The sequence below is a fragment of the Pseudorasbora parva genome, chromosome 10, assembly GCF_024679245.1.
Source record: "Pseudorasbora parva isolate DD20220531a chromosome 10, ASM2467924v1, whole genome shotgun sequence".
Classification (NCBI taxonomy): domain Eukaryota; kingdom Metazoa; phylum Chordata; class Actinopteri; order Cypriniformes; family Gobionidae; genus Pseudorasbora; species Pseudorasbora parva.
Window position 1 is genome coordinate 4255396 of NC_090181.1, and position 71900 is coordinate 4327295.

General features: G+C 39.1%; 3 protein-coding genes and 1 long non-coding RNA gene across 5 annotated transcripts; 3 read left to right on the forward strand and 1 right to left on the reverse strand.

Moving 5' to 3' along the window:
- The first annotated feature begins 3346 nt into the window (after positions 1-3346).
- On the forward strand, positions 3347-17725 carry LOC137090507 (calpain-14-like). Its single transcript, XM_067454467.1, has 22 exons — positions 3347-3424; positions 3567-3815; positions 3922-3991; positions 4982-5100; positions 5199-5332; positions 5687-5861; positions 6115-6195; positions 6315-6400; positions 6480-6551; positions 9193-9353; positions 12311-12474; positions 12585-12596; positions 12688-12893; positions 14681-14714; positions 14799-14855; positions 14997-15054; positions 15160-15224; positions 15336-15404; positions 15510-15588; positions 15675-15791; positions 17449-17504; positions 17586-17725. The coding sequence occupies exons 2-22, from the start codon at positions 3579-3581 to the stop codon at positions 17610-17612; spliced, it is 2079 nt and encodes a 692-aa protein (XP_067310568.1). The 5' UTR covers positions 3347-3424; positions 3567-3578; the 3' UTR covers positions 17613-17725.
- A 4600-nt stretch (positions 17726-22325) lies between these two features.
- On the forward strand, positions 22326-32004 carry LOC137090508 (calpain-1 catalytic subunit-like). Its single transcript, XM_067454468.1, has 22 exons — positions 22326-22719; positions 23014-23262; positions 23447-23516; positions 24392-24510; positions 24609-24742; positions 25101-25275; positions 25440-25520; positions 25751-25836; positions 25916-25987; positions 26135-26295; positions 28779-28942; positions 29039-29050; positions 29138-29346; positions 29506-29539; positions 29624-29680; positions 29823-29880; positions 29986-30050; positions 30162-30230; positions 30362-30440; positions 30528-30644; positions 30921-30976; positions 31058-32004. Exons 2-22 carry the CDS (start codon positions 23026-23028, stop codon positions 31082-31084), a joined length of 2082 nt encoding a protein of 693 aa, XP_067310569.1. The 5' UTR covers positions 22326-22719; positions 23014-23025; the 3' UTR covers positions 31085-32004.
- A 3810-nt stretch (positions 32005-35814) lies between these two features.
- LOC137090512 (uncharacterized) lies at positions 35815-54448 on the forward strand. Its single transcript, XR_010907874.1, has 3 exons — positions 35815-35844; positions 51340-51457; positions 54380-54448. It is a non-coding gene; the product is annotated as an uncharacterized lncRNA (long non-coding RNA).
- tmem151bb (transmembrane protein 151Bb) lies at positions 43395-50871 on the reverse strand. 2 transcript variants are annotated; one of them, XM_067454470.1, is made up of 2 exons: positions 50544-50871; positions 43395-46318 (listed from the first exon to the last, which is right to left on the reverse strand). In XM_067454470.1, exon 2 carries the CDS (start codon positions 46283-46285, stop codon positions 44915-44917), a length of 1371 nt encoding a protein of 456 aa, XP_067310571.1. In that variant the 5' UTR covers positions 46286-46318; positions 50544-50871; the 3' UTR covers positions 43395-44914. The 2 variants fall into 2 exon arrangements, with proteins under 2 accessions (XP_067310571.1, XP_067310570.1); XM_067454469.1 differs by having other exon boundaries at positions 50137-50871.
- Positions 54449-71900: the final 17452 nt, after the last annotated feature.

Here is a 71900-nt window from a genome sequence, read left to right on the forward strand (position 1 = left end):
TGTGGGTCAGTTTAAGGGTAAAGTTAGGGACAGGTGTGGTGGTGTGGGTCAGTTTAAGGGTAAAGTTAGGGTCAGGTGTGGTGGTGTGGGTCAGTTTAAGGGTAGAGTTAGGGTCAGGTGTGGTGGTGTGGGTCAGTTTAAGGGTAGAGTTAGGGGCAGGTGTGGTGGTGTGGGTCAGTTTAAGGGTAAAGTTAGGGTCAGGTGTGGTGGTGTGGGTCAGTTTAAGGGTAGAGTTAGGGACAGGTGTGGTGGTGTGGGTCAGTTTAAGGGTAGAGTTAGGGACAGGTGTGGTGGTGTGGGTCAGTTTAAGGGTAAAGTTAGGGACAGGTGTGGTGGTGTGGGTCAGTTTAAGGGTAGAGTTAGGGACAGGTGTGGTGGTGTGGGTCAGTTTAAGGGTAAAGTTAGGGACAGGTGTGGTGGTGTGGGTCAGTTTAAGGGTAGAGTTGGGGACAGGTTTGGTGGTGTGGGTCAGTTTAAGGGTAGAGTTAGGGACAGGTGTGGTGGTGTGGGTCAGTTTAAGGGTAGAGTTAGGGACAGGTGTGGTGGTGTGGGTCAGTTTAAGGGTAGAGTTAGGGACAGGTGTGGTGGTGTGGGTCAGTTTAAGGGTAGAGTTAGTGACAGGTGTGGTGGTGTGGGTCAGTTTAAGGGTAAAGTTAGGGTCAGGTGTGGTGGTGTGGGTCAGTTTAAGGGTAAAGTTAGGGTCAGGTGTGGTGGTGTGGGTCAGTTTAAGGGTAAAGTTAGGGACAGGTGTGGTGGTGTGGGTCAGTTTAAGGGTAAAGTTAGGGTCAGGTGTGGTGGTGTGGGTCAGTTTAAGGGTAGAGTTAGGGTCAGGTGTGGTGGTGTGGGTCAGTTTAAGGGTAGAGTTAGGGTCAGGTGTGGTGGTGTGGGTCAGTTTAAGGGTAAAGTTAGGGTCAGGTGTGGTGGTGTGGGTCAGTTTAAGGGTAGAGTTAGGGACAGGTGTGGTGGTGTGGGTCAGTTTAAGGGTAGAGTTAGGGACAGGTGTGGTGGTGTGGGTCAGTTTAAGGGTAGAGTTAGGGACAGGTGTGGTGGTGTGGGTCAGTTTAAGGGTAGAGTTAGGGACAGGTGTGGTGGTGTGGGTCAGTTTAAGGGTAAAGTTAGGGACAGGTGTGGTGGTGTGGGTCAGTTTAAGGGTAGAGTTAGGGACAGGTGTGGTGGTGTGGGTCAGTTTAAGGGTAGGGTTAGGGTTAGGTGTGGTGGTGTGGGTCAGATTAAGGGTAAAGTTAGGGTCAGGTGTGGTGGTGTGGGTCAGTTTAAGGGTAGAGTTAGGGACAGGTGTGGTGGTGTGGGTCAGTTTAAGGGTAGAGTTAGGGTCAGGTGTGGTGGTGTGGGTCAGTTTAAGGGTAGAGTTAGGGTCAGGTGTGGTGGTGTGGGTCAGTTTAAGGGTAGAGTTAGGGGCAGGTGTGGTGGTGTGGGTCAGTTTAAGGGTAGAGTTAGGGTCAGGTGTGGTGGTGTGGGTCAGTTTAAGGGTAGAGTTAGGGGCAGTTGTGGTGGTGTGGGTCAGTTTAAGGGTAAAGTTAGGGTCAGGTGTGGTGGTGTGGGTCAGTTTAAGGGTAGAGTTAGGGACAGGTGTGGTGGTGTGGGTCAGTTTAAGGGTAGAGTTAGGGACAGGTGTATTGGTGTGGGTCAGTTTAAGGGTAGAGTTAGGGACAGGTGTGGTGGTGTGGGTCAGTTTAAGGGTAGAGTTAGGGACAGGTGTGGTGGTGTGGGTCAGTTTAAGGGTAGAGTTAGGGTCAGGTGTGGTGGTGTGGGTCAGTTTAAGGGTAAAGTTAGGGACAGGTGTGGTGGTGTGGGTCAGTTTAAGGGTAGGGTTAGGGTTAGGTGTGGTGGTGTGGGTCAGTTTAAGGGTAGAGTTAGGGACAGGTGTGGTGGTGTGGGTCAGTTTAAGGGTAGAGTTAGGGACAGGTGTGGTGGTGTGGGTCAGTTTAAGGGTAGAGTTAGGGACAGGTGTGGTGGTGTGGGTCAGTTTAAGGGTAAAGTTAGGGACAGGTGTGGTGGTGTGGGTCAGTTTAAGGGTAAAGTTAGGGTCAGGTGTGGTGGTGGGGGTCAGTTTAAGGGTAAAGTTAGGGACAGGTGTGGTGGTGTGGGTCAGTTTAAGGGTAGAGTTAGGGACAGGTGTGGTGGTGTGGGTCAGTTTAAGGGTAGAGTTAGGGACAGGTGTGGTGGTGTGGGTCAGTTTATAGGGGAGAGTTAGGGACAGGTGTGGTGGTGTGGGTCAGTTTAAGGGTAGAGTTAGGGTCAGGTGTGGTGGTGTGGGTCAGTTTAAGGGTAGAGTTAGGGTCAGGTGTGGTGGTGTGGGTCAGTTTAAGGGTAGAGTTAGGGTCAGGTGTGGTGGTGTGGGTCAGTTTAAGGGTAAAGTTAGGGTCAGGTGTGGTGGTGTGGGTCAGTTTAAGGGCAGAGTTAGGGACAGGTGTGGTGGTGTGGGTCACTTTAAGGGTAGAGTTAGGGACAGGTGTGGTGGTGTGGGTCAGTTTAAGGGTAGAGTTAGGGGCAGGTGTGGTGGTGTGGGTCAGTTTAAGGGTAGAGTTAGGGTCAGGTGTGGTGGTGTGTGTCAATTTAAGGGTAGAGTTAGGGTCAGGTGTGGTGGTGTGGGTCAGTTTAAGGGTAGAGTTAGGGACAGGTGTGGTGGTGTGTGTCAATTTAAGGGTAGAGCTAGGGTCAGGTGTGGTGGTGTGGGTCAGTTTAAGGGTACAGTTAGGGTCAGGTGTGGTGGTGTGTGTCAATTTAAGGGTAGAGTTAGGGTCAGGTGTGGTGGTGTGGGTCAGTTTAAGAGTAGAGTTAGGGTCAGGTGTGGTGGTGTGGGTCAGTTTAAGGGTAGAGTTAGGGTCAGGTGTGGTGGTGTGGGTTAGTTTAAGGGTAGAGTTAGGGACAGGTGTGGTGGTGTGGGTCAGTTTAAGGGTAGAGTTAGGGTCAGGTGTGGTGGTGTGGGTCAGTTTAAGGGTAGAGTTAGGGACAGGTGTGGTGGTGTGGGTCAGTTTAAGGGTAGAGTTAGGGACAGGTGTGGTAGTGTGGGTCAGTTTAAGGGTAGAGTTAGGGACAGGTGTGGTAGTGTGGGTCAGTTTAAGGGTAGAGTTAGGGACAGGTGTGGTGGTGTGGGTCAGTTTAAGGGTAAAGTTAGGGACAGGTGTGGTGGTCTACCCTCAAACTTACCCACACCACCACACCTGCCAGACTGGGGAAACCTAGGTCACAGGGACAGATACATCACGTGAAGAGGGTTTTTAGCATGCCACTGCGCTGCTTTATGATCTCTATTGTGCTCCGTTCAAATATTGACCTGAGAGTCATAAAGTTACATCACACCTGAACGAGTGGGCCGAGTCAGATGTTAATACACACGTCCTCCTGAGTGCCCTTTGCATCAGAAAAGACTGAATAATCTGCCAACTACAATAAGAGAGAGAAGGTATGATTTTATCATGTTTCAGTTTTGCATGGAATATTCATGCATATAATATAATGCATGAATATGCATTTAAAAAAACTTGCTCTGTACTTGAGCTTTGCACAATGAAGTTTAGTGCAATCTAAACAAGACTTTTCAACAGATCTGATCCACAATGCCAGCGCCTGGTGTGTGTTTGAACATTTTGTCGGAGCGTAATCTCAAAGATGGACAGGGATCGGTCAACAATCCGGAAAGGTTCCTGGATCAGGACTTCCAGCGGCTCAAGCAGATCTGCCTGAAGGAAAGACTGAGGTTTATAGACAACTTGTTCCCTCCGGAGATGAAATCACTCGGTCTGGGCTCTCTGACACGTGAAGAGCTCCAGGGAGTGGTGTGGAGACGACCACATGTATGTCAGCATCTGCAGACACAAACTGCTGTCTGATTTGTGTCCTAGTGCAAGATAAAAGTATGACCTGCTGTATAGTGTGAAATAAATCATCTGTTTCCTTCAGGAACTGGTGCCAAACCCTGTTTACACTGCTCAAGGAACGTCAAGGTTTGATATCATCCAGGGTGTGTTAGGTAGGTCTGCTGTGCTGTACATCATTAACACAAAATCAACTTTGTAACTGAAGAGCTGTGTGTGTAGGTCTGGTGAACTGAATGCTCTCTGCACTCATGCATTTATAATTATATGTCCACAGAAAGCCACTTAAAGTGGCAGTGCATTAAAGCAATAAATCAGTTAAACAGGTCTTAAGTGAAAAAAAGTTACACACAAAGTGCATGTTTGTCTCTCTCTCTGTGTGTGTGTGTGTGTGTGTGTGTGTGTGTGTGTGTGTGTGTGTGTGTGTGTGTGTGTGTGTGTGTGTGTGTGTGTGTGTGTGTGTGTGTGTGTGTGTGTGTGTGCGTGTGTGTGTGTGTGCCTGTGTGTGTGTGTGCCTGTGTGTTTGTGATTTATGAGGAAACTAATTTGTATAATGACACGGGTATTACACTGGAATTACGACATAAACATAAAATATGAGGACATTTTGAAACATTTTTTTATTAAAAGTGTGTGTGTGTGTGTGTGTGTGTGTGTGTGTGTGTGTGTGTGTGTGTGTGTGTGTGTGTGTGTGTGTGTGTGTGTGTGTGTGTGTGTGTGTGTGTGTGTGTGTGTGTGTGTGTGTTCGTGTGTGTGTGTGTGTGTGTGTGTGTGTGTGTGTGTGTGTGTGTGTGAGCCTGTTTATGTGGTTTATGAGGACACAAATTTGTATAACTACATGGGTATTACACTGGTATTACACTATAAAGGTGTTTTATGAGGACATATCAAATGTCCTCATAATTCAAATGGCCTTAAAAACATACTAAATTATGTTTTTTTGAGAAAGTAAAAATGCAGAATGTTTCCTGTGATGGGTAGGTTTAGGGGCAGGGGCAGTGTAAGGGGATAGAAAATACGGTTTGTACGGTATAGAAACCATTACGCCTATGGAGAGTCCCTGTAAACCACATAGACCAACATGTGTGTGTGTGTGTGTGTGTCCGTGTGTCCGTGTGTGTCCGTGTGTCCGTGTGTGTGTGTAGGGAACTGCTGGTTTCTGGCATCAGTTGGAGCTCTTACATCTCAAAAACGAATAATGAAGCAGGTTATCCAGGATGATCAAAGTTTCTCTGTGGATTACGCAGGAATATTTCATTTTAAGGTGAATGTTTAAACCATTTTTGTCTGAACAATATCTTAAAGAATTAAAGTTTGTGTATGTTTTTTAATAATAGCTAACCTCTGATGTTTTGTTTTCAGTTCTGGAGATTTGGATCATGGGTGGATGTGGTTATCGATGACAAACTCCCAACTATTGATGGCCGACTCATCTTTGTTCAGTCTAAAACACCAAATGAATTCTGGCCTGCTTTGTTAGAGAAAGCTTATGCTAAGTACGTTTCAGTTTAATACTGTACTATAATTTATAGTTTGGATATGTCACGTTATCTCAGCGTGGTACAGACAGAAGGCAAGGAGAAGAAGATCAAGTCAAACAAACTTTATTAAAACAAAGAAAACCCAGACCAAACTCTGAACTAACATTAACGAGAACCAAACAGAGAAATCCAATCAGGATTTCCAATCAGAAACCATGGTAACAAATAAATGAGCCAAGTCAGGTAGGGTGAAAACAGAAAACCAAGTCCAAACACCATGAACTGTTACAGGATCATGGATTAGATTTTTTTTTTTTATGCACATAGAAATTATGAATGGGAAATGAAAAATGATTCTCTCTTTTCCAGAGTGTGCGGCTCTTATGCGGATATGGACGCAGGAAGCATATCAGAAGCTCTGATGGACTTCACCGGTGGACCGCACATGACCATTAAACTGAGCGAAGCACAGGACAAGCTGTGGGACACCATGAGACGAGCCAGCCAATCAGAATCCCTGATGGGATGCGACACTCCTGGAGGGGTAAAGACTGAGTCTCAAATATTGTTATAATGTAGGGCAATTTCAGAGTATAAAGACTTTTCAACTAGTGGTCAGCACAACCTGTCTCCATCCTCGCTGTGAGTGAAACAGTGCTCGAATTGAGGGGTTTCCATTTAAAAGTGGTTAAGCCTATTTATTTTGCTATTCCAACTATTAAATAGTTGTATTTTATTATGTACAGGCCCACTCAAGTCCTACAATCACTTTCCTACAATCCCATTTTCCTTTATAGCAAGCAGGTCTGCTGCAGAATAATGTGTTACCCAATGGCCTTGTGGAAACACATGCGTACACGGTCACAGGAGTTGCAGAGGTGAGAACTTCTTCTCTAAGACATCAGACTAACTATTCTGTTGCAGCTTGCAGTTTCACAGTGTTTAGTATCAGTAAGTGATGATTTATCCTGTGATCTTATGAGATGTTCTCTCACAGGTTGTATGTCGAGGTCGCCCAGTGAAGCTGGTGAGAATCTTTAACCCTTGGGGTCACGGAGAGTGGAACAGAGACTGGAGCGACAGGTCTGAATCCCACATTTCTATATAATTCCTCTGCATCTATTATTAGGCATCTGATAGCTGGTTATTCTGATCTCTTTAGATCCCCTTTGTGGAAATTTGTACGCCCCGAGGACCAAAAGCTCAATGTTGTGCTTGACAATGGAGAATTCTGGTGAGCAGAACTACTGAATACTAAGTGCCAAATGTTTGTCTTTAATATCAATGTTTTCTTTCTTTCTATGTATGCACTATCATTATTTTACAGCCAGTTCCCTTTTGAATGGGAACTCGCTCTACCTTCAGACTGGTGTCTGAAGCATGTTTCACAAGTTCACACTTACATATAATTTAGAAAGTAAATATAAATGTGTATTTGGCATGCTGTTCGGGGAGAGGAAGCTTGGACTTGGCCCGAACCCAGAGTAACACCCCTTAACACCTTTGGGAGCGTCTGGAGTTTTGAGATTCTACAAAGACATTTGTTTTTGAGCTAGTGCTTAGCTTGCTCCTCTTGATGGCAATGTCTTCATGGTTGAGTGTAAGTGGAATCCTTAATAGTAGGACTCCTGATTCCCTATGAGAGAGCTTGGTTTGTTGCTGGAGTCTCAGATCATATTACAGGTTTTACAATGGTTGTAGCTAGCCTTAGCTAATAGCTCCGGTTGATCATTTAGGATGAGCATGGTGTTGAACCTTCCTGGTTTTGGGCAGTGACCTCATACTGACTTCAGCATCATCTAGTGGCATGGCTCTCTGTGAGCCTCCTTGGTGGAACTGTCTTTAAGGTAAATCATAGTTAGGCTTCTTCTCCATATAGAGCAGGGGTCTCCAAACTCAGTCCTGGAGGGCCACTGCAGAGTTTAACTCCAATCAGTGTCTTACAAGGCCCCGGTAAGACACTGATTGGCTGTTTCAGGTATGTTTAATTGGGGTAAAGAGCTAAACTATGGATGACAATGGCCCTCTAGGACCCCTGCCATTGAGGTTCATTATGCGGAAGCCTCTGCTCTGAGATCTCAGTGGAAGCGGACAGGGTTGTAGGCTCTTTTTTGAGCCTCCCTCTTAAGGTGGGTGTTGCTATGCTTCCTCTCGCTTTAGGGATTTATTTTGCTGAGACCGCCACCTCCAGAGCTCTGCCTGAATAGCAGTATTGAGTTGGCAAGCTTTTCCGAGCCTCCATAGTAAGCAGTTTTTAGTGTAGAACGTAATTAGGCCTCATCTTGCAGGGTTGACCTTTCTTAGAGCCCGGTCTGGGTGGCTATGCTATGATTTATGGCTCACTAAACTGTTTCCTCTCAGTTTATAGAGTCATCATGCAGAAACCTTCACTATCCAGAGTTTAACATACGATAACATGCTGTATAGGACTCTGTGAGACTCCTTGGTGACATTGTTTTTTAGTGTAGAACAGAGTTAGGCATCTTCTCTCACTATAGAGGGTCGTAATACTGAAGCCTCCTCTCTGAGAGCTCAGTGAAGGCTGTGGTTGCAGGCTCTTCTTTGAGCCTCCCTGGTTAACTGTCTTCAAGGTGGGTGTTGCTAGACTTCCCCTCGTTTTAGAGAGTTGTCCTGCTGAGGCCTACACCCAGAGCTACTTTACTTACTAGATAGCAGTATCGAGTTGTCAGGCTCTTTTTTGAGTGAGCCTCCTTGGTAAGCAGTAGTGTTGTTAAAAGTACCGACCGCGATACCAAATCGGTACTGAAATGTTAAAAATGCGACGCTTCGAGCGCTGTTGAGCTGTAATCGTAAACACCTCTGACTGGTCATTGTGCTCACACGCTCATCGGATGTGCCTGTGATTGGCTACAATGATCAACGCACGGCAGCGGTTTGAAACAACACGGAAGTGTTTGAAAAGTGTTTTGAAAGCGGGAGCATGAGCGTTCGAAAGCACAAGCAGGCGTCGACCAGCGGACCGGTAGGCTGATAGACACCTACATTCAAACGCTCTGTGTGTATCTGTGCAAGCGCTCTGTGAAAAGCGTCATCGATGTATTTTTACAACATGTTTGTGAAGCGCTGATCAAAGCGTCATATTTTTAACATTTCAGTTCCGATTTGGTATCGCGGTCGGTACTTTTGACAACACTAGTAAGCAGTAGCAAAGAAAATAGTAAGGCCTCCTGTCATTTATAGAGTTGTCTTGCTCAGGCCTCCATCTGTAGAGCTCCCCTCAGATACTATCAGGTTGTTCGCTGTTTAAAAGCCTCCTTGTTGATATTTTTTGAAGTGTTGCTAGGTCACCTCTTTTCTGAGAGTGGTTTTCCTGAGGTCTCTACTTGTCAGGGGTATAGTGTCCCCTGAAGTGACAGGCAGGATATTCCTTATCCTTGACCATATTCCCATGAAAGTATTTGTAAGAATACCAGGCCCTGAGCTCTGCCCGCAGGGTATGTAGCTGGGTTTTTTAGCCCTAGGAAGTCACAACAGCCATTGATGTGTACCATCTAGGATGGGGAATGCTGACTCCAGATCTAGCTCTGTGGAATCATTGACTTTATGTCAGCTGTCACAGCATTCATTCCTTCAGTATGACAGAGTGGGTATTTTTCCCCCCAAAGCGTCCTAGGATGTGGTACGAGTTCCCATTCGGTTACAAATGTAACCTTGGTTCCCTGAGAAGGGGAATGAGACACTGCATCTTCAGGAATGCTTGCTCACATCACCTTCCGACAAAAGAAATGGTTGACGTGTGCTATAGGTGCCCTTTTACACTCTGGTTGCATTGGTAGTTTAGACATGTTCCGTTTAGACACATACTTCAGACATCAGGTTTATATTTGTAACCAATATGTTTTCTGTCTCTGCAGGATGTCAATGGAGGATTTTTGCAGGAATTTTTCAGATTTGGATATTTGTTGTTCAGATGTGAACTTTCTTGCTGGATCTCATTCTTCATCTTGGAAGACTGAAATACACAAAGGCCAGTGGGTAACTGGAACAACAGCTGGCGGTTGTTCAAATGACCGAGGTAAACTAACTCATTATTATATGATATTTACTACAACTATTTTTACTGGTAATGTTTAAGATATAAGAATATGACATCATTGACATATTATAAGAAAAAGGTCAAATATGTTCATCTGTCATTTGTCGGTTGACAAACTTTCCACAAGTTTATGAAGTAGTTCCTTGTTGACCGCAGCCGCACATCTCTTAAAATAAAAATATTGATTTTGTGTACTAGCAGACATCGGCTGAATGTGTAAAACACTTCGCAATCTGCAAACACTTGGCAAACACTTTTTCTACCAATCAAAAGGGCACAGAGAAAATGGTCAGACTGCAACTCATAGTGTGTGGGAAGAAAATGCCTCTTGTGAGGGCTGTCGAAGATAGTAACAAATTAATGCATTTTCACTTTGATGCAGTTAAAAATTGACCCAAATCACTCATTATTCCAACCTTCATCAAACATTATTTGTAGCACGAATCACATATGAAAGCTCTTGTTTTGTTACTGCTAAGAAAGAGTTTCAGATTTAAAGTTTAAAGTTCTGTCCTTATCACAAATTTCAAATGGCGATCCTAAACGTGACTTGACAGATCGCTTTGCCAACTCAGTTCAAGCAGCAGCGTAAGTCATTAAGTTAGCACGAAATAAACATGCATGAACATCAGAAGGTATGTGGAAAGATACAGTACATTTTTAAAAAAAAAATTGTCTCCCATGTAATCGCTCAATTAGTGTTTCAACTGTGAAAAGACGTCAATACAGCAGCTTGTGACAAATATGTCACTTTACACTGCATTTACCTTAGGAAAGTTATCCAACATTCCCAGTTAGTTTGTTAGTTAGCTATAAAAACACTAGGTGCTTATATTCGGTTCTTTTTTTCTGAATGTTTAAATAAATCTACTGAACACAAGGGTTGAAAACTTCCTTATGTGCAATTTAAATGTTTTTATTTGCTTGTGATTGTAAACTATAATCTAAACAAATAGCAGTTTAATATAATAGTTTGGTCTCTTAATATTACAGTAATGTACCAAATGAGAGGGTTCCCTTTATGGTTTACAGTTATTGTACCATCTATAGCTAGTGCAAGCATTTGACTGCATGAGAAAATACAAATCGTACACTACAAAAGCTACCATTACCACCAAACTATCGGCATCGTCAGATGTCGTTATGAATAATCAATATGTTGCAAGCACGCCAGGCCCCCTACTCCCAAGCACGACACACTGATTCCCTGGAGTACTGATCACATGCACCTGCACATCATCATCGCTTCATCACTGCCAGCACTTAAGCTCCACACACACAGTCAGTCACTGTTCGGTCTCTTTGGTATTAGGACTTACTTGTCTACTTACCCCAAAAGGATACCTACTCTCTTGTCTCCAGTGTGTCTCCTCGTCTTCGTCTCCCTGGCTCCAGCGATCTGTTTTCCTGAGTCCCCTACAACACAAACTGAGTGTTACCATCCCGTTATCCACCATTCCTGCATTGCCATCTGTCTGATTACTCACCTGATCCAGTTCACCCTCAGAACCTTAAAGGGGTGATGAATTGAGAAATCAACTTTCCCTTGAGCTTTTGATATATAAAAGGTCATGGTAATATAAGAATATCCTATAAGTTTCAGAGCTGAAAACTTCCTTGTTAGTCAAAGAAAAGATTTAAGACACCAGGCCCAGAAAACAATCGTTTTCGCATTTTGACGTCATCGACTGACAAAATACTCCTCTATAGAATAATAAGCATGTGTAATTCAGTATCCCTGCCACCGACTCATCGGATCACGCTAGCCAGCAGCAATAAACATGCTGAAGAATATAGCAAGATATTGCACTATTCCTGGTTGTGGAAGAACCTAGTCTAAGGGAAGAACACAGTCGCTGCATAAGCTTCCTTCAGATCCTAATATTAGGAATGTGTGGTTGAACTTTATTTTTAATGAAGCTAATGTGAGGAAGATAATGGTGTTCACTTAATTTCACTGTGGGATCGTGTGTAAACAAATCTCACAATGCTATTTCTTCTATATTGGATCCAACAGGAGGAATGGTGCAACACACTTATGTGAGTAAAACGTGTTTTTTATATGTAATAGTATTGCATTGTTATAGATCGTTTTGCTTATGTGTTTGTGTCTAACAGAACACACCCTAAGCATGCTGGACTCAGACATGTATGGGCAAGGACTCGCAAAGCCCAATGTCACCAGGGCTGTGTGCTTTCTAGACGGGCTTTCCGAAACGGAAGCCCGTCGGCAGGCCAATGAATCTCATTATATTCTTTTTGTTGTTGTTGACTCTCTCTTGACTTGAAATTTGAAGGGCGCGCAGGGATGTGTATGTGTGTGCGCGCGGTTCGCCCTTAGATGGAACGATCATGCGGGCTATGTAATACAAAAATCAGTCCAATCAATCGCAGGTGGATGAGAAATAAATCATTGTGTTTGTTTGATAAAGACATACCTGAATCATTCCGGTTGCCGCTTTCAAAACAACCCCTCCCTCATGTGAACTGAACTGACATGGCCGTAGATATGACAGGAGCTGAAGCTCATTAAATATGCAAATCTTATCCAATCCTAGCTGTGGGCGTTTACTTCTAAGTCTCCAGTGTGGCACACCCATCAAAACCCAGCGTTCAGAAGAGAGCCTTAAAACCAGTGTAGAAAATAGCCTATTACTTATTAGTTATAATGTTTCTGAATGTAACCACACAAATGTCATTAGTTGACCTCAGACAACAGTATATGAAAAAAAAGCCAGTTCACGACATAAACTGTGCTCATTACCATTCTCTGTTCTTCGTGTCCCTCTGTCTGTAACACTGTATCGGTGCAGAAATTCAGTGCAACCCTAAAAACAGCCAAGTCTTTCAATAATTCAATGTATTTCTCAAATGATTAATGGCAGCTCAGCCTGGTGATCAGAATCAGAAATGTCTCCTTTCTTTTGCATTTATAGAGAGTTTTTCCAAAAATCCCCAGTTTCGTGTGACTCTTAAGGAGACTGTTAAAGACCCTAGAGATGAAAGCGCTCCAAATCTCCTCGTGTCGCTCATTCAGAAATCGCACAAGAGGAACAGACACTTGGCAACCAATATCCACATTGGTTTTTACATTTATGAGGTTTGTAAAAAACAGCATTCTGAAAATGTGTGATGTCTATTTTAAGATTTGAATACAATATTAATATTAATATATTGAACATTTATATTTGTTGTTTGTATCTCTTGCAGGTGCCAGCTCATGTACGTATTAAACATGGTCTTTATACATTTGATTGATTTTTGGGTTTGTTTCTCAAGGACAGAATAATGAATGTTTTGGCTTATTCACTAGTTAAAGGACCGGCGAGAAAAATTCCCTGCCGCATTCTTCAATACCAATCCAGCTGGAAAAACCAAAGCCTTCATCAATGCTCGGGAAATCATGGAGTTTTTCAGATTCAAAGCAGGCGACTACCTCATCGTTCCTTCAACTTACCATCCAAATGAAGCTTCATCCTTCCTTCTGACAGTCTATTCAAAGACAGAAGCTGTCATTGAGTAAGCCTTCGCATAATTAACATGAAGTGAAGATGCTCAAACAAACGTGTTTATGATGTCTCTGCTTATTAATCTAGGATACGAGAAACTATTTGAACATAAAATCACACACAGCAGTTTTAAAGGGGTAATGAATTGAGAAATCAACTTATCCTTGAGCTTTTGATGTATAAAAGGTTATGGTAATATAAGATTATCCTTTAAGCTTCAGAGCTGAACACTTCCTTGTTAGTCAAAGCTTTTATTGACACCAGGCCCAGAAAATGATCGTGTTCGCATCTTGACGTCATGTGTTGTGAAACAGAATAATAAGCATGTCTAATTCAGTAGCCCCACCCACCAACTCATGGAGCTGTTCGGATCACGCTAGCCAACAACAATATACGTGCCGAAGAAGATAGCAAGATATTTAGCTTTTCCTGGTTGTGAAAGAACACTGTTGCTGCATAAGCTTCCTTCAGATCATAATATTAAGAATGTGATACTTCATTTATTTTTAATGAAGTTCCAGCTCACGTAGGGAAGACATTGTATGCGTGTTCGCAATCGCTAAATTTCACTGCGTAATCATTTGTAATCAAGTCTCGTGTTGATGCTGGATTTGCAGACATATTGAGATTAAAACACAACGCTGCTCCTTCTATATTAGATCCTACAGGAATGGAGCAACACACTTACGTGAGTAAAACATCTTTTTTATATGTAATAGTAGTCCCGGGGCTGTGTGTTTTCCAGACGGGCTACCAAAACTTACGCCCGTCGGCAGGCCGGTGAATCTCAAATAGTGAAATAATATTCCTTTCTTGATCTTAGCTTGCACATGTGTTTGTGTGTGTGTGTGTGTGTGTGTGTGTGTGTGTGTGTGTGTGTGTGTGTGTGTGTGTGTGTGTGTGTGTGTGTGTGTGTGTGTGTGTGTGTGGTTTATGAGGACACAAATTTGTATAACTACATGGGTATTACACTGGTATTAGTCTATAAATGTGGTTTATGAGGACATATCAAATGTCCTCATAATTCAAATGGCCTTAAAAACATACTAAATGATGCTTTTTTGAGAAAGTAAAAATGCAGAATGTTTCCTGTGATGGGTAGGTTTAGGGGCAGGGGCAGTGTAAGGGGATAGAAAATACGGTTTGTACGGTATAAAAACCATTACGCCTATGGAGAGTCCCTGTTAACCACATAGATCAACGTGTGTGTGTGTGTGTGTGTGTGTGTGTGTGTGTGTGTGTGTGTGTGTGTGTGTGTGTGTGTGTGTGTGTGTGTGTGTGTGTGTGTGTGTGTGTGTGTGTGTGTGTGTGTGTGTGTGTACGTATATGCGCGGTTCGCGCTTATATCCACTGATCGGGCGGGCCAAGTAATACAAAAATAATATTCCAATCAATCGTGGGTGGATGAGAAATAAATCATTGTGTTTGATAAAGACGTTTATGAGCCCTGTGATCGAGAGAATCATTCCGGTTGCCGCTTTCAAAACAATCCCTCATGTGAACTGAACTGACAGCAGAGCTGAAGCTCATTAAATATGCAAATCTTATCTAATCCTAGCCGTGGATGTTTACTTCCAAGTCTCCAGTGACACGCCCATCAAAACCCAACGTTCAGGAGAGAGCCTCAAGTGTAGCCTATTACTTATTAGTTATGATGTTTTTGAATGTAAAAACCACACAAATGTCATTAGTTGACCTCAGACAACAGTATAAAAAAACAAACAAACAGTTCATGACACCTTTAAAGTTTTTAGTATGTAATTTTGGAGTACAAAGACTTTGATTTTGTGTCTTCAGAGACTCTTCTGGATACGGCATGACAAGAACTAAGGTATTTCACAGCTTGGGCTGTTTCTTTACTGTTGCCTGAGTTCAGAAAGTCTCTATTTTTAAAAATCTTCTCAATTTCTCTCAGATGATTCCCAGGGATAATGACGACTCCTTCCAGATCTTTCTGCAATATGCAGATGAGGTACATGAAACTTTCCAGCAGATCTGGGTTATGAGAATGTGAATGATTATGATCAGAAATACAATGGAAGGTTACAACAAGATATTTCAATGGAACAGGAAGTTGTTTATCAGTTATCTGATATATGTCTGTTTGTGTAAGTACGGAGAGGTGGACGCTGAGCGGCTTCAAAGACTTCTAAATGAGAATCTTTATGCAGGTGAGGATTCAACCTTCCAGAGAAAACTCATATTTCTATATCTTTAGTCCTGTTTTCCTTCCAGTCGTCTGTGATTGTGTGTATGTTTCTTGTCTGATCTCTCAGGACATTCACAGAAAACCACAGGATTCAGCTTGGATTTGTGTAAGAGCATGGTGGCGCTGATGGATGTATCCTCGACTATTAAGGCTTTCAGAAACTTGTGCATGTCGTTTGCCTTTTGTGAATTCATTCCATTTTAATCAAGTTGTCTCATGACGCTCTTTAACGCAACAACACAGCTCAGCGTCACTGGAAGGCTCAGTGAATTTGAATGCCTCCGTTTGTGGAAACGAGCCGTTTTTCAAAAGGTAAAGTGCAACAAATGTCTACATTTTTTCTCATTACATATATTCTACAGTTTACAAGTAAAACTGGTTGTGATTGCTCTGTTTGTTCTCTTGTCTGTTTCTCAGGATATTTTTTATGAAATGGATGTTTCGCACACTGGAAGTCTATCTCTGAATGAACTCAGAAATGCTCTTAAAGTTACAGGTAACTTTATTTTCTCTTAACTGTTGATGTCCTCAACTGATCTTCAAATCATAAAATCATCTGAATCCTATTTTGTATTTTTCAAGGGTTTGTGTTGAGTGACAGCATGCTGGATCTCATGGCTCTCCGATACGGTGACTCCAGTGGTGAAATCACGCTAGAAAACTTTGTTGTGCTCGTCCTGCGCATGGATTGCATGGCCAGTGAGTCTGAAACTTGAGTCTATTGTGTTCTAGACAGCCAGTACAGATCTCAAGTATTGTGTGCATGTGTTAATCCCAGGCTATTGCGAAGTTAGGCTTACAATGTGCAGTCTCACCGATATTTCCAAGGCGTTTTCCATTTGATGCACAAAATGAACAATCAATGCTTTCAAATGCTCAGTTGCATTTTGGCTGCTTTTACACTTTACATTAACATGCGATCACCGTGATCTGATCAAGCAAATTAGATCATCAACCAGTCAAGACATTTACACGTGTCAATAACCCTTGTGCTGTGTTGAACACCCTGTTAACACCTTTTCTCGATTACTTGTAAATCTCTCATTATGCTAAATGAGCACAAAATATTGGATTCAATCTTTTTGTAAACCTTTTTTCTTTGAATTAGGGCAGGTTTTGAATTTATTTTTGAAACTGATTGATCGTATAGGTCTCATTGATCTGAGGATGAAGTTCATGTATGTGAAAAAGTCAGTAAAGTTTTAGTCCAAAAATAAAATCCCATCCGGGTGCAAAATGACCCAAACACTACATAATAATAAAAGTCTGTAATGGAAAAATGGCCCGAGTGCAAAATCGACCTGATATGGTGAGGTTTCTTTTAAAAACTATTTTCTGTTGCAGACTACAAAGCTTTCAAAATGATGAGAAGGTTGCAAATAATAATACATTAATGTGTGTGATGTGATGGGAAAAGTGTGCATCCTTACAGACAGAAAATGGCTGGGCAACTTTGGGGTGTAAAAAACAAACTTTCTCAGTTCTACTCCGCTCTTCAATGTCTCGCTACTCGACAGTGGGCGGGTTTTGTGTGACAAGCAGATACGATGACTAGATTGCTTGACGTTACACGGAGATCTGATCAGTGTGTCCTTGACTATCTCTGTAGGTCACACTAGTCAGATACATTCTGATCACAAACGTGTTTAAACATGTCTTTTCAGTGTGTATGTGGACATCTGGCTATGGGTCACATGCCCAGCTAACAGGGAACATTCCCAGACTTTACCTAAGGTTGAGACAAGGTTCTCTCAACGTTATGAACAAACATTTTTTCCAGTAACATTAATAGAATGTCCTTTCAAAGTTATCTGGTCTTTCAGAATGTTAGCATTAGAGCAAAACCTTTAATAAATTGTTCATGGAACTTTTCTCCTGAAATGTTTTATCTGGATGTTTGTTTACATCGGTTTTTAAATGTTTCAGAACGATCAGAGAACATTCAAAAGTAACGTTCCTATAATGTTCGTAAAAACTTCAGATTCTCAGATTTTGACCGTGACAAACTTGCTTGCTTTAAAGCTATATTTATTTATTTGGACATTAACATGTTTAAAAATTACTTTTAAATAGATAATTCTATTTTAAACAAAGTTATAAATACTATTGTAAGTAGTAAAACTAATCAAATTGAACAAAAGGTGTCTAAAGATTCTCACCCCTATATCGAACTGAATATAGACATATGAGGTATAAATGAACTTCATAAATTATAATGACAGTAGAAGTGCAATAACAGCATAACATCACACCTAACCTCAGTAAAGCAGATATTATTGTCATGTCTGGATGATTTATGGGAATCGCTGTCACTCACTGTCTGTATGTAAACTCATATTATTATTTTTATCACCAGAAACATTCAAGAGACTCACCGCTGGAGGGCCAAACATGATGCTGGGAGAAAATGAAGTAATGTTTTTAAACACATATTTAATTCATCAGAATTCATAAGATTAATAACACTCATAATGCATAACTCTGTTCTTGTAGTGGATGCATCTCACCATGTACTCATGAGCCAGATGAGACTGAGAAAACTGATCCTGGATCTGAGACCTCAATGAGAACACACAGAAATGTTCCTTGTTTAAGATTATCCTTTTTGATAAATTCTCATTTTTCTTTGTTCCTGAATTGTTACCTCTTAATTTTTTTTGATGTAGTCATTTATAGAGATTGGTTTAATTTTATTTGTCCTCTTTTGCTAGCTCCAGTTATTTTTTTTAGGTTTTGTTTTCTTTAGTCACAATTGTTAGTTTGTCTGTTATTACTTGTTGTCTTGTCTAGAGGTCTCTAGTGTGTGTGTGTGTGTGTGTGTGTGTGTGTGTGTGTGTGTGTGTGTGTGTGTGTGTGTGTGTGTGTGTGTGTGTGTGTGTCTGTGTCTGTGTCTGTGTTGGTTCGTGCCCTGAGTTCCCCTGGCCACTGTCTCCACTGCCTGACAGCCAAGACTGGAGCTGATTCTGAGAGAGCATCAAGCCTCAGGTTCCTGGTGTTCCTGTCTGTTTTTTTCCCCCCATCTGGTGCCTGGTGTCACTATATATAGTTGAATTGGCCATGAATGGTCAACAATTGATTATGAATTCCTTTGATTCCCCAGCAACACGTCCTCACGTTAAGTGTCAAAGTCAAATTAACTTTTTATAGATGATCTTTTATCGTAATGACGCGAGAGGGAGCTCGCCAAACAGCTCAGGAAGACAGAGACGAAAGAGAAAATAACTTTTAAAGCCACAAGAAACTAAAACGTCTCCCGGTAGAGATTTGACCTGGAGAGGAAAACAAATGCTCACTCTCATTCGACAGATGTAGAGATCAAACAGACATGTGATATATGCCATTAAAAATCTTATGTTGGAAAGTGTATTTGAATGCTCAAATTGTGAAATGTTTAAGCAGCAAGAGAAGTTCAGATATCTGGACTCATAAGGTGATCCGAACTTGCCTTGCAGACAATCTTACATAAGGTGTTGATTTGTGTTTTACTTTAGATGTGGTGTAATCTTATTTTTACTATGGTTTAGATGCGTTATGGTATGCAGTATGACTTGCTTAAAAAATGTAACTTCTAATATCATATTATATGAAGAAGGGGGGTCTAGCGTTGTTTAAAGGTGTTAAGGAGATAAATACCCCACCCCCCACCCCACCCAGCCTTTAGAAGACATTTCAGTAGTATTTTATTGTTTTCACTTGTATTTTTATTCTTTTATTGGTATTTCCTCGGACTCATAAAAATTTGGCGCTAAAAGGCATTTCTAGATAAACTTACAAGGAATCACTAAACCCTAAAGGTGATGACTATGTAAGGGATCATCCCAGGAAGTGCATAAGGATAAAAGGACAGTGGAGAAGGGCTTTCGGGGCCACGCTCCAGGTGAAGACAACACCTTACCTTGAAACGTACCTTTTAAGTAAACAAGGAAAAACCAGTCCGTGGTTATTCTTATAATCTTTTTACTAAGTCTCAGAGTGTTTTTTCTTTAAAAGATTATCTATATTGTATACAATTTAGACAAATCAATATATTAGACCAGTGCATTCGAACTCGACTGAGTTGGCGACAGGACACAGCCGGAGACTTCTGAAACAACGTCTGACACCTTATTATCAGCAGGTGAGATCAATTAATGGTTTTCCTGGATCATGGGGATTTAAAGAATGTTTCAGTGGGTTACAGCAGTATAGAAATACAACTATATACAACTAGAGGTGGGCATAGATTATTTTAGATTTTTATCTAGAATATTCTTGGAACAAATCTTGATTAACCTTGAAATTAATCTAGATTAATATTGGAATTAATCTAGATTAATATTGGAATTAATCTAGAGTAATATTGGAATTATTCTAGATTAAAATGGCTCATCTGAATTCTGCCGAAGGCATTCAGAATGTGTGTGCTACCCAAATAATAGGTGTGTTTACATGGAGCACTGTAATCTGTTTAAAAGTCTGATCTGAATGAAAATGCTCCATATAAACACTACAATCGGAATAAAAATGCCTAAACCGAATGAAATTGTAATCGGTTTGAGAGGGGTGGGATAACCATTTTCATGAACCGATCAAACGAAAAATTTCACTATGTAAATTATCCAATTACTTTTGAGTGTGCGTTGATGTGACGTGATATACAGCACACACCTTCACTACTGAAGAGACTAGGTTTTTCTGAGGGGTAAACTTTTTATTTCGTAAGAAGTTATGAAGATAATGTTGGAATAACGACAGACACAGCCTGGCTACACCCTCTCATCTTGACAGCATTTGTCCAAGGCACTTTTCACCTGCGCCTGACAGAATAATTTATTTTTCTGAGATGATTTTTACACTTTACAACAAATAAATAGCTTTTATTAAACCGTATCCTGGTGGCCGTTGAGAGTTGCTATGGGCAACCGGTAACTCATTCCAGCTGCTGGAGAGGACAGCGTCAATATTTCTGATGCGCCAGACGAACTGTCACAACATGTCACAAAATGATTCAGACTGAAAGTCAGCACACGTAAACCCCAGATCAGTTTAGATAACGTCCCATGTAAACAGTCCACTGAATCTTTCAATCCGAATGACAAAAAAGTGTATGTTTGCTCGAGACTGGAAGATCTCCTGCAGTAAACTAATTCTGCATTGCACAATGTTTCCATTAGAAAGCTTCTTAAAAATAAATTTTCCCTGAAGCAAACCCGGCTGCTTCATAGCTGCATCCATGTTAGCACGTCACATTTGATGTGGTGGTAATTTCCCAGTAGGCCTATACACAGGTTCGAAGACTCGTTCTCGGCCCCTACAGTGCAATTTGGCTAGGTATACATCCGCGCTAAAATATCAAAGTGAAAGTAATCATAGCTTGCGTAGTATAGACCCAGCTCCCAACCCAACTTCGAGAATAGATTAACGTTACAGTCTCACGTTAACACAGATAACTCCGATAACGGCCCACCCCCAATATATATATATATATATATATATATATATATATATATATATATATATATATATATATATATATATATATATATATATATATACATACATATACAGTGGGTACGGAAAGTATTTAGACCCCCTTTAATTTTTTTACTCTGTTATACTGCAGCCATTTGCTAAAATCATTTAAGTTAATTTTTTCCCTCATTTACGTACATACATAACCCCATATTGACAGAAAAACACAGAATTGTTGACATTTTTGCAGATTTATTAAAAAAGAAAAACTGAAATATCACATGGTCCTAAGTATTCAGACCCTTTGCTGTGACACTCATATATTTAGCTCAGGTGCTGTCCATTTCTTCTGGTCATCCTTGAGATGGTTAACCAACTACTTGAGATGGTTCTACACCTTCATTTGGGTCCAGCTGTGTTTGATTATACTGATTGGACTTGATTAGGAAAGCCACACACCTGTCTATATAAGACCTTACAGCTCACAGTGCATGTCAGAGCAAATGAGAATCATGAGGTTAAAGGAACTGCCTGAAGAGCTCAGAGACAGAATTGTGGCAAGGCACAGATCTGGCTAAGGTAGCAAAAAAATGTCTGCTGCGTTTAAGGTTCCTAAGAGCACAGCAGCCTCCATAATCCTTAAATGGAAGATGTTTGGGACAACCAGAACCCTTCCTAGAGCTGGACGTCCAAGCAAACTGAGCTATCGAGGGAGAAAAGCCTTGGTCAGAGAGGTAAAGAAGAACTCAAAGATCACTGTGGCTGAGCTTCAGAGATGCAGTCAGGAGATGGGAGAAAGTTGTAGAAAGTCAACCATCACTGCAGCCCTCCACCAGTCGGAGCTTTATGGCAGAGTGGCCCGACGGAAGCCTCTCCTCAGTGCAAGACACATGAAAGCCTGCATGGAGTTTGCTAAATTGGTGAGAAATAAGATTCTCTGTCTGATGAGACCAAGATAGATCTTTTTGGCCTTAATTCTAAGCGGTATGTGTGGAGAAAACCAGGCACTGCTCATCACCTGTCCAATACAGTCTCAACAGTGAAGAATGGTGGTGGCAGCATCATGCTGTGGGGGTGTTTTTCAGCTGCAGGGAGGGCGACTGGTTACCATCGAGGGAAAAATGAATGTGGCCAAGTACAGGGATATCCTGGACGAAAACCTCCTCCAGAGTGCTCAAGATCTCACACTGGGTCGAAGGTTCATCTTCCAACAAGACAATGACCCTAAGCACACAGCTAAAATAACAAATGGGACAAATGGCTTCACAGCAACTCTGTGACTGTTCTTGAATGGCCCAACCAGAGCCCTGTCTTAAACCCAATTGAGCATCTCTAGAGAGACTGAAAATGGCTGTCCACCAACGTTTATCATCCCACCTGACAGAACTGGAGAGGATCTGCAAGGAGGAATGGCAGAGGATCCCCAAATCCAGGAGTGAAAAACGTGTTGCATCTTTCCCAGAAAGACTCATGGCTGTATTAGATCAGAAGGGTGCTTCTTCTAAATACTGAGCAAAGGGTCTGAATACTTAGGATCATGTGATATTTCAGTTTTTCTTTTTTAATAAATCTGCAAAAATGTCAACAATTCAGTTTTTTTCTGTCAATATGGGGTGTTGTGTGTACATTAATGAGAAAAAAATTAACTTAAATGATTTTAGCAAAATGGCTGCAATATGACAAAGAGTGAAACATTTAAAGGGGTCTGAATCCTTTCCTTACTCACTGTATATAAATGGATGGATGGATGGATGGATGGATGGATGGATGGATGGATGGTTGTTAATAAACTGGACATTTTGAACTTAATGGGAACATTAACAAAACCTTCTTAGAACATGTTTTTTTAATCATGTTTTTTACAACCATTAAATCAAAATGTATATCAGCATTCACTGTCATCATGCTTATAATGTATGACACTTTGGTGCAGTCTCATACCAAAAATAACTTGAATCAGTGAGTTATGGACTGAATCCTACCCCAGTAAAAGACTCTGCTCATTGCGTTCTATGACATTTGCACAAATGTAAATATTGACCTGAGGGTCATAAAGTTGCGTCACACCTGGATGAGCAGGCGGAGTCCAGTTTCAAAAAGCTTCTCTTTAGTTTTCCTCCTGCTCTTTGCTTAGGGAAGGACAGAATATTCTTCCAGCCACAATAAGAGACAAAAGGTATGTTTTTAATCATGTCATTTGAGTTTTTACATGGGGTATTCATACATGAGAAAGATACTGACATGCAAATGAATTTGTTTTCAGACTGGGAGGTTTTTCTGAATGTCTGTGTAAATTGAATGAACCTAAAAGAAAAACCTTGTTTGCTGTATTTTTATGAGCTCTGTGTTCGGCATAATAAAGGTTGATCTGACTGAAGAGTAAACCCTAAATACACAACTATAAAAGCTACCGGAAGCCTTTGTTCACCACAATGCAGAGTGAAAGCTAGTCCTGCTTTCTATCCAACAGATCTGATCCACAATGCCAGCGCCTGGTGTGTGTTTGAACATTTTGTCGGCGCGTAATCTCAAAGATGGACAGGGATCGGTCAACAATCCGGAAAGGTTCCTGGATCAGGACTTCCAGCGGCTCAAGCAGTTCTGCCTGAAGGAAAGACTGAGGTTTATAGACAACTTGTTCCCTCCGGAGATGAAATCGATCGGTTTTGGTCCTCTGAAGCGTGAAGAGCTCTGGAAAGTAGAGTGGAAACGACCACATGTGCGTGAGCATCTGCAGACACAAACTCAACTTTTAAATGATCTGATTATTGCAGAAACTCTTGTCATGATAGAAAGTTCTCGTTGTAATGCCTAGTTCATGTTGACCTTAAGGCGTGAGTAGTAGTAAAGTGTCATGCATGCTACTGTTTTTGTTTAATAACGTGTGCCATTTTTACCTTCAGGAACTGGTGCCGAACCCTGTTTATGTTGTTCAAGGAACTTCAAGGTTTGACTTCTTTCAGGGTAGATTAGGTAGGTCTGCTGTCCCACCAATGTCCACACCAAGCGTACAGTACATCCTTATCAGAAAATGTGCATTGGAAAAATAAATCATTAACACATCAATGCAACGAGCTAAAGCAAAACCAAAACAATTATTATTTAGAGATGGTGAAAATGTCAAAGGTCACAGGTCTTAGTCACTTCATAGAAAGTGACAGTGCAATAAATCTAACAGGTGTGTACAATACACCAGATGAATGCATGTGAATAGTGAATATACACTAAAAATTAATAGAATAGAAGAGAATAAAAGTTAATTTTAAAACTAAAGTCTTTAGGTCAAATGTAAATTTTATTTGGAGTAGAGTTAAAGTTTAGAATGTGAAGCTGTTTTCCACTATGGAGTTTTAGTGTGTGCGTGTCGTGTGTGTATGTGTGTGTGGGCGTGCGTGCGTGCGCGTGTGTGTGGATGAGAATGTGTGAGTGAGCATGTGTGTGAGCATGTGCATGTCTGTACAAGTTTGGCTATACTTTGTGACGGTCAAATGTCCTCACTTGTTAAGTGAAATTTAAGAGTAGTGAAGATATTTTACTGGTCATCACTAGTTAAAGGCTTATGAACATGATTATATACAGTACAGTTATTTGCATGTTTCTCTGATGGGCAGGGCTTGGGTTAGGCATTCGAAAGTATAATTAACCTGATATAAAATCATTGGTCTATGTAATCAATGTCCACACTAATATTGTGAAACAAACCTGTGTGTGTGTGTGTGTGTGTGTGTGTGTGTGTGTGTGTGTGTGTGTGTGTGTGTGTGTGTGTGTGTGTGTGTGTGTGTGTGTGTGTGTGTGTGTGTGTGTGTGTGTGTGTGTGTGTGTGTGTGTGTGTGTGTGTGTGTGTGTAGGGAACTGCTGGTTTCTGGCATCGGTTGGAGCTCTTACATTTCAAAAACGAATAATGAAGCAGGTTATCCAGGATGATCAAAGTTTCTCTGTGGATTACGCAGGAATATTTCATTTTAAGGTGAATGTTTAAACCATTTTTGTCTGAACAATATCTTTAAGAATTAAAGTTTGTGTATGTTTTTTAATAATAGCTAACCTCTGATGTTTTGTTTTCAGTTCTGGAGATTTGGATCATGGGTGGATGTGGTTATCGATGACAAACTCCCAACTATTGACGGCCGACTCATCTTTGTTCAGTCTAAAACACCAAATGAATTCTGGCCTGCTTTGTTAGAGAAAGCTTATGCTAAGTACGTTTCAGTTTAATACTGTACTATAATTTATAGTTTGGATATGTCACGTTATCTCAGCGTGGTACAGACAGAAGGCAAGGAGAAGAAGATCAAGTCAAACAAACTTTATTAAAACAAAGAAAACCCAGACCAAACTCTGAACTAACATTAACGAGAACCAAACAGAGAAATCCAATCAGGATTTCCAATCAGAAACCATGGTAACAAATAAATGAGCCAACTCAGGTAGGGTGAAAACAGAAAACCAAGTCCAAACACCATGAACTGTTACAGGACCATGGATTAGATTTTTATTTTATTTTAATGCACATAGAAATTATGAATGGGAAATGAAAAATGATTCTCTCTTTTCCAGAGTGTGCGGCTCTTATGCGGATATGGACGCAGGAAGCATATCAGAAGCTCTGATGGACTTCACCGGTGGACCGCACATGACCATTAAACTGAGCGAAGCACAGGACAAGCTGTGGGACGCCATGAGACGAGCCAGCCAATCAGAATCCCTGATGGGATGTGGCACTCCTGGAGGGGTAAAGACTGAGTCTCAAATCTTATAAAGCAGCTAAAAATACTAAAAAAGCATTATTATTATCATTATTGTGGTTATTATTATGCAACCTACCTGCTCCAAACAATACCACCACATTAAGAATGATGATCACATTAAGTCCTACAATCACTTTGTTCCTTTTAGCAAGCAGGTCTGCTGCAAAATAATGTGTTACCCAATGGCCTTGTGGAAATGCATGCTTACACGGTCACAGGAGTTGCAGAGGTGAGAACTTCTTCTCTAAGATGTCAGACTTATTCAAATGTGGTTTACAGTTTTACATAGGCCTATGCATTTAGCATTTTTCTAAAGCGACTTACAAAAGAGGAGCAAAAGCAATGTCCAAACGCCAACAGTATTCATAATATACTGTACCATGCTAGATTCATTAGACAAGAGTTTAGTGTCAGCAAGTGATGATTTATCCTGTGATCTTATGAGATGTTCTCTCACAGGTTGTATGTCGAGGTCGTCCAGTGAAGCTGGTGAGAATCTTTAACCCTTGGGGTCAAGAAGAGTGGAACAGAGACTGGAGCGACAGGTCTGAATCCCACATTTCTATATAATTCCTCTACATCTATTATCAGGCATCTGATAGCTGGTTATTCTGATCTCTTTAGATCCCCTTTGTGGAAATTTGTACGTCCCGAAGACCAAAACTACAAAATTGTGCTTGACAATGGAGAATTCTGGTGAGCAGAACTAAAGAATCCAAAGGGCCAAATGTTTGTCTCTTAAAGTTATTTTAGATAAAATCTTTTATTTGCTCTTGATTTAATGCATTTTCTTTTAGTACTGTATATACCACAGCTTCATATCACAGTTTTCTGTCTCTGCAGGATGTCAATGGAGGATTTCTGCAGGAATTTTTCAGATATGGATATCTGTTGTTCGGACGTGAATGTTCTTGCTGGATCTCATTCTTCATCTTGGAAGACTGAAATACACAAAGGCCAGTGGGTAACTGGAACAACAGCTGGCGGTTGTGCAAATGACCTAGGTGAATTAACTCATATTATTATTGTAATAAACGACTCTTAGATGGGAAGGAAGGAGGCGGGAACCGGTGAACATTCAACAACTTTTATTAAATAAACAAAACGAAAGTAAAAGTCCAGGCCTGGTCCTCTCTCGTCCTTGACTGGTGTCGCTCGTCCTTAAATGTCTCCGAGCTCCCTCATGAGAGGACTCGAGACCGGTGTGGCTCGCAGGTGACGCTCCTTTGCAATCACGTCCCCGGTCTCACTCGCTCCTCCCATGTCCCTCGCTTGTTCACCTCGCCACATACCCCCATCACCCCTCGCAGGCCAGGGGGTACACCCGAGACTGCGCCTACTACCCCCCCCCGGGGGGCCCAATCTCTGCGTCTCACACGTCTGGGGTATGGGCGGACGAGACGAGAGAAGGGGGAGACGGAGACTGAGTGACAGGATGAGAGAGTGGAGAGAGGGAAAAAAAAAAATCTGGTCCGGTTCCCCGACACACTGCCGCTCAGTCCTCACCAGCTGAGAGGCTCTTCCTCAGGGTGCTATGCGATGGTGCTGGACACCCGGTGGACGGCCCGATCCTCCTCTGCCCCCTGGCGGCCGGAGGTGTCTCCTCCGATAGAGGGCATTCAGCAGCGAGCCCCGTGTTCCCTGCTCCTCCCCATCATGGCGGACGGCAGCAGGCTCCGGCCCACGGCGAACGCCGGTGACTCCTCTGCTCCCTCCAGGATAGCCGCCACCCCACCTCGACCCAGGGGCACGGCAGTGAGCTCTCCTTCCCACCGGTCTTCACTCGTTCCAGCACCATCGCCTCGGGCAGCCTCTCGCGGTCCTTCTCCATCCACGCTGCCCAAACTCCTCAGCACCGCGATCCCCCTCAGCTGCGAGGGCTCTTCGACAGCGTGTCCCTCCTTCCTCCCGGGGTTCGGCACCAATGTAATAAACAACTCTTAGGTGGGAAGGAAGGAGGCGGGAACTGGCGAACATTCAACAACTTTCATTAAATAAACTAAACGAAAGTAAACCGAGGGCAGTCCGTCACGGACGACTACCTGCACAAGCATAAACAAAACTCAACGTAAAGTCCAGGCCTGGTCCTCTTTCGTCCTTGACTGGTGTCGCTCGTCCTTAAATGCCTCCGAGCTCCCTCATGAGAGGACTCGAGACCGGTGTGGCTCGCAGGTGATGCTCCTTCTCAATCACGTCCCCGGTCTCACTCGCTCCTCCCATGTCCCTCGCTCGTTCACCTCGCCACAATTATTCTTACTATAACCATTTTATTATGCTACTACTATATAGTTAAACATAATGATGCTTAATGACTGTAAAGTAGTTTGTTCATTTGGGAAGAAGGAGATGGGAACCGACGAACATTTAACAGTCTTTAATCAAAGAATTCACCCCTCACGGATAAATGCCCGCACACACATAATAAAACATAAACAAAACACAACATGAAGTCCAGGCCTGGTCCTTTCTCATCTTGCACTGTTGTCGCTCCTCCTTTTTTGCTCCTGTCATTCCTCCGTGAGACGAGACCGGTGTGGCGCTCATTATCACTCGCCATCAGCCCGCTCTCACGGTCCCTCAGCCTCGCTGCTTGCCACACACTGACCATTAACTGAAACTGTATTTGTGTATGGCTTGTGTATGTCAAAATGTTGATTCTGATTGGTTGGCCGCAGTGCTTGAGGTAAAAAAAAAAAATTAAAGTTCTGTCATGTAGTAGCTCTACATGGTGCAGGCTGATGGGTCCATGACTCAATCTGCTTACAATCACATCACTGGCCCTGTCCCAAATGGCACACTTCATGTGCACTTTCAGTCAGATCTTTCCCGGCATTCAAAGCGGCATTACGTTGTGAAAGTGACCCGTAAGGGTTTAGGGTGCCATTTGGGACAGGGCCATTCTCTAGAGGGCCCAGCTGATTGGTTTCTGCTGTATTAATAGTCAGTGATACTTGGCTCCACCTATATAGATTACTAAACTAAACTCATAACAGCCGCAGCAATAACAGTAGCAGCATATAAAAAAAAAAATAATAATTGGTGATTGAAATAATAAGAGATGGCAGGAAAATGCTTTTGTGTTCGCTTGCAAACATTTTCACAGAGATTACAAAAAATTTGCCAGCAAATGCAGAAGCATTGAAATGCATTTTTGTCTCTTATCTAATTATCTCCACTCTATAGCCCTAAACATATATAGTGTGGGTAGGTCAGATTTTTTTAGGCTCACTTCAGGCACTGGTTAACAGACATTCCAGGATTGTATGAAGTAGTTACTAGTTGATGGCTTGATAGTATTACAGAAACTTTACTTACGATTTTTCCTACAATGGCTACAAAACAGATCGTATTGGAGTCTGAATTAGGACGGTCTAACCAGTCTCTCTCTCTCTCTCTCTCTCTCTCTCTCTCTCTCTCTCTCTCTCTCTCTCTCTCTCTCTCTCTCTCTCTCTCTCTCTCTCTCTCTCTCTCTCATTTACATTTATAGAGAGTTTTTCCAAAAATCCCCAGTTTCGTGTGACTCTTAAGGAGACTGTTGAAGATCCTAGAGATAAAAGTGCTCCAAATCTCCTCGTGACGCTTATTCAGAAATCTCACAAGAGAAACAGGCACTTGGCAACCAATTTCAGTATTGGTTTTAACATTTATGAGGTTTGTAAAAAAACAGTGATGTCCATTACACCATTAAAATTTGAATATAATATTAATATATTGAACATTTATATTTGTTGTTTGTAACTCTTGCAGGTGCCAGCTCATGTACGTATTGAACATTTTTCTGATACATTTGATTGAATTTTGGATTTTGCAGACACAGAATAATCAACATTTTCCCTTTTTCTGCAGTTAAAGGACCAAAGGGAGAAATTCCCTGCATCATTCTTCAAAAACACCCGTATCGTTGGAAAAAACGAAGCCTTCATCAATGCTCGGGAAATCATGGAGTTTTTCAGATTCAAAGCAGGCGACTACCTCATCGTTCCTTCAACTTACAGTCCAAATGAAGCTTCATCCTTCCTTCTGACAGTCTATTCAAAGACAGAAGCCGTCATTGAGTAAGCCTTCGCATAATTAACATCAAGTAAAGATGCTCAGACAAACATGTTTATGATGTCTCTGCTTATTAATAAGAGAAACTATTTTTAAAGTAAAGTAGTTTTTAAGTTTTTAGTATGTAATTTTGGAGTACAAAGACTTTGATTTTGTGTCTTCAGAGACTCTTCTGGATACGGCATGACAAGAACTAAGGTATTTCACAGCTTGGGCTGTTTCTTTACTGTTGCCTGAGTTCAGAAAGTATCTGTTTTTTCAAATCTTCTCAATTTCTCTCAGATGATTCCCAGGGATAATGACGACTCCTTCCAGATCTTTCTGCAATATGCAGATGAGGTACAGGAAAACTCTCCAGCAGATCTGGGTTATGAGAATATGAATGATTATGATCAGAAATACAATGGAAGGTTACAACAAGATATTTCAATGGAACAGGAAGTTGTTTATCAGTTATCTGATATATGTCTGTTTGTGTAAGTACGGAGAGGTGGACGCTGAGCGGCTTCAAAGACTTCTAAATGAGAATCTTTATGCAGGTGAGGATTCAACCTTCCAGAGAAAACTCATATTTCTATATCTTTAGTCCTGTTTTCCTTCCAGTCGTCTGTGATTGTGTGTATGTTTCTTGTCTGATCTCTCAGGACATTCACAGAAAACCACAGGATTCAGCTTGGATTTGTGTAAGAGCATGGTGGCGCTGATGGATGTATCCTCGACTATTAAGGCTTTCAGAAACTTGTGCATGTCGTTTGCCTTTTGTGAATTCATTCCATTTTAATCAAGTTGTCTCATGACGCTCTTTAACGCAACAACACAGCTCAGCGTCACTGGAAGGCTCAGTGAATTTGAATGCCTCCGTTTGTGGAAACGAGCCGTTTTTCAAAAGGTACAGATCCATCTGAAGTATCCATTCTTATAGAGACTCAGTATGCAGTACAGTATGCGTCTATATTTTGTCTGCATTACACATTACATATTTAAAATGGGTTGCATTTTCTTTTCTGGCCTGTTTTTCAGGATATTTTCTATAGCATGGATGTTTCGCACACTGGAAGTCTGTCTCTGAATGAACTCAGAAATGCTCTAAGGGCTGCAGGTAGCTCACATACCTCAACTAACTGATCTTCAAGTCATAAATTAATCTGAATCAGAATGAATCTGCTCATATTTTGTATTTTTCAAGGGTTTGTGTTGAGTGACAGCATGCTGGATCTCATGGCTCTCCGATACGGTGACTCCAGTGGTGAAATCACGCTAGAAAACTTTGTTGTGCTCGTCCTGCGCATGGATTGCATGGCCAGTGAGTCTGAAACTTCAGTCTATTGTGTTCTAGACAGCCAGTACAGATCTCAAGTATTGTGTGCAATATAAATCCTAAAAACAGCACTTGAGATATCATGTCTAAGATAACATCATAAATCATTTGTGATGCATATTTCATAAAGCTATGTTAATAACAGCATAACATCACACCTAACCTCAGTAGTGCAGATATTATTGTCTATCTGGATGATTTATGGGAATCGCTGTCACTCACTGTCTGTATGTAAACTCATATTATTATTTTTATCACCAGAAACATTCAAGAGACTCACCGCTGGAGGGCCAAACATGATGCTGGGAGAAAATGAAGTAATGTTTTTAAACACATATTTAATTCATCAGAATTCATAAGATTAATAACACTCATAATGCATAACTCTGTTCTTGTAGTGGATGCATCTCACCATGTACTCATGAGCCAGATGAGACTGAGAAAACTGATCCTGGATCTGAGACCTCAATGAGAACACACAGAAATAAAACAATAATCTAAGACTTAAATGCAACTTTATTTTCATACTTGACACATTTTGCATAATGGAGGCTTGTTAACTGATTTCTTTGATTTTCATATGCTGATTGATTGGATTATTAAATAGGCCAGAATTGTGTGGAGAGTTGAAGAAATGTTTATTCAGATGACACTAATCTAGTTTTTTCTTCAATTGCATCTTTGAACAAACCACACACTCTTTGCAAACTGGAAGAGCTGTTTGCTGAAATCTTTTTACAACCAAAAAATGATGCCTCACAATTCACTGTTTTATTGTACTTTTCTTTTTGATAATATGCTACTTTATAATTACAGTAAAATGCAGTCTAAAGATGAACATAACTCGAATCAATGAACTTTTGGACTCCAATGAATGGATCCTAAAGGCTTGGTTCCTGAATGCTAATTACATGCCATGACGTTCGATCAATAGGCCTCTCTGATTGGCTGAACGTCAGACGTTGGTAATCACGGTAACAACGGTTTATTTCTGATGACTTTTTCCTTCTGTAGTCTCCTTGCTGAAGATTTGTCTCCTCTGTTTTGGTGAGCTTACTAAAAATCTCTCAACATTTTTTTTTGTGCTTTTTTTTTGTGGCATAATTCCTGATATATTGTTGAAATATCTGATCGCTGAAATCGTAGAAAAATCTGATGTTCTGTATTAATTCCGTCTTTTTTTTTTGATCCTGGACAAACATTTTATACACAAATGTAAGTTTGCTGATTTCTGGTTCTTCCAATAAGAAAGCTGTGAAAACTGTTTATCTTTTAAAAGGGCATATTATGTAATTGCTCCCTGGCATATAATATATTGTCATTCTGTATAAAAAATAAATAAACTGCTGGCAATGAATGAATCCCACTACTATGAAAGCATGACGTATTAATATTAATTAGGAAACGTGACCGGTCTCTCAGCAAATTAAATCATAGCAAGGCAAGTTCATTTGCATAACACATTTCATTTAAAGTGCTTTACATATAAACATTTCATCAACATATAAATACATTTCATTAATTCAAAGTGCTTTACATATAAATAAATTAAAATATTGATAACATATGCATGAGAAATAAAAATACCATGTCTAAGTATTAAAAATTAAAAACAGGGATAATTAAAACAGTTGTAAAGAGAATCAAAAAATACATAAAAATAAAATGGTCAGATTCACAATAGTGGTCTGAAATAAAAATAAAACATCCTTCAGTTTACAGTCTACATACATGTACCATCTTTATTAGAACACCTCTCCTTCATTTCTTTCTCAAACACGTTCATAACATCCATTTTAATCACTATTCCCTGATTTTTACTCAGAAACCTTCTTGTTAAACCCATTCTCACTCATCATACCCTCCACAGATTTACACATACTCAAACCTTATTGTCAAACTTACTATTTCAATCAAACCCAGTTTTCACTCATCATATTTAACTCAAATGAACATATAAAATAACAGTAACCAAAGATAAGAACAAAGGTAAACTAAAACAGTTATAAAAAGATAAAATATATGATTCATAGATAAGATAAGGTGCAATCAGCCGGACATACGGTTACCGCTGTTTGAAAGCGGCTCCCAGAGGCATGTGAATATCTCCCAATATGACAACTATTAAGTTGTAACCATCTCTTAGGTCTGTATCTGAATGCTTGAAGAACAATTTGAATATTGAGTAGCCTACTTTGATTATGGTTATTGTTTGCACTTAAAGGGTTAGTTCACCCAAAAATGAAATGTATGTCATTAAATCCTCACCCTAATGTCGCTCCACACCCATAAGACCTCCGTTCATCTTCAGACACAGTTTAAGATATTTTATATTTAGTCCGAGAGCGTATGCAAGTGTATGCACACTATACTGTCCATGTCCAGAAAGGGAATAAAAACATCATCACAGTAGTCCATATGAGACATCAGTGGGTTAATTAGAATCTCTTGAAGCATCGGAAATACATTTTGGTCCAAAAATAACAAAAATTATTCAGCATTGTCTTCTCTTCCACGCTTGTTTTAAATCCTCAAATAAAGACTTGAATGGTTATAAATCAGCGTATTGGTTCATGATTCGGATCACGTGTCAAACTGCCAAACTGCTGAAATCACATGATGGTGACATTGGCACTCCGATGGCGATCTGGTCAGACCAAGCCTGCAGTCTCCCTCTCATTTACTGAAGCTTTCGCGCCTCGATCGCCCCCCGGTGACCGGTCCCAGTATAGCCGCCCCTCTGTGATTTCTAATGGACGCGAGGCAAACTAAATAATAAAATGACACTTCAAAATTTTTTCCCCAAAGTTAGTTTATGTCACTGAAGGCAGTTATCATCACGATGATTTCATTTCAGGTGTTCGTTTTAAAAATAAGTTTAGTTTGAGTTAGTTATTTGATGCTATAAAAACGGGGGGTGTGACGTCATGATTGACAGCTGAGACTGACGGCTTCTCTGAGTGAAGTTGTCACTGAGGCACTAACGCACTTTTTCCGAAATTTTTGGGAGCAGATTAGAGCTTTAGCTTTAATTTCTACATTTCCATAACTGTTTATTTCACACCAACATAATTAATTGTTCTGCATCTGCGAGAGAGTGGGCGGGCTTTTGATATTTTTGGAAAGCTGGGACGTAATGTCGTCTGGACTAAAGAGGACAAGGACAACCCAAGTTGTTCTCAGCGCTCAGTTCAGAAGCCTAGAAGAAGGATCCTGGCACTGGAATGGCCAGCCTACAGTCCAGATCTTTCACCCATAGAAAACATTTGGTGCATCATAAAGAGGAAGATGCGACAATGAAGACCTAAGACAGTTGAGCAACTAGAAGCCTGTATTAGACAAGAATGGGACAGCATGATTATTCCTAAACTTGAGTGACTTGTCTCCTCAGTCCCAAGACGTTTGCAGACTGGTATAAAAAGAAGAGGGGATGACACACAGTGGTAAACATGGCCTTATCCCAACTTTTTGAGATGTGTTGATGCCATGAAATTTTAAATCAACTTATTTTTTACTTAAAGGAACTGTATGTAAGAAATGTATCCTGCAGCCAATCTGGCAACCTCGAGTCAGGAGGAGGGGGAGGGGGGGTACACCTGCAGTACCAGTTTTGGCCACAATCTTACATACACTTCCTTTAAAATGATACATTTTCTCAGTTTAAACATTTAATATGTCATTTATGTTGTATTCTGAATAAAATATTGGAATTTGAAACTTCCACATCATTGCATTCTGTTTTTATTCACTATTTGTACAGTGTCCCAATTTCTTTTTAAATGAGGTTTGTAGTTTCAAAGAGTCCTTATATCTGGCACAATACAAAAGTATGTGTGAGTGCTTCTTAGGACACTTGACACAACACTGCATGGAGGCTTCTGGCTACTGAAGGTTCCTAAATGGCAGCTCTGCTAGCCTTCCCTAAATACCTCAACCAGAACAAAGGATTGTAAATATTTGCAACACAATCACCTGTTTTTGGGTGAGAGGTTTAGATATCTCCCAGAGACAACTCAAAAAGGAGAACAGAACTCTCAAATGTTTCAGTCTTTCTCATTCTACCAGTGACTACAGTGAAGTTGAGACCATTTTGCCAATCGCACTGAGATCTATTGGTATAAAACAATAGATTCATAAAACACATCATCTGAAGTGTATCTGCATCATGTGGCCTGAATCAGAGAGACGGGGAGGAGGGAGAGGGTTTGGTCAGGGCAGTGTCCTTCAGTCTTTTCGTGAGAACTTCTCTTCAGATTAGTGAGTTTTATTGCTTCATTCCAGGGTATTTGATCTCAGCTTCTGTCTTAGTAGTAAAACCGCTCCTTCAAATATATAACTGTTTATGCTTATGATAATTAAGTGTAGGGTTTTTGGAATTGACATGAAAATAGTGTCTTGGGCTGAAATATAAATTGGAGATGTTCTTAAACTTGTGAGATTCTCCCATAATTATTTGTGTTTGTATTCTTGACTGTTTGTGAGTTGTTTCATTATGGATGCCAGATGCATTTGGGTCAGAAATAGAGGTAAATGAACGCTCAATTTAAGCAATACAAAGGTTCATTTACCTCTATTTCTGACCCAAATGCATCTGGCATCCATAATGAAACAACTCACAAACACCCCAAAATAATTATTAATTAAGTTTAAGAGCATCTCACAGTTTGAAGTCTGGATGTCCTGTAAAGAGCACATTTAGGGCTTTTCAGAGATACCAAATGTGTAGGTTTCACCAGGACAACAGCTTTTCCTTGGCACTCTTATGGAAATATGATAATATTTTGTAATTATCGTTTATAGTGGGGCAAAAAAGTGTGCAAGTTCTCCCACTTCAAAAGATGAGAGAGGCCTGTAATTTACACTTTAACTAGGAGATAGAATGAGAAAAAAAATCCAGAAAATGCTTATCTGATTTTTTAAGAATTTATATGCAAATTATGGTGAAAATACGTTTTTGGTCACCTAAAAAAAAAAAAACAAGATTTCTGACTCTCACAGCTGTAATTTCTTCTTTAAGAGGCTCCTCTGTCCTCCACTCGTTCCCTTATTCATGGCACCTGTTTGAACTCATTATCGAGTTCAACCAGTCAGACTCCAAACTATGGCGAAATCATGAAATCCCGTCCAGTGCCATAACACGGATCTCGACGACGTAAAACTCTCACGATGAAATGAGCATGCTCAGGTAAAACTGCTGTGAGGTAAAACCGCGGCTCTGCGTCTTTTTCACCCAGACCCTTCTCTTGTTTTTTGCTATTTACATGTGATTTCATGTCGTTTTATTTTTTAAACAACCGAGTCCTGATATCCACTTCAGAGACAAAGCATAAATTATAACTTTTTAGAAATTAGTTTTTCCCCCCTTTTGTTTCTTATTCTCTAAATATTGTAATGTCATAAAGAGAAAAACGCAGCTCAAAAAAACTTGTTTTTCTGGGTCCCCAGTTATGCTGTCCAAACAGAAATGTCAAAATCTTTCTTTGCTTTTCTCCATTCTTTCTGTCATCCAAAAACCAGTTATTCTTGCTGTTTACATGTACTCAGAATTAAACACAAACACAGAGCCACACGTGAACTTGGCAAACACGTCTACTGTTCAGACAGAAGCTCTCTAATCTCCTGTTATCTGTGTGTGTGGCCATCTGAGAAAACTGGTTAATATGAAGAAGTGTTTCCCAATCACGATCCTGGCCCAACAGCACTGCACATTTTGCATGTCTCCTTTATCTGCCACGCCTAATTCAGGTCTTTGATGCTGCGTCCCAATTCGCCTACTTATACTACGTCCTTAAAGTATGTACTCTTTTTGTGAAGAAAAAGTATATACTTTTGAGTGTGTAGCAGAAAAGTATGCAAGCTTCGGGACATACTACTTCGCCATCTTTAACGGACTCTGTCGCTTAGTTACGTGCATCCCGTCATCGTTTATCTGCCCTGTCAATCATCGTCAGATTCGTCACAGTTCAAATCCTTCACATTCAGTTTAATCTCCTACCGTATCGGAGAGAAATGTAGCCGCTCGTTGATCTGCCATTTGTGGGTCTTTAATGCAGAGACTCTCCTCATGTATTTACTGTTTAAATATAATGATGCATTTAAAAGTTAATGGCCAAACGTGTCATTTCAAAAGTTCTCAATGCTGCTGCGGGTGAAATATAATGTGACAACACTGAATAAATATATTTTTGTCAGGTTAAATATTGATAGTTGGTCACTCAAACCCCTTTATCTAAACTTCTCTACTTAACCGTCGAACTCGCACATCCTTCATGTTTGTAGTTTTTTAACGCTTTTTATCCGCGTTTGTAGTTCTAATCGAATCCTCGTCCAACTCGCAATGGGTTGTGGGCAATATCAGCCGTTAGAGTGCCCATCGATCCATACTGTGAATTCGGACCGGAAATAGTAAACCATCCGGGAATCTTTGGAATACTCTTTTTAACATACTACGATTTGGGACATACTAATTCTATTTTCGAATACTATTTAGGATGGATAGTATGCGAATTGGGACGCAGGGTGAGTCTCCACTATAAGATGATCATTTGAATCAGGTGTGTTTGATTAGGGACACAAGCAAATTGTGCAGGGCTGGTGGTCCTCCAGGATCGTGGTTGGAAAACTCGTGATGATATTTTATTTACACATTCTTCACTGCCATCTAGAGGTGTGTTCTCATAACTGCGCGGTAGACAATAACCTGCAAACTGCCTCTTCACTTTATTCCTTTAGAAAGTGAAATCAGCAACAAACATTAATAAGTACATTGTAAAAAAAATATGGTTGGATTAATAAAGAAAAAAGTAAGTAACCTGGTTGCCTTAATTTTAAGTAAAAAAAATTAGTTGATATAATAAAATTATTTCTTTTACTTGATTTATTCATAATTCTACATATGTATATATATAGCACCTTATCCTATTCCTATTTTATCCTATCCCTATTTTATAATTTATTGTGCTTTTTTGTTAATTGTTATTTGCTGTCCATGGAGCGGACCTGTTTACATTTCACTGCCGGTTGTATTCTGTATAACTGTGTATGTGACAAATAAAACTCTTGAACTTGAACTAAAGGACATTGGTTTAATAAATAGAAACACAAAATATTATATCTAATCATCATTAAAAATGTCATAAATCTTGAAAGTAGCACTATTTGGCATGTTTCTCTGTCATCACAAATAAAATACACACAATTACCCAATATGCTTACAAAATCATTGAATAATATTTGAATAAAGGTTGTCAATTTTCAAAAAATGTAATTGTATTAACAAAAGTTTTATTTCAATGAACTACATTTTAAGGCAACCATCTATTTTATTTTTAAAAAAAATACAGTGTATTATCAATTGATACGTATGAAGTATAATGAATTATGTGATGTTTTGTGGTGTTAGTTGGATTGTTTCTTTTAAATTATTACACTGCTCTGTGAAATACTTGATTCTGATTGGTCAATCGCGCATTCCAGCGGTATGTTATTTCCAGATAACACCCTCATCCCCTCTCATCCGGGTACTACGAGTTATCTTGACCGGTACTACTTCTGTGCTTAACGCTGGCGCCATCTTGTGGCTTAAACAGCCGTGGGTTACAATGGAAGACTTCAAGGCAGGTTTCCTTTATAACGTTTTTAATATAGATATTTTTCGTACATAAACGCATCGATTGGAATCAGAAGGCTCTATTAACCCATCGGAGTCGTGTGGAGCACGTTATTTGACGGACAGCTGCATTTTTTATGGACTTCAAACACAACTACAACAACTGCTTGGATTAACGTTAGCCTGGACTTTTTAAATATAACTCCGATTGTATTTGTCTGAAAGAAGAATGTCATATACACCTACGATAACTTGAGGGTGAGTAAATCATAGGCTTGGTTTCATTTTTGGGTGAACTAACCCTTTCAGCATTCATTTTAACATTTAGCAAGGGCATATGGCAAATCTTCAGCAATAGATAAAGGCTTAAAGCAGGTTGGAACTGTTTTCCTTCGCGGAAGCTTTGCATAAGAGCTAATAAAATATTTAATCTCGAGACAATTTTTTGTGTCTAAAAATTATTTATTTGAGACTAGTAGCCGTGTAATAAGCGGGATAATGTACACCCAGCCGGTTTATTATGCGATAAAAAACCCCTTCAGAGTGATGCTCCGCTTCTCGTCGGGGTCCTGATCACTCTGTCGGGGTTTTTATTCTGCGATAACCGGCTGGGTGTACATTATCCCTTACGTAAACAAGTTTGATAAGATCAACATTTCAGAAAATGCTTAACAAATATGAAAATAAAGTTGCTAGCATCCGTAAGCAGACTTTAGCTGTTTGTGAACATCTGTCTGATGTTTGTGAACTCATCCTGAGGCGAGCAGAAGTCAAACCGAATCAATACCACTTACCATGGTATTTGCACAATACTCCAATGTAGGCCTACTTAAAGGGGTGGTAAAACAAGGTTTCACTTTTCTAACTTTAGCTAGTGTGTAATGTTGCTGTTTGAGTATAAACAACGTCTGCAAAGTTAAAGTTATCTTTCTCCTTCTACCAGTGACTACAGTGAAGTTGAGACCATTTGACCACTCGCACTAAGATCTTTGAAAAGACACCAGACATTAAAGGGATGAAACAATAGATTCATTAAACACATCATCTGAAGTGTATCTGCATCATGTGGCCTGAATCAGAGAGACGGGGAGGAGGGAGAGGGTTTTGGTCAGGGCAGTGTCCTTCAGTCTTTTCGTGAGAACTTCTCTTCAGATTAGTGAGTTTTATTGCTTCATTCCAGGGTATTTGATCTCAGCTTCTGTCTTAGTAGTAAAACCGCTCCTTCAAATATATAACTGTTTATGGTTATGATAATTAAGTGTAGGGTTTTTGGAACTGACATGAAAATTGTGTCTTGGGCTGAAATATAAATTGGAGATGTTCTTAAACTTGTGACATTCTCCAATAATTATCTTTAGTGTTTGTGAGTTGTTTCATTATGGATGCCAGATGCATTTGGGTCAGAAATAGAGGTAAATGAACCTTTGTATTGCTTAAATTGAGCGTCCTTCATCCAGACAGACTTTCTCGTCTCTGTTTATGTACTCAGGGTGGAACATGCTTGATAACAAAACCATTAGATTGAACTGTGTAGCCTACAGGGTTCATACAAGGTGCTTAAAGGGCTTGAATTTGACTTTTTGAAATTTAAGTCCTGGAAAACCCTTGAAAAAAGCCATATTTATGAAAAGGTATTAGGAAGAGCTTGAGTCATTGAAAGACGATTTCAGGACTGCCCGGGGCCAGTGAAAAGACACTGAAAGACACTCGGGCCAGTGCTTCATCTTTACGGAAGTTGATCATATGTTCATGAGAGTATCAGTTTGAATGAAGGAAAGCGATATCTTTGTCATAGTATATTTCAGTGGTTAAAGTTGCCAGTCATTGTGCTGCACTTAATTGGTACTATATTATTTATTACTTTGTTTTAATTTATCTATTTACCTTTTTTAAGATAAGGATATTGTTTAAGTGAGATCTTTGATTGTAGTCCTTGAAAACCCCAAAAGTTCTTAAAAGTTCTTTTTACAGTATCTGTACGAACCCTGTATGTAAACGTGAAACATTAGTACCCAAGGACATTTAGCTGTTAATAAACATCTGCCAATTGTCATGACATTTTGTAAATAATAAAGTTATGAGTTAGACCAGAGCAGATGATGGTCATACACCCGTGCAATGCGATGCCAGGCAAGTGTTATTTTCTAGTCTCAGCCTGATGAAGTTCTCATGTTCACGTCCAGCTCCTCGTTGTTTAAATATCAAATGCACTGGCGCATCTGTTCACCCATGAGTGTCTGGTCTAAACAAGGTGTGTGTTCAGGAGCATTGTTGGAGCGTTGCTATTGTGAGGAACTGAAAATCACTAACCATTGACCAACACAAACCTGCTCTAAAGTCAATAGTGCAGTATTTTTAGTGTTATTTAAAGGGTGTGTTGTGTTAGTAATATGAGCCTGTAGGCGGTGCACAATTTGCATACACTCTGCTTGTTACACACATAAGGATGCGCAGCAGCACACACATTTTTTTATATTTGAAATAAAATGATTACTGCCTGGAGAAGCCTTCAGTCTTTCCACTCACAAATTCCTCCATGCACTGTCAAAAAAAAGGTACAGTTCTGTCACTGGGGCGGTACCCTGAGGTACAAAACCGAAAAGGTACTAATGTGTACCTTTAAGGTACTACGATGTACCTTTAAGGTACTAAAATGCACTCTTAAAGTACTGATATGTACCTTTTAAGGTGCTGATATGTACCATTTAGGGGTGAGTAAGGTACAAAGATGTACCTTTTCACTTTTGTACCTTAGGGTACCGCCCCTGTGACAGCACTGTACCTTTTTTTCTGAGAGTGTGGCACAAGCAAAAAGGGAATGGGAGATGAGACTCTGATTGGTTTATTGCACCTTATGCCCAAAACACATGCATGACGTGATGTTAAGAGACGAGGGACAACCCTTTTGGACCATGTGCCTGGTGTCTTTGTACCGTCATTACACTAGCAAAAGGGGATTCAGACACGACAGATTGTTAAAATAGGGCCCTTCGTTTTATAGAAATACTTCCTTAAATTACAACAAAAAGGAACAGGAATAACCTAAGTTTACGGTAAAGTTTTTGTTTTGTACTTTGTCATTTATTTTACACACAGTGTTTATTATGTATCCACAAGCAGTTTATTCAGTGAGTTTATGTCCGTTTAACACAACAATGTCCATGTTTAATGGCTGCTACATGAAGGCAGCATTGCAATGATTGAGTTTTTCGTGATATGGAATACATTACATACAGGCAGTATAAACGTGATACAGGAAGCAACACTGATAAATGCTTTTGCAACCGTTAGATGCAACAGGTAACAGATCAGAGATATACAGGCTATATCTGGATGGACTGCATGAAAGAGATTAAAAAAATGTCTTTGGAAAGCTCTAGGCCATTTTTGATGGTCAGTCCTTTAATAGCGTGTTGATGAATGGAGCTTTCGTGAAGCTGCACCTTTGTCATAGTTAATGCAAAAGAGCTGAGATAATATTAGACTCAGTCAGTATTGATAATCAAATGGCTGTTAACCAATGAATAAATGTACAGCTGCATAAAGAAATGTATTTTCCCTCTCTTACACTACCTGCTGTTGCTTTTGCTCTGATCCACTGTAATGTCCGGCCAGGTAGCCAGCTGTTTAACACCTAAACATTCACTAATAGTCAAGCCTGTCCATCCCTGCCTTCACTAATAATTCAGTCCTTGTTGGATAATTTATACACTACATACAAGCAATGTAATGGAAAGCTTCAACAGTCATACATTCCTTTGTAAATCGTATACGTTTTAAAGGCGTAACATACCAGAGGTTAATAGTTGCATAGCCTGAAATGTGTCAAATGGTTTGAGATACGCTGTGTTGCGAACATCGCCATAACAGTTCATAACCTTACTGTATGTATATCGTTCTGCCTGATGCAGTTAAATCACAGTAAAAGTACAAATAACACATGATATTTTTGTCATATACATAAGGCCAGGGCTCGACATTAAGCCTTTTCGTGTGCTTGTCCGAGTAAAAAAGTTGCTTGGCCAGATAAAAAATTGTGTAAATATAATTTATTCTTAAAGGACAACTCTGGTGAGAAATGACCCTAGAGGTAATTAACAGATGATTACCGAGTAGATCGTTCTCTGGGATGCGATTTCATGAAAATCGAATGTAAAGAGTTTTATCTCTAAAAACAGATTAGCTTATAACGCTTGTCTATGGGGCACAGAGTAGTGAAATTAAATCGCTATTAACACCACTAACAAGGCTCAAAATAGCCTCACACTAACACGGTAGCATAATGAGGGTCCCTACATGCAAACCGAAGCATTGAGAACTTTGTAAGAGTACAAACAGTTTAATAAGAAGATACTTTATAAAGACAGTACATTACGCGTATACAGACGGCAGCCATCTTGGAAAACAATCTCGACAAGTCAAGCCACGAACGCTGTGCTAAGTGAGCTGGTCGATGTGAAATCTAATTACATGGACATTTTTATTTTTATTTATTTATTTTCTCTGTCGCGTTCAGTGCTTTCTTCCGGAAACAACGGACCATATGAGATTACAAGTCACAGTTCATCACTTAGCACAGCGTTCGTGGCTTGACTTGTCGAGATTGTTTTCCAAGATGGCTGCCGTCTGTAAACGCGTAATGTACTGTCTTTATAAAGTATCTTCTTACTAAACTGTTTGTACTCTTATAAAGTTCTCAAGTTTTGAGCCTTGTTAGTGGTATTAACTAGCGATTTAATTTCATTTACTCTGTGCCTCATAGACAAGCGTTATAAACTAATCTGTTTTTAGAGATAACTCTTTACATTAGATTTTCATGAAAACGCATCCCAGAGAACGAGCTACTCGGAAACCATCTGTTAATTACCCCTAGGGGCATTTCTCACCGGAGTTGTCCTTTAAGGAATATTCTTACATCTAAATCTGCATATTTATGATATTTTTACCTTTTATAAAGGGCGTTTCCCCCTAATCTTTTTAAATCTATGCTTCATCTTTCATTTTAAATTCTGACATTTGTTTAATATATTAGGGTAATAAGACTATTAAAAGACTGTTACCAATCAAATTATTTACACTGAAAAATTACAACTGCATTAAATAATGTTATGAGATTGGTTTTTAATATATACAAATAAAGTCCAAAGTATACTTCACTTTTTAAGCATACGCAAGGGTCAGCGTACAGTGTTTCGTCATCAGCAGAGTATGCGCAAAAAAGCATTTTTGTAATAGTGCGCACTTTTTTTTTTTGCATTCATTTTTTTGGGCAGTGCTTACATGGGTTGTAACTTGTGACCAGAGATTGCTTAAAACTGCATGCATCGAAATGTGTATGCATTCGAGTCAAATTAAGTATACTTTGCAGGCTGTGCGTTCGCCTGTGTGGGTATGCTTGCGTACAGATAAAATAACGAAGTGTACTTTGGGATTAAGAAATGTTGGAATGAATAATACTTTTAAAAATGAAACTAAACCACCAGTAGGTGGCGGCAGGTGACCGTCTTAATGAGCGAGTCATTAAAAACAATAACAGTCAATATTACATCTAAAATGTAAGTGCCTTAATATTAATTAATTGTTTATTGAACTATGTCAAATGAAATCACATTTTTAATCATCACTGTATTCAGGAAAACAACACTCTTGGTCGTATAATGTTGTTTAACTGTATCATAGGGTGACCATCTTTTGATTACCGAGAACCAGGACACTCGGCAATGAGATACTCAAAGATTCCTTACTAATTTCAAAACATTTATAGTATGCCCCCTCTGTGTGGATAGAAAAATGATATATTAGGGCCAGGACAGGACTTGAAAACAGGACATGTCCTGGGAAAACAGAACATTTGGTCACCCTACTGTATCATATGTCATAAATATAAAAACTAGACAAAAGATTTTGTCTGCAGTATATTAAATGAGTTTCTTTGTGTGAGCTGCATGTGTTTCCATTTCTCCTCATGAGGTTGCAAGAACCTCAACAGCACAAACCTGCTACTGTCAGTACATTATATATTTTATTATTATTCACTATCAGTCGCCACTTACACTAAATCCGAATCATTGTCACGTTTTGGTGATTCCCTTGTTATTTTTTGTTATTGACGTTTTAATCAGGATACTTGTCTCTTTCACTTGTCCTGGAACAAGCGGACAAGTGTTAATGTCGAGCCCTGAAAGAGTGTTCATATATGAATGTAAACCATACATTTCATGGTTCAATGGAATCCACAATGTGAGAGAAACAAAGTAACATTCTTTTACAGATGATTCGACGACTTCAAGTGCAACATTTAAGAAGGTTCATAAAGGTGAAAAGTTGGTCGTACTTGTAGAAAAAGGACCAGGTTTTTGCTCTGTAGATGTGGCGATTTGTTCTTTATAGCAGTCGAGAACATACAAAACAGCCCGTTTTTGCTCTCCTAGATTGTAAGTTAATGAAAATTATTACTTGTACCAAGAACTCCAATGCTTTGCATTATTGCTATAAATGTGTGTTATTGGAGTTGTTTCAGAATTGTTCTGTCCATCATAAGCATACAGTGTTGTGGGCCAATAAATATTCCAATAAATAATTCCTGAGTAACAGGACATGTCGGATATTCTCATGAAGTTCTCCGTCTTTCAGTGGTTTAGGTCCATTATAATGACGTCTCCACACATGAGCCGTTCCTGTGGAAGGAGCGGTGATTTGGGCAGCTCTCACTACAGTGGACGATAAGCACCGGGAAGTACAGGGCATCCTGGTAGGGCGGCGGGTCTTCCTCGTCAGCGGTGATCCGTCCGGACAGGCATCTCGTGTTCTCGCTGGGGCTTTCGGGTTCCTCCAGACTGCCGCTCCCGCTTCTCCAGAAGCAGCTTCGCCGAGAACCGTACAGCCTTCCCAAGGAGAAGCGGCTCCCGCTGAAGGGGATGCGAGGACTGCCGTTGCAGATGCTGAGGGCGCTGCGGGAAAACACGGAAGAGCTGCTGATGGCGCGGTGGCAGCGTTCGCAGTTCTGCCTGACGCCTCCTGAACGTTGGGCCAGGTCCATCAAACCCGCTTCGGAGTAGCTGGGCACCAGTTGCTGGTTGGAGCGAATGTGCCACTCCAGTTCGGTGCTATCAATGGTGTTGACCCTCGGGATGCGTCTACAGTAAGGTCTCTCGTCGCAGGGAGTCACAGGTATGTAGTCTGCACCAAAGAGCTTCTCCACACGGTAATGGACGTACGCCGTGCGGTACTCCGTCAGGACCCGTAACGGCCAGGATAAGGTAAGAAAGGCTGCCGTCCAGAAGACATAATTGGAGACGTACCAGGGATGGTGGTCTGGGTTGGAGAAGGCAATCATGTACTCTTTGAAGTCTACATTTTTCAGGTGCATCCCCTCCCGGGCCTCCATGTAATCGTCCAGTCCTTCGTTGTCGGTGAAGAACCTTGCGCGTTGGGTCAAGTAGGAGTTTTCGGACTCCACGTTGGCGAAGCTAAAGCACTTGGTGAACCTCAGTTTGGTGATGGCTGACTTTTCCAGACCTACTAGCTGTTTGGAGATGTCCTTGACTCCACAGTGGCCATAGTCCAACTCTGCCTCGGCTACATGGGTGTTCACCCTTTCATGATAGACCTGTGTGGTGGTGTACGCGTCTCCATTGCGGTATCGCGTAACTTGCCGCGTCCGCCGCACGTAGTGGTAGCTGATGGCCTTCCACCAGATGCAAGGCTTGGCTTGCTGCATTCGCTGGACCCTTTCGTAAATCCCCTCCACCTGCACCTTGTACTGAAGCTCATTTTTGGCATGGCAGTGCCAGCACTCCACCAGGTAAACGACGTAAAGCATGATGAGGAAGGCCAGTGGGATGTAGATGTAGCCGTCTGAGCAGGGACTGTCATGATACATCATGGACTTCCCTTTGTAGGCACTGTCAAAGGTCAGCCGGGTGACCTTGGTGACGTGGCACCACACCATGGCTCCCATGCAGCCGTACATGAGCATAGACAGCAGCAGGCATTTCCAGAAAACCTCTCTGCACATGGACTTGCTCAGTGACTGTTTCACAGGCCTCTGCTGCTCGTCAAACACAAAAGAGAACAATGGAGACGAGTTAAAAAGACAGTACAGTGAATTGTGCAAATGACATGTCATGTTTCAAAGCAAGATGTGAATATGCACAACCTTAATCCTTTGGTTGATATTCATGCATCGTTATTATCTTACCAAGAGAAGCACTAATAAATGCATACACATTATATGATTTTCACACACACACATTACATCATTGTAAATGTGTGTAATGTGATGCATTCCAGATTTACACATATTGAAGATAACCTGTAATGGACTAAAGCGTTTTTATGCATATTACAATTTTGTGTGTGTGTGTGTGTGTGTGTGAGACCTGGTAATCCCTGCGTTATGGGGACAAAATGTCCCCACAAAGATGGCAATATCCGAAATCCTTGTCCTTGTGGGGACATTTTTAGGTCCCCATGAGGAAAACATCTTATAAATCACACATAAGGAGTTTTTTTGAGAAAGTAAAAATGCAGAATGTTTCCTGTGATGGGTAGGTTTAGGGGCAGGGGCAGTGTAAGGGGATAGGATGTACAGTTTGTACAGTATGAAATCCATTACGCCTATGGAAAGTCCCCATAAAACATGGAAACACGACGTGTGTGTGTGTGTGTGTGTGTGTGTGTGTGTGTGTGTGTGTGTGTGTGTGTGTGTAATCTTTTTTTGTTAAGTAAACAATTATGTTAATGTTTTTTGAAAGAAGTCTCATCCAAAAATACAGAAAAAAAACAGTAACGAAGAAAGTAAGAAATATTATTAAAATTTAAAATTATTCTTGATGAATATGTGATTTATATAGTAAAGTGTAATAGAGTGCCGAAGTCACGGCGTCACTTTGTAGACCAACCCGGAAGTTAGCGGCGCATGGGTTCCCTTGATCAAAAGCCTATGCATTTTCCCCATAGACTTTTGGACAAAAAATAAGATCTGTGTTCAACAAAGAGTTATGACCCTTACACGCTTTGTAAATGGACTGCATTTATAGAGCGCTTTTAACAGATCCTATGGCCATCCAAGCGCTTCACATCTTGCCTCACATTCACACACCGACGGCGATGTCAGCCATGTAAGGCACCATCCAGCTCGTCGGGAGCAGCTGAGGTTAGGTGTTTTGCTCATGGACATTTCAACACTTGGTCAGGTGGAACCGGGGATCGAACCACCAACCTTTCAGTTTGTAGACAACCTACATGAACCACTGAGCCACTGCCGCCCCTTTGTCTATCAAGATAATCTTGCGTGCGTCTCTGAGATTTGTTTTCTCGTTTGTTAATGTTTTATTTATTCGTTTATTATTTTGTTAGTTTATATAAACCTTAATATTATTTTCTTTGTGATTTAAGATTAGGCTATTATGCCTGATCCTCGTGCCCCAAATAGACTTTAAAGATTATCTTTCACTGTATTATGTTTGACTGTATGTTTGCATACTATTTGCTAATTCGCCAGAAAAAAGCTAACAACGTAAGCTATAACTTAGCCGTATCAATTTACACTCGTATGTCATTTTCCTTAGACGATTGATCATAATCGAGGAGAGAACCACTATGAATCTGGACATGTAGAACAGCGCAGCTTTCACTCGACGACTTGTGCTTCCATCTCAGGACAAAACAAAACACTACAGTCTCTCCACAGAAATGAAGAACTGGTAATCGGTTACCTTAATATCACAGATTTCTGTGTACAACAATATTTGGAAACACTACTATTTGAAAGGACTAAATATATAACTTTATGTATATTAACTGAAAGGTAAACTTCTAAGAACTTGAGGCTGAAACGCAGGCTAGTTTTTAATTTTTATTAAACATTTACTTACAGAATTCAAAAGTGACTGAAACACAGGCTGGTGAGATTTCCCGTTTGTCACGATGACGTCTAAAGTCCCGGTCAAAGGATGTAGTCCCTTTTAGCAACTTGTTAGCAACCGGCGTTTTTAAGACACAATAAAGTAATAAAAAAAATCACAAGCAGGTTAGAACTAGTGTTTTATGTCATAGATCAAAACGTGACAATATTTAGAGGCTTTCTTAACCACAGACCTTATTTCAGGCGATTTAGCAAAAAAACATTCAAAAAACCCGTAGACTTTAGAGCAAGGGAACCGGAAGTGCTAAAATGCTAACTCACTTCCGCGTTTTGGCCTACAAAGTGACGTCATGACTTCGGCACTCTATTTATTAATCGGATTAAAGCTGAATTTATCATCATTACTCCAGTCTTCAGTGTCATATGATCCTTCAGAAATCATTCTTATATGATGATTTAACTCGGTTATTATCAATATTGGAAACAGTGTTTTTTTTATTTTTATAACCTGTGATACTTTTTTCAGGATTCTTTAATGAATAAAAAGTGCACTGAAGACTGGGGTAATGTCTGATGAAAATTGCTTTTGCATCACAGAAATAAATTCTATTTTAAAGTATATTCAAATTGAAAAATATTATTTTAAATTGTAATAATATTTTACAATTTTCATAGTTTTTTTCTGTATTTTTGATCAAATAAATGCGGCCTTGATGAAGATAAGAGCCTTCTTTTAAAAGCATTAAAAATAGTAATGTGTCCAAACTTTTGACTGTATATTACCAGTAAAACCATCTTCATCGGATACCAGACTGTTGGACGAACACTTAATTTAAACAATGTTTACTACAATATTTACTTCCCTAAAATAAAGCTGTTTGGAGATTTTGAACTTGATGTAACATTGTTGAAAACAGCCTAAGCTGGTTTGCTGATCTCCCAACTGGGTGTTAGCTTTTTGTGTGTACAACTGTGTCTGGGAAAGCAGCTTACCAATCAGCAAAACCATCTCGGGCTGGTTTAGCTTGCACTACTTCACCTGCCATGGCCAAATATATCACTATCAATGGTTGAATATGTGATCAATAAATATTGTTTATGTATTTGTATCATATTGGGATTCATTTGTCATGTAATATGGACTAGTGGATTTGACATCTATGGCTTAAAATAACAAAAGACCGTTTATTATTTATTATTATTATTATTATTATTATTATTATTATTTGTGACCCTGGAGCAGAAAACCAGTCATTCGTCTCACGGGTGTATTTGTGGCAATACACTCTCAGAAAAAAAGGTACAAAAGCCGTCAGTGTGGGGCGGTACTCTTTCAAAAGGTATACCTCTGTACCTAAAGAGTGCACGTTAGTACCTCAAAGGTACATACTGGTACCAAACGTGTACATATTAGTACTTAAATGGTAGGTATTTTAACCATTTTAAAGGGTACAGTCCCAGTGACAGCTTTTGTACCATTTTTCTGAGAGTGTACCCAACATTACCTTGTATGGGTCAAAATCACCCATTTTTCTTTTATGCCAAAAATCATTAGTAAGATCATATTCGATGAAGATATTTTGTAAATTACCTACTGTAAATATATCAGAAATGTATTAGTAGTAGTAATATGTATTGCTAAGGACTTCATTTGGACAACTTGAAAGGAGATTTTCTCAATATATAGATTTGCACCCTCAGATTTCAGATTTTATATCTCAGCCGAATATTGCCCTATCCTAACAAACCATCCATCAGTTGAAAGCTTATTTAATCAGCTTTTATTTCAGAAAAATCCCTTATGACTGGTATTGTGCTCCAGGGTGACATCTGATAAAGCCAATCTCTGCTCATGCATTCTCACTGCAGTGATGTCTGTTGTCCACATGCATGCTTCCCTGTTGGTCACACCGATGCTCGTGTTTATAGCGGGATGTTTCGTTTAGTTCACGCATCGTCATGACTGCAAAATGAAACCCTCGTGAGTTGTCGTCGAGTACCTCCTCTCTCGTTGCGTCCGTGTCGTCCTCGAACACGGTGGTGGTGCTGCTCTCACTGGCTGTCGCAGCGGATGCTGGAGGAGACATGGCTGGAACAATGACCACCTCAAGCTCTCCCCACACTATTCAGCATCCAGTAATCACAAACGCACACCGATGCAACCAGCGCCTTTAAATCAGCCTGTCCATTCCGTCATGCATTTTGAAATAGAATTTCATCGCGTAGCCTACTCCGGTTTGCAACCACACCTGTGATTTGATCAGGCTATTTATGCATCTTTCAAATGACAAAGATCAGCAGTATGTTTTAGATATGCTTAAATGATCGTATCACACAATACAAATACGCACATGCATTGAAAAGCTGACTGATACAGATTCACAGAGCGTCTGATTAGCCGCCATACCTCCTGTGCGAGAACGCGCGAGGGAGACGCGTTTCTGACGCCATTTAAGAGCGAATGCGGTTTATGCCGATCAAATTGGGTCCTTTGGCGAGGTTTTGCTATTCCGAATTGGGAATGTTAGGAGCTGGATATAGTCGTTCCCGCAGGGAGAGGTTGAGGGGTGGGGAGGATGAGGATGGTGGTGGTGGTGCTCGTGCTCGTGAGGCTCCTGACAGCAGATGTCGACAACTGAGCGCATTGAAATTCATGCAACCAAATACATCCAATAAAAATTTACTACAAATAGTTTTAAAATGAATGCACAACCTTCATTGTACTTTTACCAATATTTGAATTTAATTATTAATTAATAAATTATTGTGAGTGAATTAATGAATAAAAAAGTTGCTGCCTTACATTTTTAAGTACAATCAACTTGTCTTGGATGTGTCATTTCAACTTTAAATGTACATTAAACTGACTTAAAAAAATAACATGTATTACATAAAATCTTGTAGGCTATAACTTATATAAAACGTTAAGAGTTGCTTATTCTGATGAGCTAAAGCAAAGTAAAAACATATTGTCTTAACTTATTGATCATGTAATATTTTACTTTGAAGACGGTGTAAGTTGTTGTGTTTTCTGTTGAAATAAATTCGTGGTGATTGCATGTGTTACATTGAACTGTTTTCATGATTACCAATCGTGTTGGTAGTAATCATGATCAAATGTATATTTGGACTGCAGTTTCTCTTTGGATAAAGGCATCTGTGAATGTAAAATGATTGACAGCTGTCCTTCTGACTCATTTCAGATTCAGAGCCGTGGACAGTGACATGCTGAAGCAGCAAAACATTGAAAAGTCATGAAAAGATGCAAGGAATCATCCTTTAAGCTTCACAGAAAAATAGAAGGTTTGGATGAACTTGAGGGTGAGTAAATGACAGTATTTTCATTATTGGCACGAGAACTAGTGGCTACCATAATACATATTTGTTTATCAGAAGGTCAGAATGTTCAGGGGTCAGGTGTCTGAACTTATAGTGTGCATACTTACAGTGCCTTTTAATGTGCTTAATAATACCGCAAATATAAATGCAGTCCATAAATATGAGGTTCATGTTCTGTGAGTGGTTATTGAAAGGTTTCTAGCTGGTTTCTTCTTGCAGCTATGTGTAATTCAAAATCAGCTTTGTGCAATTTACCAAATGTCCACCAGATAGCGTTATAGTCTTTTTCTCAATTTCAAAGTCTGAACACTTTTGTTGTAGTTGTAGAGATTCAGCTTTATTTATAATGGCATACTTAATAGATAATGTATTCTTTACTATAAGTGTTGCTATATATATATATATATATATATATATATATATATATATATATATATATATATATATATATATATATTTGTATATATTATATAATATATATTTGTAATGTTTTTGAAAGAAGTTTCTTCTGCTCATCATTTATTTGATCAAAAATACAGATTTTTTTAAAATATATATTGTGATATATTATTAAAATTTAAAATATTTTGTTTTCAGTTTATTATACTTTAAATGATGATTTATTTCTGTGATCAAAGCTGAATTTTCTGGATCATTCCTCCAGTCTTCAGTGATCATGATCCTTCAGAAATCATTCTCAGATGAGGATTCATTATGAGAGTTGGAAACAGTTCTGCTGATGAATATATCTGATGAATAAAAGGTTCAAAAGAACTGCATTTATTCAAAATAAAAACATATTTTCAAATCATTTAAATCTCCTTTACTATAATTTTTTTTATCAATTTAACACATCCTTGCTGAATAAAATTATTGATTTATTTCAAAAAATGAAATGAAGATTTTTTTGAATTATTTTTTTATACTTTTATTTATTCAAAGTATCACAGGTTATGAAAAAATATTAAGCAGCAGAACTGTTTCCAGCTTTGAAAAATAGTTCTCATCTGAGAATGATTTCTGAAGGATCATGATCACTGAAAACTGGAGGAATGATCCTGAAAATTCAGCTTTGATCACAGAAATAAATCATCATTTAGTAAATTCAAAACCAATTATTTTAAATTGTAATAATATATCACAATATTACATTTTTTCCCAGTATTTTTGATTAAATAAATATAGGCTTGATGAGCAGAAGAAACTCCTTTTAAAAACATTACAAAAAGTAATGTGTCCAAACTTTTGGCCTGTACTGTATGTGTATATATGTGTGTGTGTGTGTGTGTGTGTGTGTGTGTGTGTATATATATATATATATATATATATATATATATATATATATATATATATATATATATATATATATATATATATAAATATAAATATGCGCGCATACACGTCTTTGACATTTTCTTTAAAGATCTCATAGCAGTTCATCAATATTATGAATGCTTATACCACTTCATGTGATTTCTAAATGTGTTATGACAATACAAATATTATGTGGTTTTGTATGTGCTTTTCGCTCTTTTAATCTGTATTACCCTCAGGTGTCATGTTTTCATCGCTGGGTTTATAACCCGTGTTGTTTTTATGAGTGTTATCTTATCTAAGACTGAACTTCACAAATAGCATGCAAAGAGAAAACTAGCTTGAACAGGCCAAATAAACATGTTTACAGGGCGCTTTTGTTTTACACATGAAAGTGCCGTCTGAGGTTCTGTTGCTTGTGAATCTCTGTGACAGTGTGTGCTGTCGTTCGAATCAGAGAGGAAACTCACACGTGAGAATCAAAGCAGCAAAGGTTCTGACTAAAGCTCAAGGATTTTAATGTGTTTCAACTAAATAAGATTCTTTAATTTATCATAATTGCACAATAATGAGCCTTTTAAGTCAAAATAATTACATTGTCTTCATTTGTGTTAGATTCACAGTAAAGTTGCCTGTGATTTTAGCACAATGGGAGCATGCATCAAAATGAAACTCGGTTTGAAATTGCTTTTAAAGTAATATTTATGTGTGACATGATTTATCAAGCAATTTTTTTTTTGCAGAAAATTACCTCAATTAACAGATATTTTAAAGCAATATTTTATTTGTGGGCGCTAAAAGTGCTGCAGTTTTTTTGGAATATATCTATGATACAATATATTAAAGATGACCTGCTTTGTCTATAAATATGCATTACAATTTCACTCTTAAAAATAAAGGTTCTTCAAAGGGTTAGTTCACCCAAAAATGAAATTTATGTCATTAATGACACCCTAATGTCGTTCCTCACCCGTAAGACCTCCGTTCATCTTCAGACACAGTTTAAGATGTTTTATATTTAGTCCGAGAGCGTATGCAAGTGTATGCACACTATACTGTCCATGTCCAGAAAGGGAATAAAAACATCATCACAGTAGTCCATATGAGACATCAGTGGGTTAATTAGAGTCTCTTGAAGCATCCAAAATACATTTGGGTCCAAAAATATCAAAAACTACAACTTTATTCAGCATTGTCTTCTCTTCCGTGCTCCTCAAATAAAGATTCAAACGGTTATGAATCAGTGAATCGATCAATGATTCTGAACCTTAAAAACATGGCTCTTTTAAGAACGATCCCTTAATAGGAACAAAAAATGGTTCTTCCATGGCATCGCAGCGAAAATCCCCTTTTGGAACCTTTATTTTTAAGAGTGTGCATGCAGTTTGCACACAACTGACCCTTTGCAAAGTCCAGATTTTAAGCAGTGTTTGATGCTGATGCACCCAAGTGAGCAGGATTACCAGCCGCCTCACACTTCAGAACTTTAATTAGTTCTCGGACATGGTTTTGACTGCTTGTTTGCTGGGCTTCTGTATTTTTGGCTCAACACCATGCAGTTGATGCAATGAAATTCTTCTCTTTTTCTAGCGGATGTTTTCTTCAGCTGGAGGATGTCAGTGCAGGGCCTGAAGTTATCACTCACAAAGCACCAAACGTGGGTAAAAATCACATTGATGAGTATATGAAATGGTGTCAGTCGCCAATCTGTAAAATCGCATTAGTTAGACTTCCTTAAAAGAAAAGCATTGAAAGTTTGCATTGCAAACTGAATAACAGGAATAGTATGTTGTGCTGAGAAATGCTTAGTTAATATAGTTCATGTCCACATGAGTTCTAACTAAAACTTTAATTATCTTCATTTGATACCAAATAACTGTGGTTTCTTGTTGCATCATTTCATCAATAGGAAGTATTACAATAATATGCATGAAATTCCAAGTGTCCAACTAAAGGGAACACTTATCACCATAATGGCGAGTTCAAACTAAAACATTTTAGGAAAATCAACATCAGTTTAGGAAGTGAGCTTTGTGATGTTTGCCAAGAAATGGCACTCAAACCAATAATTTAATCTTAGCGTTGGTTTTCTAAGTAAAAAAGGCACAGTATGTCAATAGTACAGATTACTAGACTTTTACAATTAAGTTAAGACATTAAGTTAACTAAAAAGTGTTCACCAAAAGAATCGTTGGATCTGACAGTGCAGTTGGCCGGTAGCCTTTTTATGATTTCTAGCAATGCAATGTTGTGAGAACATGGGCCATCGTCACAGGAGTTTTAGCCCTGGTCATTTAAAGGAGGGTGAAATGCTGTTTCATGTAGTTGAGTTTTTTAGACTGCATGTTACTTCTATTCCCATGCTAAACATGGACAAAGTTGGAAGCAGGCAGTGAGTTGTGTTGTTAGTTATCGGATTTGTTCATTCAAATGCACTACTATTCAATTCATGAGTTCACACTTACAAATAAGTCAGAGAGAACAAATCGTATGCGTATTTGGGGTGCTGTCCGAGGAGAGGGCTCCGAGCTCGGTATTTGGCCCAAACCCAGAGTATGTAAACATGCACTAGTCTGAGGTGTAAAACAATTCCACTTGCTAATGCTAACATTAAAGTGCATACAGTGGTCTATACACCAAATGATGTCCTCATAAACCAAAGGAAATATACAAATGTTGTAAAACATAGTTACAGTAGTTATGCCACATACCATTGAGACGTCCTGCTTTAGCCGTCAGTGCTGCTTCTCCTGTTTAATTTCAGCCTCTAGATCTGATTCTGGATCTCATATGTATGGCTAAATCTGATTGATCGCCATTGTTTATTTAGGATAAAAAAATGTTAATCACGTTTAAGGATGTCAGATGTCAGACGCGCTCTCCCTCCAGCCGCTCGTTTTTTCTTTTCTTTTCTTTTCTTTTCTTTTCTTTTCTTTTCTTTTCTTTTCTTTTCTTTTCTTTTCGGAAAGACACTTATAATAAAATAAAGACTGTTCTGAGATATGAAGGGTGCAATACTACTCTAGGCACTCGAGATTGACATGAGATTGACTGAAACCACTCTAAAAATGTCAGTGTCGTAACTAGTATAAAAATTTAATGGCTAAAGTTTTCTTTAGTCACCGGCCATTGTTTTAGGCACTGTGTCAAATGTCTACAAGTCACTGTGGTTGAAGCTCATTACAAATATGTCAAGGTCACACCTGACCCCAGAATCATAATACTAATAATTACTGCAATGCATTTCTTTTAAAAATCAGCATAAATGAAGCCACTATAACAAATGCGTATAATAAATCCCTTTTTCCCATTACAGTAATGATTATTATTGGCGGTCTAATAATATGGTCCAAAATAGCTTATTTTATTTAAATAAATATAATTTCTAATTTTTTCCTCTTTGATTTTGGGGTGAAATAACACGTATGTTCTTTTGAGATTCATTATCCTCTAATTGTCAAAGGCATTTTGCAGCATTGTCGGTGCGATACCACGTTTATTAACAATAATCTATGGCTTTTATATGCACATGAATGTAAGATGTCTCCAGTAATCCTCAAATGTTTTTACTGTATTTTATTTTTTATCAACACAAACGCATTCGAGGCCCTCCACATTATTCAAATTGAATTCATGCATTAACATACAAATTAAATAATGTTTTCAGGGTTTTTTTTTTTTGACAGTGACTCAGTGCCAAGAATACTATTGAAGTTTCCTTTTGAAAAGCCTCGTCTGACACCCGAGATAATAATCTCAACGTCATGTGAAAACTTCCCTGCCACGCAACAGCGACTGTGTAATTAGACTCACAGCAAATTAGGTATGAGGAGGATGGATCTGTGCCCCTGAAAATCACAGATTTTGGGCTGAAATGCGACCTTTTTGTGCAATTCACCCAATGAGAGAAGGCTATGTTTACTCTCTTCAAGGTTTTAATTGTTATGGAAGGCAGTTAATCGATAATACTGCAGTGAATGTTACAATAGTAATAGATTCACAGCGGTGGGTTTTCACGGCTCACTTGTTCACACTGATGTCAGAAGAGAAGAGAAGGCTTGCCTGTATTGAATTAGGGCAGAATTGAAATGGATTGGTACACAAAAAACTGCAATATAATGCAACATGCAATCATTAACACAACATTTGTGACCAAAATGATAAATTGCATCACGCAGAGTTTCGTCAGTAATGTCTTCTAGTCCCACTGCAGTCGTTGTGTTTGATCTGACGTGTTGTGTATTTGTAAGTCTTTGTTTTAAGAGTCATGAGGTTTAAAGTTCCTGCCTACAGACTGCAATGGTGCCGTGGGATCTCACTAATGTCAGGTTGGGAACCTCTTCTCCATTGCTTTGCAGTTCCCATGGAAACAGGGCTCTTCACGCTTTTAGGAGATGCTGTGAACTGAGCTTCCCTAAACTTTGAGACTCTTTGGCAATGAACATTTTCCCCCTTTCTTAATGTGAATCTTTGTTTTAAAATGCAAACTATAATTCTGTATCTACAGTATACATGGTTCTTTTAAGAAATGATCATTGAAAGGTGTGTGTGTGTTGGGGTTAAGTTCTTGTGTTTAGTGAAATATGACTGACAGGTTTTTAGTAATTCACCCGTTACATGATCATCTTTTGTTCCTTAAAGTCCCCCTAGTCAATCATTTTTATCGCTTAAAACTCATCTTTAAACTTACATATTTAAGTGTTTTTTTCTAGTGCTGGGCCATCGACTTTATCCAAAATATAAATTTGTGTTTACACAATATATGTGTGTGTACTGTGTATAATTATTAAAAACACATGCATGTATATATTTAACTTGTATGTTATTTATATATAACATATTCATATAAGATAAATTATATAAATATATACATGCAAATATTTCTTAAATATATACATGCATATTTGTATTTATATATATACATAATAATTATTTATACACAGTACACACACATATATTATGTAAACAAACTTATAATTTGGATGTGATTAATCGATTGCCCAACACTAGATTTTTCCCTGTGGATATAACTTCTTCATGCCTTCAAATAGCTTGAATGTTACTCCATATCTTTGCTTCATTTAGTATTCACAGAATATGCTAATTAGCCCCCCCTCCACTCACACCAGCTCAAAGATTTACTCTGTCAACTTTACTATAGTAAACGCTACACAATGTCAAGTGGATAATTCAGCCATATACAAACCAGAAACTGATTCAGAAGAAGAAATGGAAGAACAAATTATACACGTCGATATCATTTAATGGTACTGTATGTATCCCTCTCCACAATGTCGGACACATAACGGTAATTGATATGATTAGCCTTTTGTTTGAATACATTATCAAACAGCTATAAATGTTTTGTGAGTTACACAGACCATGTTCCCATTCGCCATCTCAGAGTCAGACGGCTGCCTTCTGAAAATCAGCATCTTTACAAACGCTTTGAACATCAGGACGTCAGTGGAGAAAGGCATATATAGTTCATCATAACATCGTAATATGCATAATCCACCCGCTATATAGCTAAATGTACAAGATTTTTCATATCAACAGAAAAATATACCTGGAGAACCTGCTTCTATTGAGACTCCCCTGCTTCAGAGGATAGTTAATGATACGCTAAAGCGCCGCCCCTCTCATGACGTGATTGGTTACAACATATTTGTGACATAGGAATGTGCGCATGGTTTGTCTTAAAGCATATTAAATAGACACACAAACAATATTAAAAACTAGATTTTTAACACAGGGGCTCGGTTTCTTCAGAAAATGCAAAATCAAGGTTATTTTGACCTAACATGCATTCATGTTTTTTTTTTTATCATTGTTTTTATATTTCAGGAAGTCTTTGCACGTCACACAGTCAAAGCATTACATTTGCTTTTGGATAGAGAATCTTCACAGGACTTTTTTCATGTTTGTAATTTTCTGATTTAAACTGAAATGCTGGTTCCTAAAGTGTCTTTGAACAGCTATGGCCAGATTTACTAAACAGAGACATTAGCATGAGAGCGCAATCCCATAAAAGTGCCGATGGGAGTGGAAAGTTCTGCGCGTCACACATTAAAGCCCACGGAGACGCTGCCGGATCATTTCCACAATGACCAGCATAATCTACCAAGAGCAGTGTAAATTAGCATCTGGTTTAAGACAGGCTTTTTTGGGGGCGGTAAATAATGGAGTAAACACCAGTAAATTGACTAGCACATGATTCATGTAAGTCCTGCTATAAGTTTAGCATCTGAAAGGGAAACTACAAATGCATATGCAATAAGGTCAGCCGCAAAAAAAAAAAAAAATGTCCACGCCTTTTCTTAGTGCTAGTTTCTCCCTGCGTGTCTTTAGTAAATCCTGACAGGAGTTTTTAACGCCAAAAGAGGGTTAGCACTGACGCAAGCTGGAAGTAAACATGCCCCCTAGTCAACTAACTAACTAACCATGCTGACTAATAGTGCTAAATAGTGCCCGTAAATAGTGCTTAATGGTTATGTGTGTCATATTTAAATATTAAAATAAACAGCCTTTACTTGTTTCCTAAAGTCGGCATGAAATCAAAATGGACAATTCGTGTTTTAGTTTTTTTTATGGAATATTGCAGTAGTAAATATTGCAGATTGGTGCACATAATTTTTGTTTTAAATTAATTTTCCTCAGAGAATAACTTCCTCTTGCCATGACATCTCATCTCTTCTCTGATGATGGGGGCGGAGCAACCTGTCACTCACATGAGATCCACCAATAGCAAATCACAACCATCCAATCTATTCCCCACAGACAATATCAAGCCCCGCCCTACATTTGTTCTTGTTTGTGAGGCATTTCAGTCGGATATACTACGTCACATTAGGGAAAAAACTTGTGCAACTTTAGTTCCATGCAAACTAAGGGGACATAACACACAGTTTCTGCCAGTCTCATGTTAATCTTCAGTATACAATAGTATTGCATCCTCCGAAGAATCTTTAGTTTGATCATATTTATAAAAGACAAATACGCTGGACCAATTCTTTCAGAAAACAGCCGAGCTCATGGTGCAGTGGGCGGAGCTAAAGAGTAATGAACACACACAGCCCCTACCCATCCCAGGAAACATTCTGCATTTTTACTTTCTCAAAAAAACATAATTTAGTATGTTTTTAAAGCTTTTTGAAATATGAGGACATTTAAAATGTATAGTGTAATACCCATGTAGTTATACAAATTTGTGTCCTCATAAACCATATAAACAGGCATGCATCCTGTTGGTGTTGTTCAGATGGTGAACACCGTTGGTGTTGTTCAGATTATATGCTCTTGCGTGCCGATTGCAAACAAAACACACACATTTGATGCCGTTTCATTCACCGCCTGCGGTTTCGACTCGTGACCGGGAACAAACATACACACTTGCTCCGGAAAAACAAACTGCATCCACTGTTCCCTTAACGCTGGTTATTTAGGAAGCTGGTGATCTTTCACTCACACCAGAAACACACTTCTTTAGGGACATTGATCTCGTGGTCTAAAAACACAATGCCAGCGCCACCGACGGCTCCTGTAACCCAAACGAAGCTCGTTGATGGGTGTCTCTTGCTTTCGTGTGTGTGTGTGTGTGTGTGTGTGTGTGTGTGTGTGTGTGTGTGTGTGTGTGTGTGTGTGTGTGTGTGTGTGTGTGTGTGTGTGTGTGTGTGTGTGTGTGTGTGTGTGTGTGTGTGTGTGTGTGTGTGTGTTGTGTGTGTGTGTGTGTGTGCGCACTCATCTAGGAGAAGTGCCCATAGAAGGAATTATGTCCTTTATGACTTCATACAGGGCCATACTCAAAAAAACTTTCTGAAACTTGTCTGAATCCTGAAGGAGTGTATTTGGGACACAAATACTCCGCTAGGTGCCGATCACACAGAATGCGTTTTTCAGGTTTGAAAATGCGAAGCACACCACACTGCTTTTTTTGGTTGCCGTTTTTTTCATTAGAAAAGAGCAGTACACTGCGTATTATTATTATTATTATTATTATTATTATTATTATTATTATTATTTAAATTATGTTTCTAGGCAACCCCGAATCAGCTGTCCTGTCAGTCAAATCAAGGTAACGGTCAACACAACGGAAGGCCCACCTCTCCATTCATTCGATTGGACAACAGAAAATAAATGTGATGTCGGGCGCTTTACTGCTTTTAAAACACGAGGCGCAGCGGAGACCCAAGTGGTGAAAACGCGAGGTGCCCAGGGCACATAACGCTCTCTGCCAAACGAAAGCCCTTCAAAAAAGGCACCTCTCGCTGCAAAAACGCGGATCGGGGCTTTATACGTCCAAATAGTGTTTTAAAATGTTGGCCATGTTTAGCATGAGAATCAACTCTTTAACAGTGTAAATTAGTCAGAAATGCATGAAATAGCATTAGATTCCCCTTTAAATATGCAGTCGACCAATTTTAATTTCAACCAATAAAAGTCATTGCTTCTTAGATAGCGTAACATTAATCTATTTGTTGAAGCATCCCAAAACAGCAACACTATAGATTAAGTAATTGTATCGTTTTTTAGTATCATTGAGAACTAGCTAAAATTATATATATATATATATATATATATATATATATATATATATATATATATATATATATTGGTTTAGTTTTAGTTAACTATTGCCCTGTATCCAACCATTGACAGTAGGGTGACCACCCGTCCCGCGTAGCGCGTGCACGCGCAGCGTTTGAAGCAAAATTCCTGCGTCCCGCAAATTGAGACCGTGTCACACATAATTAATGCTTGCTCAAAAAGAAGTTGGTCGCTCTATATCCTCGTGCCTCAGGCAGCCAAACCAACATTACTTGACAGTTCAGCGTGCTACTGTTGCCCCACTGTTGCCCCAATAATATACCTCAGTTAAACTGCTGTTGTCAACTTTTTCGTTGTTGTCATGACAGCGCACGCACGTGCATACCAGAGACACTTACAACTTTTTAGATGCGCACTTTCCTATTCGAAAAATGGAGTCTGAGGCACCGCAATCATCAATTAAAAAGAGAGGAGTGGGTACAAGAAATACTGGAAAAATTAATATTTGTGACTGAAAGGTGTTCAAAAAAGAGAGCTTTTTGTGACCTTTGCAAAACGTCTTTCTCAATCGGACATGGAGCGTAAAATACGAAACGACACAGACTCACACTGCAAAAAATGCTTTTCTTTCTTAGTATGTTTGTCTTGTTTCTTGCCAAAATATAAATAAAAAAATATCAAGCAAAAGTAATTGTCTTGTTTTGGGAACAAATAACTCAAAACTAAGAGAGTTTTTGCTTAAAATAAAACAAATAATCAGCCAATGGGGTAAGAAAAATAATCTTAATTCAAAAAGAAAACAAGAATAATTTTCTTACCCCATTGGCAGATTGTTTGGCTTAATTTTGAGCTATTTTTTCCCAAAACAAGATAATAATTTTTTACATGTCTATTAAATGTTTCTTAATGTAAGAATTTTTAGATATTTAGACTTGAAACAAGATAAAAATACTAAGTAAGAATGCTTTTTTTTTTGCAGTGCAGACTTTACTAACATGGAAGTTCACCATCCTTCCTCCCCTTCTCGTTCCGTGAACTGGAGTTAACTTTACTTTTAGTTTAACTTAACACATTTTTTTTTACTGTTCCTGTGGTGTTGAGCGACTACAATTTCTGTTAATCCCATAATTTTATATTATTGATTTAAAGTGAATAAATTGTAATGAAAAATAAGTAAAGTAAATTAGCTAAAGTAAATCATAAGTGGAAGTGCATCTGTCAGTTCATTGAATGTTCAAAATATTATGTTAAAAATACACATTGGTTGGCCTATATTCATAAGCATACATCAGCAATTAGCCTACACATGTTTAGGGGAATAGGGCGTTATTAATATACCATGTAAGGTGCTATGTGCTAGAAATGGGTAAACCACTATCTGCCCTTCTGCCCGTGGGGTGGGGCAACGCCGCGCCAGGCAGTGTCCCACATTGTCCCTCAGAAACATACTCTTTGTCCCCCCTTGGGCTTATTAGCAGGTGGTCACCCTAATTGACAGACAAACTAAAATGACACAGTTGAAAGCAAACATTTCAGTGAAACTGTTAGAAATGCAATTTCCCATACTGAGCGCATGGCTCTGTTAGGTCACGTAACTGCTCGTTTTTTGGAGCAAAGCTCCAACGGGGCAAAAAATTGGGCCTGCGAGAGCCGAACGCAAAGCTGCAAATGGACAGTGAGCGTGAAGAAGGAGGAAGCCAGTGAAGTGCTTCGGCAGAAGCTGAAGTGGAACGGGACATGTCGGGCTGCCTGTACAGATAAAACACTCACAGCACACAAACCCCAATCACTGCTAATAGTCCCACTCTTCTGTTGATAAGCGCTGAGGATTTGCATTAGCCTGAGAGCGGTGTGAAGCCCTGTCCATGTGTGCTGCACGGCATATGGGCTCTCTAGCCTTTGGCCCGAGCAGTCTGTATTCTCACGGCCAAAAGCTCCTGTGAACGCCACACAGGCAACGACTCCCAAATCTCCCCGGCATGTTTGGCCATGATAGGAGCAGGGACAGAAAAGCTGGGTTGCATTGGAGAAACTAACAAAACAGTTAGTCAGAAGTATTGGTGAATATGATCAATGGTGGCTGTACAATTGTTTATCCTTTTGAGCTTTCATAATAAAAAAAAACTTAAATACTGAAAATTTGGGGAAAATCTCTTAATGGCATCTCTATGGCATGAATTTTAATTTTTTTGAGGGGAAAAAATGACACCCCACTTTTTGGGAGCTTGGGGTCACTGATAATATATCCATCATAAAATGTGATGATCTCTTCATCACGGCTCCTGTTAGTGGGTGGGATATATTAGGCAGCAAGTGAACATTTCGTCCTCAAAGTTGGTGTGTTAGAAGCAGGAAAAATGGGCAAGCGTAAGGATTTGAGCGAGTTTGACAAGGGCCAAATTGTGATGGCTAGACGACTGGGTCAGAGCATCTCCAGAACTGCAGCTCTTGTGGGCTGTTCCCGGTCTGCAGTGGTCAGTATCTATCAAAAGTGCTCCAAGGAAGGAACAGTGGAGAACCGGCCACAGGGTCATGGGCGGCCAAGGCTCATTGATGCACGTGGGGAGCGAAGGCTGGCCCGTGTGGTCCGATCAAACAGACGAGCTACTGGAGCTCAAACTGCTCAAGAAGTTAAATGAAATGAAAACACGTTGGACATAATTATTGGCACCCTGTTATTCAATACGTTTTGAAATCTCCTTTTGCCAAGATAACAGCTCTGAGTCGTCTCCCATAAAGCCTGATGAGTTTGGAGATCAGAGACCATTCCTCTATACAGAATCTCTTCAGATCCGTCCGTTTCCCAGCTCTTCTCTTCAGCCACTCATTTTCACAGTCACACAGGTGTGCTTAAATGTAAATATGAATGGGAATATACTTCAGAGATATTTTACTCATTAAAAAATCTAGGGATGCCAATAATTGTGTCCAATGTGTTTTTAGAAAAAAATCATTAGTTTCATAATGTGTTCCCTCCCACATTCATTAGTTTTACTTCAATGAAAGGTAAAACATTTTTGAATGAAAGATCAAAAAGATGCAGATTTATTTTTTACAACCTTTGCTCATATTTACCAGGGGTCCCAATTCTAATCCAGAATTCAACTGTAAGTAGTGACCTAATATTGACATTTTCCAACTAACAGTAGAGCTACATCACTGATTTTAATGCTGTATTGTGCACACGAGTCAATAATCAAACATGATCTCCTAAACTGTTTTTCTCATATGGAACATTAGCAAGTTTGTGTGTTTGGGTTTAGACATTCACGCAGCAAATTAGTCAGTTAATGACACTAAGGATTGATTTGCTCAAAAAATACAGTAAAAATCTGAAATATTTTAATTTAAAATGACTGTTTTCTATGTGAATATATAGTAAAGTGTAATTTATTCCTCTGATCAAAGCTGAATTTATCATCATTACTCCAGTCTCAAATGATCCGTCACTAATCAACCATTCTGATACACTGTAAAAAACGCGTGAGACAAAATGGCCCTAATTTATTAAAAGTGCGTACACCAAATTTCCAGCGTACACTTTGCGTACACCCGAAACCACAGTGACTTATGGGTCCTGCACACAGTGTGCGATTTTTCAAAATCCTTTGCGAATGTCCCATGTCAGATTGTACGAACATGATCCCCGATGTAAGCCATGTCACACTGTAAGATCTCAGTTGGCATTAATGTCAGACTGCACGATAGTGAAGGCGCACTGAAAACGGACGCACACAAGAAAACTTGTCCGGAGTTTTATATCATCAATGAATGACGTGTTCGGTGACAGTGAGCTGCATTACACGCGGGACTGAAATGCTGGCTATAAAGAAATCTCTAGTACTCGTTTTGGTCATAGTTTGTCTTGAAAAACCGAGATATTTGACTGTCGTCGTAGGAGAAGTCACACTGCAGGATTGTGTGCCAAATCTTCTGACACTGCCAGAATTTCGTCTGAAGTAAAATTTGATCGCAGCGCTCATTAATCGACTGCCGGTGAACATGTCAAACTAACGACCAAAGACGTCAGATTTTAGCCTAGGATCTGAGGAATCTTTTTGGATTTGCTAAATTTGTCTCAGACGGCCAAATCGTGGCCAAAATCGCACAGTGTGCACCTGGCTTTAGAGATTTATCAATATGGACGTTGGCGTACGGCACTCTCAAATCTTACGCCAGCTCAGGAGGTGGTGTAAGCACGTTTTGAGTTAGTGCGAAAAAGCGCAGAAAACAATAACACCACAAAACGCATTGACAAAGATATGCTATGACCCACTGTAAAACAACAACAACAACATAGTAATTACAAACTTCAGTGTTTATAATTTGTGTGACTTTACCAAAGCATTTGATTTGTATGCATATGTACTGTATTCCTCCAGCTGCGAGCCTGTGCGCTTTACGTGACGGTTCAGGGTTAGGGCCGGCCGCTGCGCACGGACTGGGAATGAAAATAATTCAGACTGACAAAATGATAAAAATGACATTCTTCTTCTTTTAAATAATAAGAAAATTAATAATAACAGCATTCTTCTTATAAATAACAATAAGTATCATTAATATTATTAATAAAAATCATAATAATAATAAGAAGAATCTTAAAAATTGTCATGCAATTATTAATGTGAATGAATGGTACTCCGCATCACATCATCATCACTATATCGTACACCCGATAGCCTACATGTGCCGTGACACGAAATAAAATGCTAATTGTTTCAAATCTTGTGCTGTAAAATAATGCATTGCGATAGGTAATTTCTCCTCCAAACAGCTTTAAACTGCTGGAGTGCACTTCTCAACCTCCACACTATTAACAGTAGGCCTACTCGTAGTTTGGGTCCATATTTTGTTTTTGTGGGCGCCTTTAATCCCAAATAAAACAATTTAGTTTTTTTCCACCTGGTGATGGTCTCGATCTTATGGAAGCCCGTTTCCGCCACAGTTAAGTAAAAAAATATGATTCTTGTAGTCGAAATAATGAGAAACTTTTTTCGAAATATTGACGTAGCATCTCGAAATAATGAGAAACTTTCTCGAAAAATTGACTTATCATCTCGAAATATTGAGAACCTAAGTCAATATTTTGAGAAAGTTTCTCAATATTTCGAGATGTTAAAGGGGGGGTGAAATGCTGTTTCATGCATACTGAGCTTTTTACACTGTTAAAGACTTGGATTCCCATCCTAAACATAGACAAAGTTTCAAAAGTTAAGGTGGACGTTTGATGGGAGTATTTCTTTGTCAAAAATACTACTTCCGGTTAGTCATAAGTTTCGGCAAGTTTTTTGCAATCATGCGTCCCCTTTGACGTTAATGGGGGCGGAATTTCCTTGTATGGGCCTTACGGACAATTCTACCGGAAGAGCGTGAGAGAGAGAGAGGGAGAGAGCGAAAGCAACAGGCTATGCCCATCAAAGCGCTCGTAGGCTGCGCTGCACAGGTGATGTGCACAATTAACAATGACATCAAAAAGTGCGTTTTTGGTTGCCAGACCAAGACAGTCCTGCACAGATTCCCCAAAAACCCCACGTTAAGGCAACAGTGGATGGAATTTGCTTTTCCGGATCAGCAACTGAGTTGCGCGAATGTTTATATCTGTTCGCTGCATTTCGGTGCCGACTGTTTCATAAACAAGGCCCAGCTCGACGCCGGATTTTCCAATCGCCTAATGCTGAAGGATGGAGCAGTCCCAACGATAAAGGTCCCAACGTTAGAACCGCGGGCGGTGAGTTAGAGTGCTTCAAATGTCTGTGTTTTTGCCTATGCTCATCAAGTAGCCCAAACATGATCACGTATAGTTACTATATATATTACTATATATAGAAATTGATCAATGGAGCATGCGATGTGTAGTGCGTGTACATTTGTTTAGCTGGCCACTATATGTGTAACTTTATGTTTGTGTATTGTAAAAGCACTCCAAACAACAATACACAAAGAGTGGGGAAATATGTTGAACTAAATAAGCACGCTTCTTCATTTAAATGCGCTACTATTCCGTGTCTTTCTATGTAAACACTAACTTAGCCTGCCGTGCAAAACCAGTCCGCTTACTAACGTTACAATTGTCTACACAAACCATGCGTAAACACACACACACACACGTGCACAACTGCACTTCCCACATGTACACCTTCAAAGACAAAAATACGACGATATAATTCAAGTATAAATATGTAAATAACACAAGCCGCTAAGCATATTATATAGTTAGTGTATAACTTGTACCACATAGAGACGTCCTGCTCTAGTCGTTTTTGCTGCTGCTCCTGTTCAACTGCAGCCTCTGGGTCTGATTCCGGATCATAGATGTATGGCTGTATCTGATTAAAAGCCATATTTTTATTTTGAATAAAGTTTTTCCCGCTGTTAGGGATGACACAGCTTTACGACGCACTCGACTCAACACAATAGCAGCAGCGCGCACACGCACACGTCATTATTTAGCTCCGCTCACACGATACGCCCCCACCCGCTCGGCTTTTTTCGGAAAGACTCGGAACAGCGCATCTTTCTTATATAATTATAAAAAAAATAAAGACTTTTCGGAGATATGCAGGATGCAATGCTACTCTATAGGTACTCAAGATTGACATGACACTGACTGAAACTGAGTGTTTCACCCCCCCTTTAAGTCAATATTTCGAGAAAGTTTCTCATTATTTCGAGATGCTAAGTCAATATTTCGAGAAAGTTTCTCATTATTTTGACTTAAAGAATCATATTTTTTTTACTCAACTATGGCGGAAACGGGCTTCCATACGATCTCCATGTTGGAGAAGTTTCGCTTCTTTGCCGGCTTCTGTGTGTCCATGGCGTAAAATGAGGGCGTGGGGGAGGCGGAGACTTGAATATATTTGGGCGTGTTATAATGACGATTGTTTTCAGCCGCGGCATTGGTCAAGGGCAGGTATTGCGTACACCTGGATTGCAGAGGTGCGCACAGCTTCATAAAATACGCCCGTTTCTACGCAAGATTGATAAATGAGGGCCATTGTGTTTACATTGCTTTAACTCATCAAAATAAAGTAAGCAATTTTCAACTTTTATTTAAGTTATACAAGATTCACCTCGTCTTTAAAGTCAGTTTAATGTAATTTAAGTTGAAATTACTTAAACATCCTTAAGTACTAAAAAATTGCAGCAACTTTTTGTACAGTGTATGCTGATTTACTGCTCAAGAAATATTTCTGATATTCATCAATGTTGAAAACAGCTCATATTTTTGTGGGAAGTGGATTCTTTGATAGAAAGTTCAAAAGAAAAGCCTTCATTTTATTTTACTTTACATTACTACTAACTAGTCATAGGATCCTAAACTAAAGTGTTACCAAATATTTTCTTTGAGGATTGTCCCCCCATAACATATTTTATATGATGAGATACTTCAGTTATTGATTTGACTATTGAAACGGTGATGCGGCAGGATGTGTCGAATGCATTATGAAAAACAATAAGTGTGTGAGTAAATGAGTTTTCATTTTCGGGTGCATATAGATGAGCTCAAAAATAAAAGACATTTGATAGGTGTCTTCAAGTAGCTTCAGTTTAGTTAGTGTCTTTATTAGTAGCTTGTCATGCAGCTGTCAGCTTTAAGTGAGCAGCTCGACTGCAGTTTAACTGCTTTAAATTGAGTAGCTTGTAACCTGACAGGCTGCAATCTCAAAGTAGCTTCCCAGCGCTGAATTGAAGGTGATCTCGTTCACACAGCCGCTGGTTTTCCCAACAGCCTCCTCCTCGTTGCTCGGGAATGAAGGAGGTGACGTGCTGTTAATGTTAATGGGCTCTCTCCTGCCGCCAGCCACATCAGCTCATTTACTGGAGGAAATAACCCACACTTTTTGTTTTAAATAATAACTCGTGGCCCGTAAACCGTGCACGCTGTCCTTGAGGCGGGTGAATGTTTCTAATGGAGCGCCATTTCACTTAGTTTCACTCCTGATGGAAGTGGAAAGGCTTTGCTCAAATGAAACGTTTATGTAATGATAATCAGGATTAAAGCCAGGCTTTGATAAAAGGAAGCGAACTTGGTGGGGATCCGCTTCAACACATTTTAATAGGTGTTCAATTTGGCAGGATATTCTTTTTGATCCTTTTTTTGTGGCTTTGCTGAGGTTCATGTGTGCTGTCAGACTTTATCCTGTGAAAGACGAACGCCCAGTCGTGCTGTGAAAATCGTCTCGACTTCAAACGCTCGGTCCACTTTGGCGGGAGCTTGACACTGGTCTTCAACTCTCAATGCTTTATGATCAGCGTAAATTAACTCGAAGGTTCAAAGCGGTTGCTCCGCACAAGCTCAAGAATTTATGATGCTTCCTTTCTTTAGTATGATTAAAAGTAGTCATGCATGCTCACACTTCTGTGATTCTTATTTTTCACGAGGTTGTCTTCTGTAGAGCTGCTTTATAGCTCAATTGAACTATTTTCATAATTGATTAACTTTTTACACTTATTGATCTGAGCTAAATAATGACACTATTGTCTTTTTAGCAACACATTCTTACTCTTAACTCGTCACATGTTGACAGTAACACTTTATAATAACTGCACCATTAGTTATGCATTAATAGTTCATTCAGAATTTATAAAGCATCAAAAGACAATATAATTAAAGTAGTTATAACATAATTAAAGTATATAATTCATATAATTAAAGTAGTTTAATTATACTTTATTAATGATCAATTTATCATTTCTAAATTAAATATTACATTACAAACCAGTTATTTAGTTGTTGTCAGTGGTTCATAAGATCATTTAGAAAGTGTAAGTAGAGAAGTAATAAAATATTTAAATGTACATTTATACATATTATTTAGACATATAGTACAGTATTTGGCACATTTTTGCATGCATTTCATGTATAAAAATTAAATAAACTCTACTTAACTAAGTTAAGTAAAATTAATAAAGAATATAAGTTATTTTACCTCGGCCAGTAAAAGATTGAGTAAAATCTACTTAGTTGAAGTTGAGTTTACAATACATTTTACTCAAAAAATATATAATAATAAACCAATTTTATAATAATATATAATATAATAATAAACCAATTTTTTTAAGTGTATGCTTTATTTTTAAATATCGAAGTAATTAACACAATAGATATTATGTAGACACCATATCTACATAATAGTTGCAACACGGCACCTGAACACACAGACTTCAATACTTGGTACACAATACACAATGACGGTAATCAATGATCGTTTTTGAGGATAAATGTATAATTCTGAATAAAAAACTCCAAATGTCGCAAAATCTCAAGTTATCAAGTTACTATATCCAACATCAAAGGTAATGATAAAACAGAGTAAATACAGCTGGAAAACAATAATTCAAACTCCAGTGCATGATAGAAACAACAGTGTCAGAAAAGTGTCAATAGATTTTTTATTTTATATTGTTTATATTTATGCTTTAATTTCTACAAGCTTAAATTGAGTACTAGAGTTGAGTTGAAGAAGGTCAAAATCTGGCACAATCATAGAAATGTGTACATAGATGCCTCATTTGACTGATCCGCGCATGCACTAATAAGGCATCTATGTGCACATTTATATGATCGTGCCGGGTTTTGACCTTCTTCGACGGAAGTAATGACGAAAGGGAACACTAGATAAGATTTATCTGCTATGAGGGAAAAAATAACAAATACTGTTCAGTTTCTCGCAGAAATCGATTGTTTCGTGTTTTAAAACATCAATGCATCATCACGAGCCGCAGGGTTTAATATGGATTCGTATGTCTGTGTTTTTTACTCTCATAGTGGCTCTCATATAAAAAAAACCATTGACATGCATTATACGGCAAAAAATCTTCATTTGTCTTCTACTAAAGAAACAGACACACCTACATGTTGGATCCCCTAGAGATAAGCAGATAAACATCAAATTTTCATTTTTGGATGAACTATGCCTTTAAACTGTCAGAACAAAGTCATCTTGATAATGTCAGATAGAAAGCGATGTAATGGATTACAATCAACCAATCAGCTGTTAAGTTTAAGAACACAATTAGAATACACCAATTTAGCTCAACCAATGACCAAGCAATGCTTCACTTTGTTCAGTCTGTGGTGTCAAAGGTCACATTAGCAATTAAAGAAAAAACACTGAAGTAAAACATGCACTGTAAAAAGTACTACCTATATAAAACTCATAAAAAGTGAGGCAAGTGGCTGCATTGGATGTTTTAAGTTGAGTCAACTTGCAGCATTTTTTAAGTATAATAAACACTGTAACATTACTTAATACAAACGCAACAAAATCAAGTTGAGTTAACTAATAATACTATTATTAATCAGTTAGATAAACCTACTTTTCTTAGTACAGGTAACTTATTTGTGGGTTGTTACAAGTAACCTCTACTCATTTTAATTAGGTTTTATGAAATGTATTTTCTCAGTAAAATTAACCTAATCACACGTGAATAAACATTTTAATTGAGCCCTAGCTATAATCTCAGAAAATAAATCTAAATGTCTATATTCTAAGCACTACAGTGATTAACTTTGCATAATCAGACTTTGTTAATAACAATTACACATTCAATTGAAGAA

Excerpts from the sequence above, each read along its gene's own strand:
- LOC137090507 (XM_067454467.1), top strand. The coding sequence starts at position 3,579 with ATGCCAGCGCCTGGTGTGTGTTTGAACATTTTGTCGGAGCGTAATCTC. Across the intron at positions 15,225-15,335 it reads GCATGGTGGCGCTGATGGAT|CTCAGCGTCACTGGAAGGCT; the intron begins GTATCCTCGACT and ends GCAACAACACAG. Across the intron at positions 15,589-15,674 it reads AAATGCTCTTAAAGTTACAG|GGTTTGTGTTGAGTGACAGC; the intron begins GTAACTTTATTT and ends GTATTTTTCAAG.
- LOC137090508 (XM_067454468.1), top strand. The coding sequence starts at position 23,026 with ATGCCAGCGCCTGGTGTGTGTTTGAACATTTTGTCGGCGCGTAATCTC. Across the intron at positions 25,276-25,439 it reads GATGTGGCACTCCTGGAGGG|CAAGCAGGTCTGCTGCAAAA; the intron begins GTAAAGACTGAG and ends TGTTCCTTTTAG. Across the intron at positions 29,681-29,822 it reads TTCTGCAATATGCAGATGAG|TACGGAGAGGTGGACGCTGA; the intron begins GTACAGGAAAAC and ends TGTTTGTGTAAG.
- tmem151bb (XM_067454469.1), bottom strand. The coding sequence starts at position 50,223 with ATGTCTCCTCCAGCATCCGCTGCGACAGCCAGTGAGAGCAGCACCACC. Across the intron at positions 46,319-50,136 it reads CGGACGCAACGAGAGAGGAG|CAGAGGCCTGTGAAACAGTC; the intron begins GTACTCGACGAC and ends TTTGACGAGCAG.